General features: G+C 51.6%; 1 protein-coding gene and 1 long non-coding RNA gene across 2 annotated transcripts in view; both read left to right on the top strand.

The window, feature by feature from the left end:
• LOC120851512 overlaps positions 1-5224 on the top strand; it is a 7210-nt gene extending 1986 nt beyond the window's left edge. The window contains exons 2-3 of the long non-coding RNA XR_005718338.1: positions 3138-3239; positions 5148-5224. This is a non-coding gene — a long non-coding RNA (uncharacterized LOC120851512). The remainder of the gene's footprint in view (positions 1-3137; positions 3240-5147) is intronic.
• A 16751-nt stretch (positions 5225-21975) lies between these two features.
• Positions 21976-64133, top strand: ATOH8 (atonal bHLH transcription factor 8). Its single transcript, XM_040224312.1, has 3 exons — positions 21976-23498; positions 35384-35575; positions 62987-64133. Exons 1-3 carry the CDS (start codon positions 22749-22751, stop codon positions 62990-62992), a joined length of 948 nt encoding a protein of 315 aa, XP_040080246.1. The 5' UTR covers positions 21976-22748; the 3' UTR covers positions 62993-64133.
• Positions 64134-70436: the final 6303 nt, after the last annotated feature.

Raw genomic sequence — 70436 nt, 5'->3', positions numbered from 1 at the left:
TGGCCAGACCTGACCTCCCAGCATACCTGGCTCCCCTCCAGGATGACTGGGTCTAAGAGTCTGCCTTAGGCAAGTTCCCTGGGGGTCAGGAGTCCTCTCTCTTCTCAAAGACTGATTAACCTGCTTCTGGGGCCCAGACTGGAAGTGGGCTATAGATACTTTGGTGAGGTCTCTGGAGAAGGTCTGCATCTAAAACAAGGAAAGAAAATCAAGTGCAGGGTTTTATCAACTCTCCCACTTAGTCAAGAAGAGGCTCCGGAGTGTACCTGGAGGTTGTGAAGAGGGGTGTGACATCATACTGAGCCAGGATGTAAGGAAGGAACTTGTCCAGTTTCCCTCAGGGTACATCAAGGTACATAAAATATGGGACCATCTCACATGTCAGCTAGGTTGCTTTAGGCCATCAGTAACAATACATCCAATCAGAATGTTCAGTAAAAGCATTTGATATTTTCCAAAATGAGAAGTCCAGAGGAGGGCAATTCCAGGATTGGTTAACTCAATAGCTGTGTGATATCTGGGCTCTGATTCCATTTTTCAGACATTCTCATAGCTTTTCTGTTTGGTTATAAGATGGCAGCTGGACCTCTAAGCATTGTATCCTAAAATTGCTTTCAAAGGAAGTCTTTTCCTCATCAGTGTCATTTTAACTGAGAGGATAACCTTTCCCAGAAATTCTCCATCAGAATTCCCCTTCTCTTGGCTAGACTGTTGTTATTGTTCAGTTGTTCAGTTGTGTCTGACCCTTTGCGACCCCCTGGACTACAGCATGCCAGGCTTCCCTGTCCTTCACTGTCTCCTGGAGTTTGCTCAGATTCATGTCCATTGAGTCAGGGGTGCCATCCAGCCATCTCATCCTCTGCCTCCCTCTCCTCCTTTTGCCTTTGATCTTTCCCAGTATCAGGGTCTTTTCCAATGAGTCGGCTCTTTGCATCAGGTGGCCAAAGTATTGGAGTTTCAGGTTCATCCTCAGGCCTTCCAATGAATATTCAGAGTTGATTTCCTTTAGGATGAACTGATTTGTTCTTCTTGCACTCAAGGGACTCTCAAGAGTCTTCTCCAGCACCACAATTCAAATTTGGCTAGACTGAGTTACATCTGTTTCCCTCAATGAAATTCTGGCAAGGGAGAATGGCATTACCCATTCCCATGGGAGGGTTGGTTTAGGCCAATCCTGATTCATTATCTGGAACCCACCTTCTCTAAGCAACTGGATTCTGAATAGATGAATTTCTTTTATCAAAGAAATAGGCCCCCATGTTATACGGAGCCATGGCTGTTGGTTAGGTGTGGCGCAAACATTACTAATCACTTATAGATCTCCTTTTCTGACCGTTATTACCAGTCAAAGTTGGCACAGGAGATAAAGTATGTGTTCTCTTGGCCTTAGATAATGCGACATAAAGAAATGATTATACACGGGTGTCTTTAGTGACCCAGTCATCTTATTGCCTCACACAGTATCTTTTAAAAATTAAAAAAAAATTTTATTGGGGTATAATTGCTTTACAATGTTGTGTTAGTTTCTGTTGTACAACAGAGTGAGTCAGCTACATGTATACATATATCCCTTCCTCTGGAGCCTCCCTCCCACCCGCCCTCACATGACATCTTTAAATATGTCTACAAATTCTCTGGCAATCTTTCCTTCAAAGGTGGAAGCATATTCTCCTCCCCTTGAGTGGGGGATTGGACTTAGTGATTCATTTCTAATGAACAGAAAATGAGCAGGAGTGATGGTGTGTGAATTGTGAGACGAGGTATAAAAGTGGAGCTTTCTCCTTGCTCTCTCTTGGATCACTTTCTCTGGGGAGGCCACCCACCAGGCCATGAAGGCATTCCAGCAGCCCTACAAAGAAGTCCTCAAGGGGGAGGAACTCAACCTTCTACAGTCAGCTGAATGAAGAAGCCATTCTGGAAGTGGATTTTCCAGCCCCAGGCAAGTCTTCAGATAAATGCAGTCCCAGCCAACGTCTTGACTGCAACCTTATGAGAAAGCCCCAAGCCAGAAACCCCCAGTGAAGCCACTCTCAAATTGCTGACTTTCTCACAGAAACCATGAGATAATAAATGTTTCTTGTTTGAAACCACCAAGTGAAAGTGCTAGTCGCTCAGTCATGTCTGACTCTTTGCCATCCCATGGACTGTAGCCCGCCAGGCTCCTCTGTCCATGGAATACTCCAGGCAAGAATACTGGAGTGAGTAGTCATGCCCTTCTCCAGGGTATCTTTCCAACCCAAGGATCAGACCTGGTCTCCTGCATTGTGGGCAAACTCTTTGCCATCTGAGCCACAAGGGAAGCCACCAAGTTTGGAGTAATTTGTTGTGCAGCCAGAGCTGGGACTGGGGTAAAGCAAGTGAGGACCCCAGCCCTGAAAATGAATGCCTCCTTAACTCTGTGCCCTGGCTTCCTCACTTGCCTCACCTTAGTCCCAGTTCTGTGTGTGTGTTTAGTTGCTAAGTCGTACCTGACTCTTGGCAACCCCATGGACTGTAGCCTGCCAGGCTTCTTGGTCCATGGGATTTCCCAGGCAAGAATACTGGAGTGGGTTGCCAGAGAATCTTCCCAACCCAGGGTTTGAACCCTCATTTCCTGCATTGGCAAGCAGACTTTTTACAGCTGAGTCACTATATCTAGCAGGATGTGAAGTTTCATGCTCCTTTTACCTACCTAACATTTTCCAGCGTGTACTTGGAGGTCCTTGGGGTTCTAAAGAAGCTTGCTCCTTCTCCAGCTCTAAAGTGAAGCATGTGACTAAGTACATCAGCCCATTCCAGTACCCTTAGGTCATAGTGAAGGGATCGGTTGTAGTACATGACCCCATTCTGTCCAATCAGAGTAGATGTCAAGCCTTTTGCTAGGGATACTGAGACAGATACAATTCCATGCTTGTGATTGAACGAGGTAAATGCAACCAGGGGGACTTCTGATAGCCTTTGGGAGTCCTCTGAGGGGAGTCAGTTTGGGGATAAAGCTGTTAGCAGGATACAAAGAAACTGGGTCCTTGGTAATATTGTTCATTGCTAGATTAACACCTACCTAAAGCCAGCCTCTTCTCTAGACTTTTCAGCCCGGGGAGCTAAGAATTTCCCTTTAAAACTTTTAAACCCAGTTTGAGTCTGGTTTTCTGTTACAGGCAGAGGAAAGCCCAAATGTGATGTTAAACACACAGAGGAGACCCCACATGGGTTACTCACACAGATGCTGCCAAAGGTCCTGCTGTTTCACACTGTGCAGAGTAAGTATCCAGATGTTCCATCAAAGTGTTGTTTCAGCCAGATGTTGACTATATTGTAGATCCAAGGTTAAGCTGGTTTAATGCTTAAAAGCAAACACCCCTGTTTCCCTGCTCCCCCATCTGGTGCCTTCCCACTTCTAGTCCATTCCAGGTAGTCATGTCCTACCCAAATCCTCAGGCAGGTGTTGCGATTTGTATCATGTGATACCACCTACCCCACCTGTCTCCTCCCCCTATAGTTATGTGGGCCAGGAATTGGTATCTAGCCCACAGAGCCAGTCTATAAGCTGGGCAACAACTCACATGTGGCTGGCAGGAAGAGATGAGAGGGGGGAATCAGTCTTTCTTTGTCTCTCTGAACTGAGACATTCTGAAGAAGGAAGCGGTTCCAGGTAGAGACAGGGCCACAGGAGAATGTTGAGCAAGCAAAAGTTATGCAGAAGAGAGAGGGGGAGTGAGCCCCAGAAAAACAGGTGGAGGACAATTAGTCAGGATAGGTTAGGTTCTGCTGTGGAAAAAAACATCCCCCCAATCTCAGTGGCTTAGCCCAATAAGAGTTTATTCCTGACCCCACATGACTTACCTGTCACCTGTGAGCAGGAAAGACTCTGTGTACTGTGGCCACATGAGAACTCAGAGCAACAGAGACTCCCTTTTGACCCAGGCTTCCACAATTGCAGAGGTAGGGGAAGGAAATTCAGCCAGTTGCACATCAGCTGTTAAAACTTCTGTCCAGAGGTGACACATGCCCCTTCTGCTTACAATTCATTGGCTAAAGCAAACCTCATGGCTGTGCCTAATTTGAATATTTGTGACCAGCCTTATTGATTCCACAGAGAGGGAAGCTGGTCCCCAGAGCAGCCTCAGACCCCACAGGTCCAGATTTCATGAGGCCCTGCCATGCTGTGGTTTGTACTCACACAAGATCCCCACCACCCTTATTATCCCACTCCTGTCCTGCAATGCCCATCATCTCCACACACACATTTGCCTATTTCTTGCAACTTGGGATCTCCCTTGGTGACTTCCCTAGTGGTCCGGTGGCTAAGATTCCACGCTTGCAATGCAAGAGGCCCGGGGTCCATCCCTGGTCAGAGAACTAGATTCCACATGTGTATGTGTGTTCAGTCACTCAGCTGTGTCTCACCCTTTGGACTGTAGCCCATCAGGCTCCTCTGTCTGTGGGATTTTTCAGGCAAGAATACTGGAGTGGGTGGCCATTTCCTCCTTCAGGGTATCTTCCTGACCCAGTGACAGAATCTGTGTCTCCTGCATTGCAGGCAGATTCTTTACCTGATGAGCCATCAGGGAAGCCCCATATACTGCAGCTAAAGTTTCCTCTGGCCACAGTTAAAGATCCCATATGCTGCAATGAATATCAAAGATCCTGAGCGCTACAACTAAGACCCAGGGCAGCCAAACAAATAAATATTTAAAAAAAAAAAATCTCCCTCGAGGGACACTAGGGACTTGTTTCCTTTGAATGCTCCTTTCCTCTGGGGACTCCCTTTCTCAAAAGTCTAAAGCCAGAAACTCACTAATAGTCCAGTGGTTAGGAGTCCATGTGCTCTCACTGCTGAGGGCCCAGGTTCAATCTCCAGTCAGGGAACTAAAATCCCACAAGACATGTGGTGTGGCCAAAAACAAACTAGCAAAAGAAACCTGAACCCAGCACAAATCATCTCGGTGTCTCTGATCCGTAGCATAGTGAGGATCTACAGGCCCTCCTGCTTTGGGAATGTCAGGGAAGGATTCAGAGAACCTCCATTTGCACATGAAGACTAGGATCCTCTGGTAGGAATGCTCCACATCTATGAAGTTTTCTAGTGCTTACTATTTGCCAAGCACTGTGCTAAGAACTTTGCCTGAATTGTCTCATTTAAAATACTTTTTGACCTCACTTTGCAGGTGAGTAAACTATGGCATAAAACTATGGCAACTCCCTTGAGGTATGATTTTTGTATCTATGTTCCTCATACTATAGTATGCATCCAAGAAAGATGGTGAAGAGGGCTTTCAGGCTGATGGGCAGCCTGGGGGACTGAGGTTCATTTTTGAGGAGAGGATAGAGGGTATGTGTGGGTGGGTATGTGTATGTGGGGTGGGATAGAGTGTATGTGGGATGAAGCTGCCTCAGGTGGGTAGAAAGCTTACCTCCAAGAAGAAGAGACATACTTAATGGGGTAGGGGTTGGTGTCTTTCAGATGCCCTTGGGCCCAAACTCAAGTTCTTCTTGGAGAAGATTGAGAAACTGAAATAAGCTGTCTTTGACTGAGTGACCAAATTGTGGTCTCTAATCACCTTTTTGCTGCTTTCCCAGTGGCTCAGCAACACAGAATCTGCATGCAATGCAGGAGATCCAGGTTTGATCCCTGGGTCAGGAAGATCCCCTGGAAGAGGGCATGGCAACCCCTTCCAGTATTCTTGCCTTAGAGAATCCCCATGGACAGAGGAGCCTGGTGGCTACAGTCCGTAGGATCGCCAAGAGTCTGACAAGGCTGAAGAGACTGAGAACATATGCAAGCATCTTTTCTCACTGAAAGGAATCCAGTCTTCTTGGAGAATTGGCTGTTTCCAGGTACAGAGCAACAATTATATAAGATAAACGCAGAGCATCTTTTATCAGAAGTTAAGAAAGCTGCCAAACCTCACTGGGCTCATGTCAAAAGGGCTCAGATGCCAACCTGAAGGAGCATTAGATACAAAACCAACCAAATAAAAACCTTGCAATGAATTGAAACACATCAAATATTTTTTAAATCCATAAATTCAAAATGATAATAATAAAAGACATTTGGAGGATGCTTAGAGAAAAATCACTCATTATTCTAAGAACTGATAAATAAAGGGAAAAGAAGTTTTTTAAAAGCTACCTCTGGGGCCTCTCAATGATACAGTAAAGTTGAGGGTTAGTTGGAAGGTTTCTCACGTACTCCCCAAACTCTCCCTCTTGCTCTTTCCAGGTCTGAATTTCTACCATTAGAGACTCATTTCTTTCAGGTTAGAAGTGTCCTTAATTTGAGTCAAGGTACACTTGGGAAAGATTTGTTAGCTACATCCCACACAGATTGTGGTAGAGGGAAAGTGGAGAGTCCTGTGTTCCTGGGGTCTGGACAGGTAGGGGTCCAGCCAGAGAAGAAGGGCTGGAGGGGAAAGATCATGGCACCGTTATGGAGGTGAGGAGAACCCCCTGGGCCGGCCTTCCGGAGTACAGCTCCAACCCAAACAGATGAGCTGGATCCAGCAGGTTGAAAGCATGCCAGAGATGTACGTTTATTACACATTCTGGGTGATTCAAACGCAGGTTGTCCTGCTACCATCTTCAGGGGACACTGGACCAGGGCCCCTGAATCTCTCCTCCTGGCCTCTGTGACTTCCTGCTCCAGCAGTGTGGAGTATCACAGCTGAGCACATACATCTTCTACAAACCTCACCAGTCCCCATCACCCTGGGACCTCTTCACTACTGCTAGCTCCCTTTAAGATGCCAGGCCCTTTCCTATGTGGGAAGTGGGTACCACAGAGGAGGGACACAGTCACATGGGTCCCAGTGTGAGTCTGGGCTGCCTGCCCTTATCCTCTCTCTCACAACCTCCCCAGCTGTCCCGCCCAGCTCTTCATGTGACAGCCCACTCCCTTGGCACCCCTGATGCTCGACAACTCCTCTCCGGCTCTGCTGGGCCGGGACTCTACATCCCAGCCCAGGCCTTGACATGCCCCTGGGCCTGTGTCTGACCCTTTGCCACTCCATGGACTATCGCCTGCCAGGCTCCTCTGCCCATGGAATACTCCAGGCAAGGATACTGGAGTGGCTTGCCATTCCCTTCTCCAGGGGATCTTCCCGACCCAGGGATCGAATCTGGGTCTCCTGCACTGCAGGCAGATTCTTTACCTTCTGAGCAGCCAGGATCCCTCTATCCCTGCCAGTGCCCTCATGGGGCCCTTGTCCCTGGGCAGGAGGTTCTTTGTAACCCTGCTGACCAGTTCTGTGGTTGAACCAGGTTTGCGACCAGTCTACCGTCACTCTAGAGTCTGCAAAGCATCCTTTTTATCCCCTTTCCCACCCCACCACCCCACCTAGCCCCTTCCCATCCTGTGGGCCTCTCCTATCTCTCCCTCTCTGCTGAGATGAGCACCCATCTTCCAGGCCAGAATCCATACTCCCCTAGCAACACTCCTCAGCCCATCTTTTCCCCAGGGACTAACCACCCCATCCGGGGCTGACCTTCTGAGTCTGGTCCCCACACTCCCAGCCCTGGCTGAGCACCCCTGCCCTGACACCCGGCCTTTGCCTGACCCCATGGGGAGGCTTGGGCGCCAGCCTGAGACCCTCCGTACTGCTCTGTCCCCCGGCGCCCGAGCCTGGGTTGTGACATCTTTCCACTGAGCGGCTCTTATTTTGAGAAGGCAAAACACGCCCCCCTCCTCGTGCTGACGCCGCACGCGCTGGCGTGAAAACCCGGCTGGCCGTGTTTATTTTTCTTCCTCTAATTTCCTCTTTAGAACAAACACCAGTCCTGTAACACCGACCACCCTCTCCTTTCAGATCCACGGCCTCCCCACCACCTCCCCCGCCATCCGTGGTCCTCCGGCGCAGCTGTGAATGAGAACAGACTAAGTCCTTTAGCAGGAGGCAGTGGCCTGAATGAATTGATCCCAGCCTCCCAGCCAGCAGGGAAGGAGGGCTTGTGAGCATGTGTGTTTGCTTTTTAGAAACTCTTTGCACATCCCGAGGCTCCTATTTTCCCCTGGGCCTTGGAGCCAACGCCTCTCCACCTCACCCCCCTTCCCCTGACTCCTTTCACATTTGATTTGAATTCCTTTTTGGTCCCATGCATTTTGTTTTCTGTTTTCTACAAGGGAGCCTGAATCGGGGCCTCAGAAAAACAAGACCGGGCTGCCAACTGGAAATGTTTGCTCTGGGGGCGAGTTCGGAGGCTGGCGTCAGGCGGGGCAAGATCCGTGCCAGTGGAATGCGATTTAGGGGGGAAGCTGCAGGTCACTCAATCGCTGGCAGCCCGCCCGGGAGCAACTGAATGCTTTCTGAGCTCTGTGTGTGTGTGTGTGTTTGTGTGTGTGTGTAGACTTTTTCCCTCATGCAAACAGAGCCCTGGAGACGTGGAGACAGAAGCATTAGGAAGAAACTAGACAGGGGTTTGGAAAAATCGGGGGAACCAGAGAGATGAGGTGGGTGGGGGTAGGAAGATGGTGCCAGGATCTGTGCGGCGACTTTATCCAGCACCCATTGTATCCTCTGCCTAAAGCTCAGGGTGGGAGTGCTCTGGAGCAAGGAGAGATGCAGTCCCCTGCCCCAGCCCCCAGTGACTCAGAGGCTCTTGGAAAAACAAGGGTCTCAGCGCAGAACAGTCAGGCTAGCTTGGAAGTTCCCTGGCTGGAGTCAGGAGACCAGCGGTGCCAGTGAGGTCAAGTGAGTCTGTCTCCTGAGGAGTGGTCTGGATGCTCCCTGAGCCATCATGCAGACTGCATGAATGGCTGAGGTTTTTCAGGGAAGGCTTCCCAGAGGAGGTGTGGTAGGGTCCCAGCTGAGTATGAAGTACAAGTCTTTCTCTGCTTATGATGGGATTATATCCTAATACATCCATCAGTAGTTGAAAGTATTTTTAAGTCAAAAAATGTATGTAATACAGCCAACCTACTAAAGATCACAACTTAACCTACCCTACCTTAAACATGCTTGGGACACTCCATTAACCTACACAAACCCATTTTAACAAATATAAAATCCATTTTGTAACAGACTTTCTTGGGTTTCCCAGGTGGCACAGTGGTAAAGAATCTACGTGCCAGTGCAGGAGACGCAAAAGATGCAGGTTCAATCCTTGGGTCAGGAAGATACCCTGAAGGGAATGGCAACCCACTCTAGTATTCTTGCCTGGAAAGTCCCATGGACAGGGGAGCCTGGCGGGCAACAGCCCATGGGGTCAGAAAGAGTCGGACACTACAGAGTGCACACATGGCCTGGACTTTCTCATGTAATTTATGGCACACTGGACGGAAAGTGAAAAACCGAAGTTGTCTGGGGACAGAACGTTTGTGCGTTGGTGTGATCACGTGGTTGTCTGCGAGTGGCGGCTGCCCCTGCAGAGCATCTCAAGAGAGTATCACTTCGTGTGGGGGTGGTTTATTCGCTCAGTCATGTCTGACCCTTGGGACCCCATGGACTGTAGCTCAGAGCTTGGTCCATGGGATTTCCCAGGCAAGAATACTGGAGTGGGTTGCCATTTCTTCCTCCAGAGGATCTTCCCAACCCAGGGATTGAACCCAGGTCTCCTGCACTGCAGGTGGAATCCTTACCCACGGAACCACCAGGGATGCACCGCGTGTGCAGAAAAAGAATAACATTCCAGGTGCAGTTTCTACTGAATGTGTATCACTTTCCCACCACCATAAAAATAGAGAAATCTTCAGTCAAACCATTGAAAGTCAGGGATCATATGTGCTGCATTGAAAAGAAAAGAGGTGTTCAGGAGATTGTTAGCTACCCCAGGCTGAGACTGTGCTCAGCCCTTTCACTGATGACCCCTTATCATCCCAGCAACCCTTGAGGGTCAGTGGTCTTTCTATCCTACATTGCAAACAAGGAAACTGAGGACCAGAGCTTTTAGGGAATTTGGCCAAGCTCCCAGCTGGTACGTGGCCAGCCTGGTTCAGCTGAGAGTTGTCCCATAATAAAGCCTGACTTCTGACCACTGAGGGTCTTTTCCCACTTAGCCAAGTTCTCTGGGTAAGGGCGTGTCTTTTTTTCCCCCAGAAAAAGAACACTTAAGTTTAAGTTGGGGATCTAAGATGCCAAGGTAGACCTCCCAGAGGGCAATGTGACAAGTGCTGAGAGATCTGAACGAAATTTGCCTCATCTCATCATCCCCAGGAAGAGGTGGCTGGGGCCCTGAGCAGTCCTGCCAGGGGTTCTACCAAGCCAGGCCTCTCTGACAGCCGGGCTCACCTTATCAATGACCTGGGTTCCTTTCTGTACTCCTCAGCACACCACACTACGTGCCAAGTTCTTTCCCACCCCAAATGTTCACTGTGGGACTGCCCCCTTGAGGGGTCCTCAGTAGTTATCTGCCACTGTGAGAGGTTCATGTAAACCCAGCTGCACCAGACAAAATGGATGTATCCAGGGCACCCAGCACAACCTGAGAGGTACTTGGGGGACTCAGCGGGGCCAGTATTTCCCAGTGATGTCAAGTGAGTCTGTACCCTGAGGAATGGTCTGGATGGTCCCTGAGCTGTCATACAGCTGGAAGGAGGGAATCTAAAATGACAGAGCTGATATGTGGGTATTGGTTGCGGGGGGAGTGTCTGACCCACCACAGAAGGATTCTTGGTTAGAGAAAGCAAGGTCTATTTCAGGGTCTCTCTCAGGCTCGGGAGAGGAGAAGGAAACAAGCCAGGCTTGGCAGGGAGCAAAAGATGCGGGCGAGGGAAGGAAGTATGGACAGGATGGTAAGATCCAAGCTTGTCAGGTAGAGACCAAAAGGATAGATGTCCATTTGATTAGAATGACTCCATTGGTCATTTGAGGATTTTATTGTCCTGAGGCCAAATGGTTAGCCTCACTCATGGATTTTTAAAATTTTATTTATTTGTTTATTTTGGGTTGCGTTAGGTCTTTGTTGCTGCACAGGTTTTTTTCTGGTTGTGGTGAGCTGGCTTCTCACTGCAGGGGCTTCTCTTGCTGTGGAGCACGGGCTCTAGCGCGTGCAGGCTTCCGTCGTTGCAGCACACGGGCTCAGTAGTGGAGGCTCCCAGGCTTTAGAGCATAGGTGAAATAGTTGTGGCACACAGGCTTCGTTGCTCCAAGGCACGTGAGATCTTCCTGGATCAGGGATCAAACCCGTGTCTCTTGCATTGGCAGGCGGACCCCTTACCACTGAGCCACCAGGGAAGCCTCATGGACTCTTTCTGACTGTCTAACCATTAATGTTAGATAAATACTGGGTAGAGGTCACCTTGGTCTGCCAGGTTGTCTACATAGGTTGAACTCACTTGCAATCCTACAAGACAACTGATCTTACCAATTATTTCCAGGAATAAGCCATTGACTGAATTGACCCAACCCAGTCATTCTTTTGCTTTTTCAGAGACAGTCTTTGGACACATCTTTGGACCTCACAAATATTTAAGTTCCCCCCCCCCACCACACACCCCATTGACAGGGCTTCCCAGATGGCTCAGTGAGTAAAGAATCCACCTGCAATGCAGGAGATGAGGGTTCGATCCCTTGGTTGGGAAGATCCCCTCGAGGAGGGCAACCCACTCCAGTATTCTTGCCTGGATAATCCCATGGACAGAGGAGCCTGGCGGGCTACAGTCCATGGGGTTGCACAGTCGAATATGACTGAAGGGACTGAGCATGCATGCACTCACACAGGCACACCACTGACAACAGCCAGCCCCCCCAAAAGGCTGGGAAAGACCCGACAGACAATGGGCTTTGGGACTCAGTCTCTCCCATCAATAAAATGGGAAGGCTGGACTAGACCAGGAGTGGCCAACACATGGCATGAATCTGCCCTCTCCATGGCAGACAGTGCTAATCAATTACAGCGTTCATTCCCATGGGACCCGGATGCAGCCTCAGCATCCTTTTCAACACAGGGCTTCAGGCAGCCCCTACCAATCAATTAGATTTGGCAGGCATGATGAAAAGCGTTTGCCCTCGGTGCCCTAGATGATCTCCAAGCCTCCCTCCGGCTGTGCCAATCTCGGATTGCAACTGATTAAGTGTGTCTGAGGACTCAGCCCGGAGACCACCAGATCGACAGCTGTCCCCGGGGCTTCCCAGGTCTGTGGGGCGGCTGTGGTAGAGCGGTACCTTTTAAATTTTCCTCACTGCTAATAAACGTGCATTGCGTCAGCTCCGCTATGCCCCCCATGGGCTCCAGCTGCCGCCATCAGAGAGGACTTTTTCAGAGAGTTGTAAAAATAGTTTTTCAAGGAGCCTGTACAGAAGAAGCAGCCAAGCCTTTTTTTTTTTTTTAAATTTCCTTTCTTTTCTGAGGGAATGGGGGAGATGGGTAGGGAATACTTCACAATGAAGGAATGTGCTCCTTGGGGAATTGAAAGTTGTTCTCCTGAAAAAAAAAAAGTTATCACACACTGGTTTCTCATCTAGCCACAGAACACGCCTGTGAGTCTTGGTAACGGCTCCCGGGAGATCACTGGCTTAAGCCAGTTCTTGTTAGGCTGTTGACAACTAGGTCCTGATGAGGGAAGCACTAATTGGCCCCTGGCTCGCCCTCTGCCCACCCCCTGACTGATCAGGCTTTGGGTTCCAGTGGGCTTGATGGCTCCATGACAGAGCTTTTCTTGCCTGCAATAGGGGTTAGGCCTGCAAGAGAGGTTTCTTTCTAGCCAGTGAACTTTTCACTTCTCCCCGTTGTGCTCTGGATTTGGAAGAGGCTTAAGACAGATGCTGAGATGTTAGAGGTGGGAGTATCTCCAGGTAGGTAGGAGCCATCACCTTCCTACTCTTTCCATTTTACAGATGAAGAAACTGAGGTTTACAAGGGCAGGGGGACAGAGGAGGCAGAAACCCAAGGGAAGGGTACATAGCTGGTCCTGGGATGAGAATGCATTTTTCGACACCTAGATCAGCAAATCAGAACTTTAGGACAACTCTGATAACATCCAGCCTGGAATTTCTCAAACCCTGAGTAATGTGTGCTCCTGTCTTGAAATGTGACACCTTGTCACAGAGCCCTAGGACATCGCTATACTCTTAGGCTTTATACTTTTAATTTTTATATAACTATAAAAAGAAATAAATTAGTAAACAAAACTACAAAGGTGATGTGCTTCCCCAGTGGCTCAGTGGTAAAGAATCCGCCTGCGTAGGAAAAGTATGTCAAGGCTGTATATTGTCACCCTGCTTGTTTGGCTTATGTGCGGTAAAAAAAAAAAAAAAAGAATCCGCCTGCAATGCAGGAGTCACAGTTTACCAAGTTCAATCCCTGGGTCGGAAAGATCCCCTGGAGGAGGGTATGGAAACCCACTCCAGTATTCTTGCCTGGAGAATCCCATGCTCCTCTGTCCATGGGGCTGCACAGAGTTGGACACAACTGAAGCAACTTAGCACACACGCACACACGCACAAAGGTGATACAATTCAAATGAACAACATGGGGTAAATGATGGATAAGGTTGTTTTACTGAAACAGAGCACAGAGAGGGCAGAGGAGGAGCATAGGAGAAGCCACTGAAGACCCTGGACTTTCCCCATCAGAGCTCATTGGAATGAAGGAATCTGGGGGACAGTGTGATGTTGGGGGAGGGAAGAGGACCAGAGAGGGCAGGGCCAAGTCAGATGCCAGTCAGGAAAAGCACAGAGCCTGAGCACGGGTGCCCTCATGTCCTCTTGGGGGTGTGCTCTCCCAAGTCTCCTTGAGGCTTGGCTGTCCTCTCACTTCTTAGCAAATCCCCAATGTCAAGGCGGGGTCCTGCTACCATCCCCTCTCTGCTCTGCCATCTTAAACACCACAGGGAGGAACCCTCACTAGGCTCCATGAAAGAGTGGGTACCACTGCTCCCTGCTGCTTCCTGTCTACTTCAGGTGGGAATGCAAGCCAAATGGATCCCATAGATATGTAAGTGGATCACAGAGTGTGTGTCAAGGAGAAAAGGAGTATGGTTCCAGTTGTAAGTCGGTGGTGAAGGGAGGCCTTAGCAAAAGGTGACATAACAGGAGGCTGAGAGAAGGCTAGGGAGTAAGCTATGGATATTTGTCAGGGAGGAGGTCTGCCTGGCCAAAAATCCCTTTGTCCCTCCAGCCTGGTTCAAATGCCTCTTCTTCAGGCGTCCCTGGTGGTCCAGAGGTTTAAGTATCCACCTTGCAATGTAAGGGACACCAGTTCAGCTCTTGATCTGGGAGGATCCCACAGGCCATGGAGCATCTAATCCCCTGCGCTGCACCTACTGAAGCCTGAGCTGCTAGAGTCTGTGCTCCACGATGAGAAGCCACTGTGATGAGAAACCACACATGACAAGAGAGGGGCCCCCACTCGCTGCAACTAGAGGAAGCCCACGTGCAGCAACAAAGTCCCAACCCAACCAATAAATAAATAAATACAGTGGGAGTGTTAGTCGCTCAGTCGTGTCTGACTCTTTGCGACCCCATGGACTGTAGCCTGCCAGGCTCTCCTTTATCCATGGAATTCTCCAGGCAAGAAGACTGGAGTGGGTTGCCATTCCCTTCTCCAGGGGATCTTCCTAACCCAGGGATTAAACCCAGATCTCCTGCATTAAAGGCAGATTCTTTACTGTCTGAGCTGCCAGGGATCTTTCCAAATAAATATGCAAACAAACAAAAACCCAAATGCCTCTTCTTCCAGGAAGTCTCCCAGAATGGTTCTGCCACACTTGGAATTCCCAGAGTTTTCCCTGCAGTGTGTGTCACTTCAAACTGTGTCTAACGGCTCTTAGATTTGTATCATCTTTCTACTGGACCCGGAGCTCCTTGGGGTGGTCGCCTCATGCCTTCTCGCCAAACGTCAGCTCCTCGAAGCAGGGTTTTTTGCTTTGTTCACTGCTGTTTCCCTAGACTCAGTAGGTGTCTACAAATGCGCACTGAATTCCCACAGGTGGACCAAGTCACAGGTGGGACTTACTCGAGCTCCTGACGACAGCCCCTCATGTCTCCGTCCCAGTCCAATCATGGCGCCTGGCCAGGTGCAAGGTTTGTCAAGCGACTGAATGACTGTTGATTTGCACCCATTGTCCCCCATGTTGTTTATCAGGCCAGGAGACACGAAGCCAGAGAGAAAGAAAGTGAATTCGACAAACCACCAGTTCTCGGTGGTCACAGCAATTGTTTCTAAGACATGATCAACTCTAGATCCACTGGCTTCTTCTATCAAAGCAGCTGGTTGAATAGCTGAGTAAGACCTGGTCCAAACTGAGCAGTGAACCTCCCTGGTGGCCCACATGGTAAAGAAGCTGCCCCTAAGGCAGGAGACCCAGATTTGATCCCTGGGTCAGGAAGATCCCCTGGAGAGGAAAAGGCAACCCACTCCAGTACTCTTTCCTGGAGAAACCCATGGACAGAGGAGCCTGGCAGGCTACAGTTCACAGGATCGCAAAGAGTCAGGCACAACTGAAGTCACTAAGTACACAAGCATGCATGCACACACGTGTACCAGGATTGTTCTAGATGCTAGGATATAGCAGTGAACAAGGCAGGTAAAAATCCCTGCCCTCATGGAGCTGACATTCTAGTCTGGGATACAAAGAAACAAAAACCCCAGTAATATATATGCATATATAATATGTCAGATGACGGCAAGTGCTTGAAAAATTAAAGCAGGGAAGAGGCAGAAGATTCTGGAGGGGTGGGGTACAAATTTTATGGGGTGCCCAGGGACAGTCTCACTGAGAAGGTGACAGAGGCACCAGAGGAGGATGAGGGAGTGAGTCACAGGGTACCTGGGGGAGAATATTCCAGAACAAGGGAATAGCCAGTGCAAAGGCCCTGAGGCAGGAGGGAGCCTTCTGGCTAAGTTCAAGGTATAGAAGAAGCCCAGTGTGGTGGGAGCATAAGGATAGGGTGGGTTATGGGGAGAACTGAGGGATGAGGTCAGAGAGGAAATGGGAGAAATGGGGGACTAGATGCCAACCCTGGTTCCTACTGGAATGTTTCAGTTCTCTATTGCTTGCATAACAAATCACCCCAAAAGGCAGTGGCTTAACAAGACAATTCAGGATACATTTCCATGGTTCTGGAGGTTGACTGGGCTCAACTGGGTAGTTCTCACTCAGGTTCTCCATGTGGTTACAGAGAGATAGAGGCTGAGGCCAGAAGCATCTGAAGGCAAGTGTTTGGGTCCCTTCCTCCATCACAGATCTGGCAGGCACCACGGGGCTTCCCATGAGGCCTCTCCCTGCAACACAGTAACCTGGACCCCTCACATGGTGACTCAGGGCTCCCATTGGCAGGAAGCTGAAACAGCCAGTGCCCTTAAAAGCACAGTATCACTTCTACTCCAGCAGGCTTCCACTAGCCAAGGCAGTCCAGGTTCCTGGGATGGAGGAACATACCCCTGTCTGCATGCTTGCAGGTGGAGAGGATTGCAGCCCCTAACACATGTGAGAAAAAAAGGAAGTCACCCAAGGATGTGACAGGATGTGTCCTAGGTTTCAAAGAACTTCTGGTCAACTGTGTGAGAACCTGGCACCCACCTGCCTGTTGTACCAGGCTCCCCCTCATGCTTGTTGAACCCCTTCTCTCCAGACCCGACCCTCCCATTTCCTTCCTGACCACAGGAGTCAGGACAAGTGTGCCCTGTGGACTTTGCCTTGTGCAGGGGAGTCTGCTGCCTTAACCACAGAGCATGTGCTTGGGCCTGAGAAGGGATACCCAAGCTTATCCCGGAGACAGAACCCCCGAGAGAGAGTCCTAGAGAGGCGGAACTGAAGGCCTCCCTGCTTCCCTCTGGTTATGTCCTTATCCAGCCCCTGTCCCAGCCCCAAAGTCTCTCAATTTCTCACAGTTTAGATGCTCACTTGGATAGAGGGAGCTAGAAGGAAAGCTGGAGAGGGAGTTTGAGAGCTTTCTGCCTGGATGTCTCCTTTCTGTCCTCTGGATCCAGTGTCTTGCTGGTTAATGGCGGCAGTTCAGACACTATGACTGAAAGGCAGGGAGGGGAATTGAGGGCCACAAGGCTGGCTGTATCCTACTCTCTGCTCACTCCCTTGGGTGGTCCTATCCAGGGTGGATATGAGCACAACTCCAGAAGGCAGTGATCATATGCGTTCTGTAGCCTTCTGGCAGTCTAATTCCATTCTTCCTTGCTCGAATTGAAGACACACCCGCTTTGGAACAATCTGGACAGTCGGAAATGGGAACTCCAGATTCAGGAATGTAGCATTCCATGTAGCAAAGATCCAAGGATCCATCTCATTTGCCAAGGAGATGGCAATCATGGGGTGCCACCTGGCAGAGTTATCTTGTCCTCAACCATGGGTGGTGTGTATGCAGTAAGGAACTGCTGGGTAGGTTCCACCCAGCAATGCCAGGAGGTACCAGTGCCTGGATAAGATCTGGGATCCATATGCCTGAGATCATCTAATGTCCAGAGGAAGTACCCTTGACATATGACCCTGACCTGGAGGATCACTGAGCTGGTCCAAGGGAGGCCAGAAGCTTCCCTTGAGAAGAGGACAGCAAGAAGCTCACCCAGCCTGGTGGCACATGCAGGGAGGCCAGCATGGCCAGCCAGAGAGGCCAGCCCTGTACGTGGCCCAGTGACTCGCCTGGTCAGATGCTGGTCACTGAGGTCTCAGGAGGCCACAAAACACAGTGGTTCAAAGCTTGAGTTTTGGGGTCAGTTGGCCAGGGTTCAAATCCCACTTCTGTTAATTTTTCCATTGGCAAGTTTTTTCTTTTTTTTCTTTTTGGTCTAGGAACCTCAGTTTCCTTATCTGTACAATAGGTTTACTTCCCTGGGTTGTTATAAGGAAATTGAGCCTATATAGAAATACAGCCTATATTCACTCCCACTGTGGTGGTATTACTGCCTGGCTTTTGAGCATTTGCTCCCAGTGAACCAAGCCCTAAGCTATTGCCTTCACTTCCCTTTCTAGCTTCATTCCTATTCCCTAGATCAGCCATACAGAAGATGTGGAACCTCCCAGTGGCTGTTTTTAATGTAGGACTTCCCAGGTGGCTCAGAGGTAAACATTCCAGGTGTTAATGCAGGAGATGCAAGAGATGTGGGTTTGATCCCTTGGTCAGGAAGACCCCCTGGAGGAGGAAATGACAACCCACTCCGGTATTCTTGCCTGGAAAATTCCATGGACAGAGGAGCTTGGCAAGCTACAGCCTATGGGTTTGCAAAGAGTCAGACACAACTGAGAGATTGAGCATGCACGCACATAGGTTTCCTAGGGGCGTGTGTCTTGTCCCATTACAAGTAGGGTGTGAGACCACTTGGAGCCCTGAAAGCCTTTTTACTCTGGCATTTCTATGAATTCACAAAATCTATGTTACTCTCATTTCAGGGCTATCAGTCCTGGTGGCTCCGGAGAAGGCGATGGCACCCCACTCCAGTACTCTTGCCTGAAAAATCCCATGGACGGAGGGAGGAGCCTGGTGGGCTGCAGTCCGTGGGGTCACACAGAGTCGGACACGACTGAGAGACTTCACTTTCATTTTTCACTTTCATGCACTGGAGAAGGAAATGGCAACCCACTCCAGTGTTCTTGCCTGGAGAATCCCAGGAACGGGGGAGCCTGGTGGGCTGCTATCTATGGGGTCGCACAGATACGACTGAAGCGACATAGCAGCAGCAGTCCTGGTGGCTCAGACAGTAAAGCGTCTGCCTACAATGCAGGAGATCCGGGTTCAATCCCTGGGTTGGGAAGATCTCCTGGAGAAGGAAATGGCAACCCACTCCAGTATTCTTGCCTGGAAAATCCCATGGACAGAGGAACCATGGGGTCACAAAGAGTCGGATAAGACTGAGCGACTTCACTCTAGTCCTGCGCTCTAAATTCTTGTGGGGAGTCAGCTATGCTGTGTGTAGTCCAGACTGTATCATACCACCAGAGGGCGCCGGCAGGCTGGTCTTCCTGCACTTTTCCAGGAGACTAAGGGAAGTGAGCCCTGGGTGGCAGGTTTGCCCTTAAGCTGGGGGACCTTGGGCAGTTAGCCTAGACTTTGAAGGTCTGCCACTTGGAGGGCTGAGAATCACAATAACAGGGACCCTTCACCCACTTGGGCTCTCCAGTTCTGGTACACGGCATTCCATCCTATGACTAAGGAAGTAATGCCCAGATAACAAACTACAGCTCAGAGAGGTGAAGGGGGTACTCAAGGCCACACAGCTGGTAAGTGGCAAAGCAGATTCCTCCTAGGCTAGCCTGATGCCAGCCCCTAGGGCCACAGGAGAGGCAACATGGCAGGGGGAAGGAGCGTGTCCTGGAAGACCTGCTGGGTCTGAGTCCCGTTCCACCTCCGCCCAGCACAGCTGACCACTCCTATCCACTCCCTTCTCCTCCCCTGTCCCCATGGGATCTCAGTGACCTTCTCCCCTGTTTTGAGAGAGTTGGTGGCAGGCTCAGAATCAGTGTGAGTGGAGCCCTTGATACTCAACAAAGACAGGTGATTTTCCTGGAGCCCATGCTGGCCTCTTTAGGGACAGATTTCAGTCCTGCTACAAGACTTCCACGTGCTCCAACTAGCTGTGGACACCTCCAGCCTGCAAGTGCACTCTGAGACTGGAGGCAGATGCTGTGATGCAAGGAGCCTGGGCAGCTGTGCCAACCCAGAGGCCTGAGGCCACTGTCACTCCAGCTCAGTGTTGTACATGCAGTCTCACTCGAACCTCATGCCAGTTCTGGGAGACAATATTATGATCCCCATTTTACAGAGGAAGAAACAGGTTCAGAGAGGAACTCAGCAGTTCTGGGGAGAAGGACTTGGCTTTTCCCCCATCCCTGCCACTGACTGGCTAGATGTGTGAGGAGTGGGCTAGCTGGGGTCTCAGACTCTGTTTGGGAGCTGGCAAATGTAAAGGGCATGAAAGTGAAAGATAGTGTTAGTCACTCAGTCAGGTCCGACTCTTTGCGACCCCATGGACTGTAACCCTCCAGGTTCCTCTGTCCATGGGATTCTCCAGACAAGAATACTGGAGTGAGGGCTTCAGCAAAGGTTTCCTGGGAGACAGGGAGGAAGGAAAGAGCAGCTTGTGGATCTTAGTTCCCTGACCAGGGATGGAACTCAGGCCCCCTGCAGTGAAAGCACAGGGTCCTAACCACTGGACCATCAGAGAAGTCCCAGAGACAGTGGTGTTTCAGGACCTCACAAACCTAGGGGTTCAGACAGGACCTCAGTGGAGGATAAGCTGCAGCAATTCTTGGGAGTGAGCAGAGGCCAGCAAGAGTGACAGGGGCCTGTGATGACCAGCCAAGGCTTACAGAGAGAGGAGGCCGAAGCCAGTCATCCAAGAGTGAGAAGAATGTTCTCTGCAAAGGGTCTGGGGCTGGTGGGGAAAAAGCAGGAGAATAGGGGCTCCAGTCCTTACCCTTGGTCTTCAGGAGAGAGGTAAGGTATGGGAAGATGCTGGGTGTCCAGGGAAGTGGGTGCCTCAGGAAGCAATCACTGTATCATGCTGGGACCGATTCCCGGTGGAAAAAAAATGAGGTTTCGCATTTACTATTCCCAGGTGGCGCTAGTGGTAAAGAACCCACCTACCAATGCAGGAGACATAAGAGACAAGGGGTTCGATCCCTGGGGTTGGGAAGATGTCCTTGAGGAGGAAAGGGCAACTCACTCCAGTATTCCTGCCTGGAGAATCCCATGGACAGAGGAGCCTGGCGGTCTACAGTCCATGGGGTGGCAAAGAATCGGACATGACTAGGCACATATGTACTGTTTCAGCCAGCCATAGTCAGAAAATTGCCTGCTTCCGTGTGTGTGTTCCTGTGTGTATGCAGACAGATGAGGGTATGTTTGATGTCAAAGTCCTCTTAAGTCTGTGATCTCTTTTTATTTCCCCAACCACCTTGAGAGGCTGGCTGCACAGAAATGTCACCCTCAAGGACAGATTCAGAACTCCAGTGGGATGAACTGTCTTGTCCAGGGTCACAGGCCTCGAGAGTTGAAAAGCCAAGCACAATCTCTGCTCCTGCCCCTGAACTTTCTGCCTGGGCCCCTCTCCTGCCTTCCAGGACACTGCATGGCGCAGGCCACCGAGTCATCTGCCTCCTCACACCCTTAGGGCAGTCTCTCCTAGACAAGAGGAGAGAGAGAGAGAGAGAAGGCACTCCAGATGAACCCTGAAGAAAACCCCTCACTGGGTTTGGTGGGTAAAAGGGGTGGGAGTGAAGGACTGAAACCAGAAAGATAAGGATTCCAGTGGCTGCAGAGGTCAGAGCCCCAGGCCAAGGTCCGATCTTTTCCCAAACTACATAAAGCACCCATCACCACCTTAAGGAGAAACTGCTACAGAGAAAGGACCTTTGAGGAGTATGTGCAGGTCCTTGGGGCAGCCTCTGTGGTGGGGGAGTGTGGGGGTGGGGAGGGTTTAGTGAGGGCCAACTAGCTTGCCCTTCCCACTCCCCTCCCCAGAATCTCCAGTAGAATGGCACTGAGGACCAAGGGTCTGGGAAGTCACTCTCTGCCCCCTACCAATAACGGCAGGCACCTGCAAAGCTCTTACTTTGCACCAGGCTGCTATGAACGCTTTGTACATACAGGGTCAGTTAACCTTCGCAACAGTCCTGGAGATACAACTGTTACTTCCATTTTACAGATGAGGAAAGGGAAGCACAGGGAGGTTTCGGTGACTTGCCCAGTGTTACTCAGTTTGTAAGTGGCAGAGCCGGCCAGGAAATCTGCCTCTAGGAGCTATTCTGTCTCTGTTATTAATAGTAATAATAACCAAAGCTTCCATTGGACTGGTCCCTCCCATGTGCCTGGGGCTTAATTTCTCACAGCCACGCTGTGATTTAGGCGTTGATGTTCTCCGAATTTCTCATTTCATAGATGAGTAAATCCGGGCTTAACGGGCAGCCTGGGGTGAGGTGACTTCAGACTCTCACAGATGCTGCGTCGAAATCCGAAGCTTCCACCCTGATGGGCCTCTTTAAAGTCGCTGCGTGACCGTGGGAAAAGCCCATTCCTTTTTGGAGCCTCAGTTTCCCTGTCGCTTAGGCTTTCTGCTTCGTTTCCCCTTTGCTCCAGCGAGTGACCCAGCGAGTGGGACTGCGGTGCAGGGGGGCCTGAGGGTCTCGGGCAACCCTAGAGCCTTCCTCCTCCCCTCAGCCCCCTATGACCTCACCCTCTTCCAGGAGAAGTCGTACAGTTTCTTTCTCGCCTGGCAAGCTGGGGTAGAGTAGGGGGGAGGGCTGGACGTGGAGGTGCTGGGTGCGGAAGGTCATCGAGAGAAGAAGGCCTAGCTCCGATTTGGGGAAGGGCCAAAGGGCCCAGAAGCCATGTGCTCGGGAGCAGACTGTCCTGCGGGAAAAGAGAAGCGCCCAAGACTCGAGGAGGGGGCGGGGAGGGAGAATCGGAGGAGGCAGGTTCTGGGCAGAAGGGCTGGGGGTGGGGGGAGGCAGAGAGGACGCGGACAAAGGAGGCGGCCGGCAGCCCAGCTGTTTTGAAAAATGCTTCCTGTTTCTTTAAAGGCGCTCGCGGCTCGGGCGGCCGGGGCTGGGGAGGCGGCGGCGCTGACTGATCTGGGGAACCGGGCTTCTGTGTAAACTGAGGCTAAACAAACACAGATGGAGCGCAGCGGGCGTTCTCCAGAAACGCTGGCACGGCGGCAGCGACTTCAGATGACACTCTGAGCGCTCCGGGAACGGACAGCCCGGCGGCGCAGCTGCCCCGGGGCGAGGGGGAGAAAGGGAGGGAGGGAGGGAGAGAGCGAGCGAGCAGGGGGAGAGCTGGCGACTCCGAGGCGCTGAGCGCGGCGGCCGCCCGGGCAGAGCGAGCGCGGCGGGCGCGCTTCCCGGGCAGCCCCACGCCCCTGCCTCGCGCGCTACCCGCGCCATGAAGCACATCCCGGTTCTCCAGGACGGGCCCTGGAAGACCGTGTGCGTGAAGGAGCTGAACGGCCTCAAAAAGCTCAAGAGGAAAGGCAAGGAGCCGGCGCGGCGCGCGAACGGCTATAAAACTTTCCGATTGGACTTGGAAGCGCCCGAGCACGGCGCCACCGCCACCAACGGGCTGCGGGACAGAACCCAGCGGCTGCAGCCAGTCCCGACCCCGGTGCCAGCCCGGGTGGCGCCGGCCGTTCCCTCAGGTGGGGGCGCGGACACGGCCGGGGAGCGCGGGGGCGCCCGGGCGCCGGAGGTCTTGGACGCGCGGAAACGCGGCTTCGCCCTGGGCGCAGTGGGGCCGGGACTCCCCACGCCACCTCCGCCGCCTCCTGCGCCCCAGGGCCAGGTACCTGGGGGTCCCGAGACGCAGCCTTTCCGGGAGCCGGGCCTGCGTCCCCGCATCTTGCTGTGCGCACCGCCAGCACGCCCCACGCCGTCGGCGCCCCCGGCGCCCCCAGAGCCCCCGGTGCGCCCCGCGCCCCCCACGCGCCCTGGGGAAAGTTCTTATTCGTCAATTTCACACGTAATTTACAATAACCACCCGGATTCCTCCGCGTCGCCTAGGAAACGGCCGGGCGAAGCCACCGCCGCCTCCTCGGAGATCAAAGCCCTGCAGCAGACCCGGAGGCTCCTGGCGAACGCCAGGGAGCGGACGCGGGTGCACACCATCAGCGCAGCCTTCGAGGCGCTCAGGAAGCAGGTACCGGCTCCCAGCCCACACACCCTCACTGCTCTTGGTGATGGCTGCGGGAGTGGGTGGGCAAGTGGAGGGGCAAGTGGAGGAGCGGGCGGGGTGGGGGGACTTTAAGGAGGATGAGGGTGTGGATAAAAGGGCAAGTAATCCCCGCCCGGTCGGTCCCGACGCCGAGACGGGTATGGGACCGCCTGGGGCAGCGACCTTTGCCACACTTTGGTATGGGTCTTAGTTTGCAAAGTGGGCATGAAGGTTAGAGATATCTGGCCCTCTTCACTGCCACTTCCATCCCCTTTGGGGTGACCCTGTCTGCGAGTCTGACTTCAGCCCTCATAGTTCACTTTTATGGCAGCGAATATTTGTCTCCCGGAGTCCCTTGGGCGCAGTGAGGAGTGGAAAGGGGAAATGTGGGAATCTGTCTCCGGTGGGTAAGGGCGAAGACCCTTACCCTTCTGGCAGACCCGGAATGCTGCTGAGGGGTGGTCCTGGTTTTGCCAGAATATAAGTGTTCCGCCTTCCGGGGGAGCCTGTCGACCCCTTCTCAGCCCCCGCCTCCCAGCAGGGTTGTCCCTGCCCTCAGGTTGCTTACACACTCTGTACCCGCCACCACCCCCCCACCCCGCCCCCGGTGTCCTTAAGGACCCTGGCTGTAACCCTTCCCCAGGAATTGGCTGGAGAGAGTCTTTCCTGGAGATTCTCCTTACTGCTGACCTTCAGCGCACACGGAAGAGGCATGTCTGCTGAGCAGGAACTGGTTGATAGGAGATCTTCAGAAACTAGTTCTGGAGTGGGTTAGGGGGTAGTTTAGGGCAGGTGGCAGCTGTCCTCACCAGACACTGTCTTCTTGGGGGGATGGGGAGGAATATTTGTCCAAGAATTCCCTGTAGTGGGGAGTGGCAGTTTTACAATTCCACTTAGACAAGATTGAGACTGCTCAGGAGTTCTAGGCTGTTCATTTTCATAGAGCAAAGAGAGATCTAAGAAGTCAGTGGTAAGTGCCCTCTGCCTCCACTTCACACAGGGCATGGGGAAGGTTGAGGGGGGGGGGTGGATGTGACTATTCTGAATGGTCAGGATTTCTGCTTGCTCTGCAGCTGACTTCCTGTGTGACTTCAGGAAAGTTACTCACCCTCTCTGGGCTTTAGCCAGTAATAAAGGATTTCAGAAAGTATGATATTTTTTGATCACACTTCCTGTGCTTCCTCCTGTGTGTGGGTTGGGCAGTGCCTGTGTTCATCCCTGGGAGAGAAACTGAACTCTTGGGGGAAAGAGGCTCTATGACTTTTGAGCCAAAGTGTCTCACTTGGGAATGGGTGAGCTTATTAGTCAGTGAGGTGGAGTGGAGTGGAGGGGTCAGATAGCAGTCACAGACAGTTGGGACCCTGGGCAGTGGGCCAAGTGGAGAATCAGTCTCACCTTCAGGTAGCAGCCTGCTACCTGCCCCTCAGGATGGAAGGCTGAGATGACAAAGAGATGCCTGTCCACCTGCTCACCTTGAAGCTAGGAAAACCCCCTCAGAAATGGGGAGGTCACGTGCCCAGAGCATCACAGCTGGTGAGCAGCAGGCCAGGGCTGGCACCCAGGTCCTCTGACTGCCAGTTCCGGGTTCTTTTTAGTCCTCCAGCTGCCTCTTTCAATGCCGAGAAAATATTCATAGTCTCTGTGTGCTCAGCTGCATCTTATTTGTCCAGTGGCTTTAACTTCTTTTAGTAATAAATTCCATCTTACCTGATCTTAACATCCCTGTCAGTTGAATTAGCTTTCCACTTAATGGAATGTAAAACTGGGGCCCAGAGAAAGAAGGAAGGGGACTCTTTCCAAATCACCTAGTGGGTTAAGAAAGATGATAGAAGTTTCTAGAATGCCTGCCTGGCCAAATGCTTCTCACAGTGTTAGCTGTATCAGTGTCGTGGGTCCCCCACCTGGACTTGCAGTGTCATTTATAGTTGGAAGGTGGGCAGACACAAGCCTGACTGTCTGAGACAGGATTGTTAATCCTGGTTTCCTTTCACTTCTGCCCTTCTTGTGGGAAAGTTCTGTATAAAAGGGACAAATTCAGGGAGAGAGTGTGTGCACACACACAGGTACACACAGCTGTGTGTATACACACAATCAGTACCTGTGCTCTTAAGCACACACCAAGTGCTTAGACAGAAACATCCGCTCCTGTTTGTTGCCCTCCTGGCCTAAAGCATCTATCCTTTCCCCAGAAAGGCTATCTGGAAGCAAAAGAAATAGCTAGGGCACTTCTGGTCCCCAGAGCCCAGGGCCCAGGACACACTCACCGCGTCCACAGCCCCTGTCCGATGGGGAAAGTCCTGTGTCCTGGAGGCACTCCCTCCTCTGGACCTCAGGTTCCCTCCTGTAGAAGGTGTGCATGTGTATACACACACAAACACACACCCATGTGTGTGCCCCTGTCCAGACAGGCTGTGGCTCTGGATTTAGGCTTGGTGGTGGTGGTTTAGTTACCAAGTCGTGTCCGACTGTTGCGACCCCATGGGCAGTACCCCCTCCCCCATGGGCAGTACCCCTCCAGGCTCCTCTGTCCATGGGATTCTCCAGGCAAGAATACTGGAGTAGGTTGCCGTTTCCTTTTCCAGGGGATCTTCCCAACCCAGGGATCGACCCCAGGTCTCCTGCACTGCAGGCAGATTCTTTATCAGCTGAGCTACCAGGGAAGCCCTTGGATCTAGGCTCAGGCTTGACTATCTGAAATGGGCCCCTGTGAAAGAAATGAAAGGTAAGAGTCTGGTTCTGCCTGAAATGAGACCTTGGCCATTGCAGTGCTGAGGGCTGTGGTGGGACTGTGACTCTGGTCTGGAGTTCCGTTTCCCCGAGCAACTTCCTGGTACAGTGAAAAGAGTATGAGCAGGGAGCCTGGAGGCCAGCATTTGAGTCCTGTCTCTGCTGTATGCCTCTTGTGTGACCCTGGGCAGGTCATTTTCTCTCTGAGCGTCAGTTAATGAAACTGGAAAATGGTGATAAGGCTCACCTCATACACAGCTTCTTTGCAAACATCGAGTGAAGAAAGGAAGGGAGGACGTAGGAGGAATGAACCTTTCTTGAACATCCACAGTGTCCTCAATGCTGGGCAAAGGCCTGGACAGATGTAGAAATAAGAATTCTATAATCATTTTTCTTAACAATCATAGAAACTGCCATCAATATGTGGCAGCAGTCAAAGCACCTGGGTTCAGTCACTCAGTCATGTCCGACTCTGTAACCCCATGAACTGTAGCATGCCAGGCTTCCCTGTCCTTTACTGTCTCTGGGAGTTTGCTCAAACTCATGTCTGTTGAGTTGGTGATGCTATCCAACCATCTCATCATCTGCCACTCCCTTCTCCTGCCCTTAATCTTTCCTAGCATGGGGGTCTTTTCTGATGAGTTGGCTCTTTGACATCAGGTGGCCAAGATATTAGAGCTTCAGCTTCAGTGTCAGTCCTTCCAATGAATACTTAAGGTTGATTTCCTTTAGGATTGACTGGTTTGATCTCCTTGCAGTCCTTTGTACTGGGTCCTGGGCTAAGCATGTAATGTGTATTAGTTCATTTAACAAAATAGGTGTTGTCCCATCCCCACCCCTGTTCCACCCCCATTTCACAGATGGTGAGACTGAGGTTTAAAAAGCTTCTGTAAATTGGTGGCGGTCTCCCAGCCTTTGGCTGCCGCACCAGGCCTCATGGGTTTTGCACTGCTCATCTCCCTGACTTGCCATTCACTAGGCTCCAAGGGCATGTGCCGCTCTCATTGCAGAATCTGGATTCAAATCAGTCAGTGAGTCGCTCCAAGTCTCAGACTCCTAACACCTTGGTGATCGCCCTGGAGCTGTCCACCCCCAGCACAGGGAAGCTCGACAGTCTCCTGTTTTGTCCAACCCACCATATTCTCCACCAGGGAAGGAACGGGGTTAGGAGGCTGCCTGGCCATAGACGTGCAGGTCGGGGAGAGAGAGGCCCCCTGGCAGGAGGGTGGGGGGTGGGTATGCAGGGCAGATGGTCAGGCCACATGCCACCAGCCCAGCTGCGTGGGGCCCTCCCTGCCGCCTCATGTGAAGGCCATGTGTGTACAGCTGGGCCTGGCCCATGTGTGGGGCTGCTCCGGGCCAGGTGGGAGGGGGTTCAAGGGAAAGCCTGGTGTTGCTGGGTGGGGGAGGGGAGGGGCCTGAGCCTGTGGGCCTCGGCCTTTTCTGACAGAACCGTCTGGCTCACAGGCTGTGCTTGCCCACAGGGCATCTGGTGTGCTTGCAAGATTTCCTTTCTCCCAGAGAAGTGTAAAGCCCCTCAGCACTGGAGGAATGGCAGTCTGGCCAGGCAGAGGCCTGGATCAGCAGGGCAGAGCCCTCAGGACCTGCTGAGGTGCCTCTTCATAAGTGAAAGTGTTAGTGCCTCAGTCTTGTCCGACTCTCTTCGACCGCATGGACTGAACCCGCCAGGCTCCTCTGTCCATGGGATTCTCCAGGCAAGAGTCCTGGAGTGGGTTGCCATTCCCTTTTCCAGGGGAACCTTCCCAACCCAGGGATCAAACCCAGGTCTCCTGCATTACAGGTGGAGTCTTTACCATTTGAGCCGTCAGGGAAGGTGCCATGGACTCCTGGGGAATCCTCCATAAGTAAACTCAGGGTGACCTAGAATGGGGCATGCAAATGGCCCCCGCAGCCCCGCATCTCCCTCAACCTCAGACCCCATAGGATGCCAGGGGGCCGTGGCAGCCTGTGCCCCATCCTCAGGGAATAAGAGAGAGGCCTGCTTGCGTCCAGAGTGGGGAGGAGCGGCAGAAGCGTCTCTCCAGCCCCTCTCGTCCAGTCACCAGCGCAGCTGCCTTTTGAACCTCTTGGCAGGGGGTGAAGTACCTTACCTGGCCCTGTGGTCACGCATGTGTAGTCCCACGTTCCCACTTCACAGGTGAGGACACTTACAGAGGTGGAACTAGTGACCAGGCTTTGTCCCATCTGGCTCTGGGCCAGGGCTCATAAAGACTTAAGCCCAGGTTTTCAGGGTTCGGCCTCATTGCTGGGAGTCAGGTTGGGATTTTGTTTAGACGGAACTTGACAAGGACCTCGAACAGCTCTGTATGGAGAGACTTCACTCCAGGAAGTCAGCACTCCCTGATATGAGACGATCAGAGAATAATTTCAAATGAATCAGGTGCTCGGCTGTGTGTCGAGGACACAGTGATGCTGGAGCTCTGCGAGTCCAGAAGCCTTGGTGGGCATCTGAGGATGGGTCTGAGGAGTGGGTAGGAGTTGGCACAGAAGCAAGAGGGCTTCCAGGCCTCCCCTGCATTGGCTGGTTGGTTCCTGGCTGTGCTTCTCTGTTGCCCCTCCGAAGGAAATGGCAACCCACTCCGGTATGCTTGCCTGGGAAATCCCATGGTCAGAGGAGCCTGGTGGGCTGCATCCTGGTGGGGTTGCAAAGAGTCGGGCATGACTACGAGACCAACACTCATAGCTGCAGCCCCTCCCTACATGTGCCCTTGGTGATTCCATTCTGAGGCAGCAGGTGTTCTCATGTCCATTTACTGGTGAGGAAACTGAGTCCCTAAGCTTGTGGCTCTGCCTAAGGTCATGTAGATGGCCTGGAGTAGAGTTAGGTCCTCAGCATCTCAGGCCAGGGTCCTTCCTGCTTTCTCCCACTTGTTGGAGCCAGAAGAGGATCTGGTAAGTAAGTGGGATGGAATCTCTTAGAGGCATATGGGACCTTCAGAAAATCCCCACATGTGCTGCCCTGAAGCTTAACAATCTTTTTATTTTTAATTTTTGTCTGTGCTGGGTCTTCGTTGCTGTGCACGGGCTTTCTCTAGTTGTGGTGAGTGGGGGCTACCCTCTAGTGTGGTACTCTGGCTTCTCATTGCGATGGCTTCTCTTGTTGCAGAGCACAGGCTCTAAAATACAGGCTCAATAATTGCGGCCCATGGGCTTAGTTGCCCCGAGGCATGTGGGATCTTCCCAGACCAGGGATCGAACCCTTGTCCCCTGCATTGGCGGGTGGATTCTTAATCACTGGACCACCAGGGAAGTCCTGAAGCTTAACAGTTCTTGTGGGTTGAGCATCAGGCAGGTCCTTTTACTTTCTTGGAAGTTTTGCTGCCTCAGGAATTGGAGCCAACTGACCCTGCTACCTCCTTTGGCCTCTGTCCTCTGAGCAAGCTGAATGGATGACTACTGTGGGCTTTCCTGCAGGTGGTGTGGTGGTTGGGCTCTGGGCCTTATGTGGATGCTCAGAGAGGTGATGCACTAAGGCTGGGGTCGCATGAAGTCCAGAACTCTCCAGCCCTTGCTCAGAAGTGTGGGCTGCCCACCTCCACACCATATAGATATATCCACTTTAAAAAGCACAGACACCACTTTGCTGACAAAGGTCCATCTTGTCAAAGCTATGGTTTTTCCAGTAGTCATGTATGGATGTGAGAGTTGGACCATAAAGAAGACTGAGTGCCAAAGAATTGATGCTTTCCAACTGTGGTGCTGGAGAAGACTTTTGAGAGTCCCTTGGACAGCAAGGAAATCAAACCAGTCAATCCTAAAGGAAATAACCCTGAATATTCATTGGAAAGACTGATACAGAAGCTTCAATATTTTGGCCAGAGCTGACTCATTGGAATAGACCTTAATGCTGGGAAAGATTGAAGGCAAGAGGAGAAGGGGGTGAAAGAGGATGAGATGGTTGGATGACATCACTGACTCAGTGGACATAAAAGTTTGAGCAAACTCTGGAAAATAGTGAAGGACAAGGAAGCCTGTCATGCTGCCATCCATGGGGTTCCAAAGAGTCAGACATGACTTAGTGACTGAACAACAACACCAAGATACATCCGCTGGAGAAGGGCATGGGAACCCACTGCAGTATTCTTGCCTTGAGAATCCTATGGACAGAGGAGCCTGGCAGGCTACAGTCCATAGGGTCACAGAGAGTCGCACATGACTAAAGCAGCTTGGCACACACACACGCAGATACATCCACATCCCCAGGCAGTTGCTTCTGGCTAATTGGAAAGAGCTCAGCTAAGGTATGACTTCAAAACCCAGCTCGTCTTTCATCAGCTGAGAGATACTGGAAGTGCTTAAACTCCCTGGGCATTAAATACCTCTCAAAACAGCCATCCTTTGCCTGGCCTTAGTAGATTGCAAGAAACAGCAGGGGGTGACGTGGTTCCAACAGCCATGGAGGGTACACAGATGTTATTCCCACCTTCCAGATAAGAAAACTGAGGCTTGGAGAGGTGAAGGTGCCTGTGCAAAGTTACATCCTACTGTTTGGGATTCAGATCAGCTCTTTCTGCCTTACCTTGACCTCCTGGAATCAGATCTGCATTAGGCCAGGGTGCTCTGAGCTAGGTTTCTTGGGGGGCCTGGTTGCTGCATCCTGGGGCGTGGGCATGAGAAGGACCTGGAATTGACCAGGTGAGCTGAGGAACATCCGCCCTGGAGAGCAGGAGAAGTCAGAGTGAGCTGCCAAAAGAGATCCTTGGTGTGCCATATATGGCCGCCTCGGGCAGCAGGAGCTCAGAGAGCCTGGTGGCCGTGTGCCTTCCTTGAGTGACAGACACACAAGCTTGTAGCTCCAATCAGGTCTTAGATGACTGACCTGGGGCCCAATATGTCTCCTCTCTGTTTCCTTGTATGCAAATGGGGTAATGGTCTTTATTTGGGGGAATGTTTTAATGGGCTAAAACTACCTATGAATAGTGACCACAGGGCCAGGTAAACAACCAGAGCTCAATACGTGGTTTTCTTGTTAGACCTGGACTTTGAGAGAAGCAGTGGGGCAGAGTGACAAATCTGGGACAAAGCTGGCTCAGAACTTGGCACAGGAGCTCCTAGGTTGGCCTTGACCTCATCTGTTGCTCTGTCGTCCCACAATGACCCCGGATCCCCACGAGCAGATCCCTTCTGAGAGCCCTGCTCCCGACTGGCAGATGTGCGTACATGCTAAGTTGCTTCAGTTGTGCCCAACTCCTCGCAACCCTATGGACTGTAGCCCGCCAGGCAACTCCTAGAGTGGCCCCTGGGTGACTGCACACTAGGGCCTGGGTCGCATAGCTGTGCCTGCTGTCCAGAGCCTCCACAGGCAGGCCCTCCCTTCCCTGGTGCAGAGGAGATCGGGGGCTGGGCTGCTCCTGAGACCCCTGCCGCTATCCTAGGACCCCCCAGGAAACTTTTTGTCCCGCGGACCTTGTTTATTTGTTCAGGCTGATAAGCAGGATTCTCTGGGCTCTGGTTGAGAACAGGCAAAGTGCATTGTTCTGCAGGCTTTTTATCAGATGGATTTGGTGGCATGGTCAGAGCTTGGGGGTGGGGGGCAATGTACGGGAGTTGGAGGAGTTGGCAGTCTTTCTGTCTCCTCCCTGCCCCTCCCTGGGTTTCCTAGCCTGGTGAGGGGTGAGTCCTTGGCTGCTGGAGGATGTTGAAAGGTGACTGCAAACCTTGCCTGGGCCCTGGGCTGTGGTCTCAGGACCCCGGGGTGGGGGCAGGTAAGGGATGAGCAGGTGCTACTTCCTGGCTCCAGATCTCCTGCTTCTCACCCTCTCTGGAGCCCTTCTTAGGAGACTTTCTGCCACACCCATGGACATAATGCCCCTGACGGGCTGTGTAGCGCATGCGCCGTCTCCTTTAGTCCTTCCCACATTGTGCGGCCAAGCCTGTTAGTGATATAACGAGGACACCCAGGCCCAAAATGATCATGTCTCTTGCCCAGGGTTTGTGGCTAGACCAGGAGTTAGCCCAGGTGACCAAAGGATGTACAAGCTTCACCTCCACACCAAACACCTAAATCTTCATCCTCAGGGAGAGAACAGTTTTCGAGAATTCCCTGGTGGTCCAGTGATTAGGACTCTGAGCTTGTACTGCCAAGAGCATGGGTTTGATCTCTGGTTGGGGAACTAAGTTCCCTTAAGTCACATGGTGTGCCCTGCTCACACACACACACAAAAAAAAAAAAACAGAGAGAAGAGAGCATTCATTTGTTCATTCAGTTCCTCATTGGACAAATCCTTTGGAGGCCAGTGATGGGCAGGATCTGTGTTAGGCTCTGCATACAGAGACTTTCCCCTGACAGCTCACGAGGAGACTGACCATTAAATGACTCACAGTCATTAGGGGTTAAGAACAGATGGGGGCGATTAGAGCACCATCAAGGGCAGGTACCCATAGCCTCTGATGTAGGGCTGGGGGCCAGGTCAGGGAAAGCTCTTGGAAACAGTGAGCTTTAACATGGGCTCCATTTGTGGATGCATTTAAAGTTCTCATCTGAAGCAACTCTCTCTCTCTTTTAAAAAATTAATTAATTAGGTTGTGTCGAGTTTTAGTTTCGTCCTGCAGGATCTTTTGTTGTGGTGCGTGGACTCTCTAGCTGCAGCATGAGGGCTCAGCCGCTCCAAGGCAAGAGGGATCTTCATTCCCCAACCAGGGATCGAACCCACGTCCCCTGCGTCACAAGGTGAATTCTTAACCACTGGATCACCAGGGAAGCCCCTGAAGCAGCTCTCTTGTTTATGCTGTCTTGATCACAGCACTGTTGACACTGAGGGCCAGGTCATTCTTTGCTGTGGCCGCACTGTAGGATCCTGAGCACTGTAGGACATTTAGGAGCATGCCTGGTCTCTACCCACTAGTGATGATCAAGAATGTCTACAGGGCTTCCCTGGTGGCTCAGTAGTAAAGAATCCACCTGCTCATGCGGGATACACAGGTTTGATCCCTGGTCCAAGATGATTCCACATGCCGTTGGAGCCACTAAACCCAAGTGACACAACTACTGAGCCTGTGCTCTAGAGCCCAGGAGCTGTAATTACTGAGCCCACATGCTGCAGCTAATGAACCCCGTGTGCCCTAGAGCCCATGCTCCTCAACAAGAGAAGCCACTGCAATGAGAAGCCTGTGCACAGCAACTAGAGAGTAGGCCCTGCTCACTGCATCTAGAGAAAAAGCCCAGGCAGCAGTGAAGACCCAGCACAGCCAAAAATAGGTAAATGAAACTATAAAACATCTGCAGACATTGCCAACTGCTGCTGAGCAATGATATTATCCCTGACTGAGAACCACTGGTCCAGAACAGTGCCTCATGTGTGTGTGGAGTGATGCTGCCATGGGGGCCCCACTCACTGTGCGATGAGGGTTAGTCAGTACCAGGTATCAGTGTTGGGGATGGATGTTGCATATAGCTCCTGGAGAGCCATAGGGAGGAGGACGCCACAGCCTTGGTTGCTGGGTATGCACTATTAGCCGTTTAGGTGAACGACGCATCAGAGCAGCTCTATCAGTTAGCACGTGTCTAACCGACAGGTAGACTTTGTAGTGACGTCTCCACATTACAGGGGCTTCCCACGTGGCACTAGTGGTAAAGAACCTGCCTGCCAGTGCAGGAGATAAAAGAGACTCAGTTTCGATCCCTGGGTTGGGGAGATCCCCTGGAGGAGGGCATGGCAACCCACTCCAGTATTCTTGTCTGGAGAATCGTATGGATGGAGGAGCCTGGTGGGCTGTAGTACATGGGGTCGAAAAGAGTTTGATACGACTGAAACAACTTAGCATGCATGCTCCATGTTTCGACACAGATCTGTGCTGCAGTCCATGTAGCTTTTTGCTCAAGCAGTGGAAACATTGGTGGATGATGTTAGAGGCTCCATCTCTTCACCTGATACAAACCGCTGTGCCATTTGTGACTGTCCACTCACCACCTGATGTGAAGAGCCGACTCACTGGAAAGGACCTTCATGCTGGGAAAAATTGAGGGCAGGAGGAGAAGGGGGAGACAGAGGATGAGATGGTTGGGTGGCATCACCAACTCAAAGGACATGAGTTCGAGCAAACTCCCAGAGATAGTGAAGGACAGGGAAGCCTAGCACACTGCAGTCCATGAGGTTGCAGAGTCAGACACAACTGAACTGAGTGACTGAACAAGTCAGTGATGAATGTCTGCTTGGAGCTGTACTTATTAGGCACCTGTTGTATGCCCAGCAGCTTCCCAGGTCCAGAGGTCAGAAAGAAAAAGAAAAGCATAATCCAATCACGTGTGGGCCTCCCAACTGAGCATTGTCACTCTCCTCTGATCTGTTCTGAGGGTCTGGGTGCTTAGCTCTGCTTTGATGTTAAAGCATCACTCTTTTTAAAAATTAATTTTAGTTAATTTTTGGCTGTCCTAGGTCTTTGTTGCTGTGCACTGGCTTTCTCTAGTTGCAGCGAGCAGGGGCTACTCTCTAGTGCAGTACACGGGCTTCTCATTGCAGTGGCTTCTCTCGTTGCAGAGCACAGACTCTCGGCACTCAGGCTTCAGTTGCGGCTCACTGGCCCTAGAGCTGAGGTTCAGTAGTTGTGGTCCATGGCATGTGAGATCTTCCCTGACCAAAGATCGAACCCATGTTCCCTGCATTGGCAGGTGGATTCGTACCGACTGTACCCCCACCGAGGTCTATAACCTCAGTCTTGAGTGTAAGTCCTCTAATGGTAGAATCCAGTTACTGTTTGTCGTCAGACCCCAAGTGTCCAGCAAGACAGGTGTCACTGAATGAGAGAACAGACTCTTAGAGCAAAAAACATCTGTTCTGTCCAAGATTCCTTCTCAGGGAGACAGGGGATGGAACTCTGTCCCAGGGGGAAGCACACTGTGCTTCTTAATTACTGACATTCGGGCAAGAGCCAAGCCTGGCTTTCCTCCTGTACAGCCTGGGAACGTGGATGCCTCCCAGGGGTTGTGTGTGGGTGTAAACAGCAGGTGATTAAAACAGGGAATAAAATCCAGGTGGAGAGATCAGACAAACCACCTCTGCCGCCCGACCGCTCCCTCCCCAGCAGCGGCATGAACGGCCCCACACCTTCCTGGCCAAGGTGCCCCCTGGGCCGGTTCTCAGCAGAGACCGGGCAGCCCCTGCTGACGCCTTCTCACCCACCAGGTGCCGTGTTACTCGTATGGGCAGAAGCTGTCCAAGCTGGCCATCCTGAGGATCGCCTGCAACTACATCCTGTCCCTGGCGCGGCTGGCCGACCTCGACTACAGCGCCGACCACAGCAACCTCAGCTTCTCCGAGTGCGTGCAGCGCTGCACCCGCACCCTGCAGGCCGAGGGCCGCGCCAAGAAGCGCAAGGTACGCGCCAGCCATGCGGGCAGCAGCCTGTGGGGAGGAGGGGGAGGCAGCAACCACAATCCAGGGCGCCTCTTACTCGCATCCAGCGGCTTCCAAAGGGACCAGCGAGACCAGCCTCTCGGAGGCTTGCTGGGATTCATGTCAGTTTCAGTTTCCTCGGGCCCCTGAGATTGTGTGTGACTCTATTCCTGGGGCTTCCCAGGTGGTGCTGGTGGTAAAGAACCCGCCTACCAACGCAGGAGACGTGAGAGACATGGGTTCAATCCCTGGGTCGGGAAGATCCCCTGGAGGAGGGCATGGCAACCCACTCCAGTATTCTTGCCTGGAGGATCCCAAGGACAGAAGAGGCTGGTGGGCTACAGTCCATGGGGTGGCAAAGAGTCAGGCACAACTGAGCAACTGAGCACACAGCACACTAGTAATGGGGCTCCTGGGTACCAGGGCCAGTCCCCTTGGGCCTCTGTTTGCTCATCACTTAAATGAAGACAGCTTATCTCTGAAGCTCTTTCTGGTCTTACATGTTCTGGTGCTGAGTTCCCCACTCAGCCCCTGATTAACATCATATTAGGGGGAGATCTCATGGGCTGGTAACTGCCCAAGAGAGCCCTTCGGTATGTTTTGGCACTATGACTTGGCCTGTGGGTTTTCTGAGGCCGTGCATTAAGGCAAATCATGTTCACTCATTCATTCATTCTGAAGGGATTCATAGAGCCCCAGCTCTTTGCTGAACCTGCTGGGCGGGAGTATGAAAATGATAAACATGTGGTCCTAGCACCTCTGTAGCTCACAGGATGCTCAGAGACCCTCTTGCATCTGGATAAGGCAGGAGAGTATAGACAGGAGGCCCCAGAAGCCTTTGCTGGGGTATGGGAAGGCCAGGCAGAGGAGGGACAGGCTGCCTTTCCTGCCCAAGGGAGTTAGAAAGATCACCTTTGTGTAAGTGATGTTTGAGCTGGGACCAGCAGGACAACCAGGAGGTTGCTGAGCAGATGAAGCAGGAACAGCATTGGAAACAGAGGGAACAGTGTATACAAAGCCTAATGTGTTTGGAGAAGTATGGGCAGGAGGAAAGGTGATGGGCAGGAGGAAAGGTGTTGGGCATAGCTTTGCTTCCCAGGTGGCTTGGCTTCCAGCATTTCCAGTTGCGGGTCATTGCCAGGCAGTGCAGAGCAGGGCTTGTGATGCAGCCCTCTGGATCTCTGTGCACACGAAGCTACAGGGAGAGAGACAGGCTGGGACCCAGTCCGTACCCATAAAAAGGGTGGAGGTGATTAGAGATGCCTGACTCCTGTGGGTATGCAGGGATGGGGAGAGCGGCGGGGTGGGGGGCAGGTGAGTCTATCATCCTCCATCTGTTCCCTCCTTCCACTTCCTCCTTCCTTCCTGGCCCCCCACCCCCCTTTCAAGGAGGCCCTTCTCTGGGTTCTCCAGGCCTTCCAAAGGCCCCTTCAAGAGGCTTCCAGGCAGAGAGACCCTTGTCGACTCTCCTGCCCACAGCAGGGAGGAGCCTAACACATCCCCACTACCAGCCACTGCTGTGTTGATGGCATGTTGCAATCCTGGCCGTGATTTAACGTGGACCAATTAGGTGAAATCTTCATCTAGTGGGTGAGAAAGGAAGTGCCACTGGCTGCTTGCAGGGCGGCTTTCCTCTGGAAAGTGACATAGATAAATTAAGGGTGTGATTGATGGCTCCATGCAGCGCTTTGTGACAAAGGAGGGTTGTAAACTCTGGGTGAACTTCCCCTGGCATTTGGGCGCTCGGAGGTGTGGATGGGCAGGGTGGGCAGGCGCCATTTCCCCCATTTAAGCCCCTCGTCCCCACCCCCACCCCAAGTCCTCCCCTCACCCACCAAAGGCCAGAGTGCTGCCCCCCCTTCCCTGTTCTGTGGAGCAGAGTGTCCTGGGCTGGGGAAGAGGAGAGACGCTTGGAAAGTGAGAGAAGAAAGGGGAGTGGGGTGACGATGGCCAGCAGAGATGAGTTTTTGGCTTCGCCTGAAATCAGCCCAAACCTAAGACACCTTGAAGCCCATCTGGTCCAGCCTGCACACTGCCCAGACTGGGAAACAGGTGTTAGATGGTGTAGAGCATCAAACACGCTTCTCTAGTGGCTTAGACAGTAAAAGAATCTGCCTGCAGTGCAGGAGACCCGGATTCAGCCCCCGGTTTGGGGAGATCCCCCAGAGAAGGAAACGACAACCCACTCCAGTATTCTTGCCTGGAGAATCCTATGGACAGAGAAGCCTGGCAGGTTACCATCCATGGGGTCGCAAAGAGTCAAACATGACTGAGTGACTAACACTTTCACATTTAAGAGCATAAAACAGCTCTGAGTTCAAGGCTTGGTTCATTTTGGACTCATTTTTTAACCACTTGCCTCAGTTTTCTCCTCAATCAATGGGGATGTGGAAGCATCAGTGATTTCCAAGGCTGTTTGCAGTCTGATTTCCAAGTAGAGATCCTGCCTCACCTCTGAAGGGCAAGGGGCCCCTGGCATCCTGTAGCCCCTCCTGCCAGGGGGGTGTCTTGAGGCTGCCGTCTCCCGAGGACCATGCCTGGACAACCACCATTACCAAGAGGACTTAGAGGGAGGGGTGGGACAGGGTCCTAGAGCTGTTGGGACATCTTCAGGCCCCGCCACTGTGCTGGTAGATTGGCTGATCACAGCATCACCCCCTTCCTACTGTGTGTGCCTTCCTGCATCTCTGTCTCCAGGCAGGTAGGTAAGTTTCAAGGTGTCCTCAGGATGGTCTTCAGTGACCACCGAGTGACCCTGAGTGGCTTGAATGGGCTACTGTTTTGTTAATGAGAACCCCTGGAAAGACATCCCTTTATTTGTTCATTCGTTCATTGACTCATTCAGTGTTTATCAAGCACTGGCAGTGAGTTGTATGTTGGGAAATCCCAACCTGAGCACGTGGGTGCCATGGTGGGTGTTAGCAATGAGGTCTGAGCCTCCCAAGTCTCTGTAGATGGGCTTCCCCCATGGCCCAGCAGTAAAGAATCCTCTTGCAATGCAGAAAATGCAGGAGATGCTGATTCTATCCCTGGGTTGGGAAGATTCCCTGGAGGAGGGCATGGTGACTCACTCCAGTATTCTTGCCTGGAGAATCCCCATGGACAGAGGAGTTACAGTCCATAGGGTCACAAAGAGTCAGACACGACTGAAGTGACTTAGAGCACACACACACACAATCTCTGTGGACAGAGCATGTGGATGCAGCGGGGTGTCAGAGGGTGGGGGTTTCAGATGAAGCCCCTGTTACCCATCCCCTGCAGCCACTCAGGGCGACCTGAGGGTTTGGGGATGGATGCAAGTGAGTCAGGCTTACATTCTAATGAAGGATAAAGAAAGGAAGAAACTAACAAACATTCTGATGTAAGTGACCAGCTTAAAGGAGGTCCTCCATAAATGATCACCAGCAGTCCCACCGATGGCACCCTGAGCGGTCCTACACAGTTTGTGTGCCCCAGGGGCTGGGTGACCCTTTTCCAGGATGCCTCCTTGAGAGACTGTGCTCTGTGTCTGCTGATAAGCTGCCTTGTCCCTCCAGGCCTGTGTTAAGAATAGGATTTAAAGTGAACTTGACTTACCCCCTGGGCCCCAAGCACATCCTTTTGCCCACCCCAGCCTTGCCCTGCTGAGGTGGGCACCCACATTCCTTGACTGGTGAGTCCTCCAACTCTGGGCCTCACAGGATGTGACTCTGAGGATCCAGGGTCCCTCTGGAAGCCCCAGTCATGCAGAGAGGTGCATCGGAGGCTGCCCAGCTGAGAGACAGGTGGGAGGAGTGGAAGGGCTCCACAGAGCTCAGCTCCGACTCCGGCCGCAGCCGGAGATAACGTGCCTTAAGCACCTGGCTCTGGGCCATGTTTCCGCAGCTCCTGTTTTTAAAGCAGCGACTCCTGGGAGCTTCTGAGGAGGAGGGGAAGAAAGAGCAGCAGAGCTGTTCCACACCTGGGCTGGATCGGCATTGCTGGACCTCAGAATAGGAGAGGACCAGTTTCCTATGATCTAGGGCACTGCCTTCCACTGATTTGAAGCTATTGAATAAAATAATAGCAACAATAACAACAATAATAATAGCAACAACAAAAGCAATAGCAGCAGCAGCAGCTACTAACGTTGATGGTATAGTTTAAGCCCTGATGATAAATAGCCAGTAAGTTCTTGTCCCCCACCAAGTTGCTCACAGGCCTCGGGGCTGTTCCCCAGTGACTCAGTGGTAAAGAATCCGCTTACTAATGCAGGAGACTCAGGTTTGATCCCTGAAATGGGACAATCACCCAGAGAAGGAAATGGCAACCCACTACAGTATTCTAGCCTGGAGAATCCCCGTGGACACACACACACAGAAAAATCAGTCATGGTGTGCTGAGCTTGGGGCTGTACCAGTTGCCTGGGCAATGATTGGTGACCCCAGGCTGTGACTGTAGCTGTCAGTGCCAGCCAGACCGGAAAGGTGGGCTCTGCAAGTCTAGAGGCTGCTCCTCACCTGTGGGTGGTCTTCAGCCAGAGGAGGGGCCAAGGCTGGTGTGGCTCCATCAGATCTGCGTCATCGCCCTTCTCCTGCTGCTTTCTGGGCAGGGAGTGCTTTTGGTGGTGATGGCAGGTTGGAGGGTAGTCGCACTCCTCTTTGGAAGGACATCTCAGGTGCAGACTTCTGTGTTTTGGTGCTGGGGGCAAGCTGAGATGGCACATTGGTTTTGGGGTTAGGGGTCAGTGGGAGCCGAGAGTGTTCTCTGTCTGGTGTCTGAGCCCAGGTCTCAGACCTGGAGGGACCTGCTGTTTCTGTGGCCTATTCCTGAGCCCTGAAGTGTGGGAGACAGCAACTCCCCAATTCCCATGCCTCCTGTGTCCCCAGCGTGCCCACTGAGCGGCGTTGTCTGAGCTCTGTCCCCCGTCGCGTATGCGGTCACCCTCACTGGGGCTTTGGCTTCTACTTCTGCAAGGTGAGTTGACCCCGGAAGTGATTGCTATGGCCCTTTCTGGTCACACTTGCCGAGCTGAGGTCGCTTCAGCCCCTTAACTCTCTAAATGACTAAATGTGTTTTGCTCCCTTCCCCTCTGCCCATCACAGGCATTTCACACAGATTTGAAAATCACTCACAGAGACGGTTGGGACCCCAGTGCACCACAAGAATACTGACAATACCTGACGTTCTTAGAGCCTGGTTCACATGCTAGGCGTGGTGCTGGGTGTTTAGTACTTCTGACGGATCACCCCATTGACTCCTCCCTCCCCCCATCCCTTCAAGGTGGAGACTGGTGGTGTCCCCTGTGTGTGAATGCTGTCACTTCAGTCATGTCCGACTCTCTGCAGCCCTGTGGACTGTCGCCCACCAGGCTCCTCTGTCTGTGGGATTCCCCAGGCAAGAATATTGGAATGGGTTGCCATGCCCTCCTCCAGGGCATCTTCCCAGCCCAGGGATCGAACCCACATCTCTTATGTCTCCTGCATTGGCAGTCTGGTTCTTTACCATTAGCGCCATCTGGGAAGCCTGGTGTTGTCCCAGGAACAATGAATCCGAGGCTCAGAGGCCTAAGGAACTGGCCAGTAAGAGGTGCCTGGGGGGGCCCTCTGCTGCTTCCCTGTCCTGCCCCCTGCATGGAAATGGGGTGGTGAAAGGAGGTTCTATCTCTGCATCCTCTGGGCCATGTTACTGAGTTAAATACCATGTGCTTTGAAAGCCCATGGAGCCCCTCTCTGCTGGGAAAGAAGGGGGGTGGTGGGAAACCACCATCAAATTCCCTTCTCGTCGTAAAAATGGATGCAATTTATTTTTTCTGGCATTCCAATTACAGACGTTTGTCACCAGCTGTTTGTTCTAACGTGGAGCATTCTCTCAGCTGCTGTTTCCCCTCTCACATTTGACACCGTGAGTCCACAGGGCTGGCAGGCACTGGGCTGGAGGGCTCGTTTGGCCAGGGAGCCTCGCAGGTTAGGCTGGAGCTGGCTGCCCTGGAACGCAGGACGTGGCCGTCTGATGTTCCCCGGGTGGTCCCAAGGTGGGGGAGAGGCTGGGACGCTGCTTTCCCCTCTCCTTTCACACTCCCTTCACTTCCTCCCCCTCCTCTCCCCTCACTCACAGACCCCCACCCTCCTCCCCTCTATACTGAGTGTGAATGAAAACTCAGGGTCTCTGACGGTGAGAAAGAAGCAAAGTCTCCCACTCAGAAAATCACAGAGACTGTGGAAAGTCCCCTCTGATGCTTAAGCCACTACCTCTCAGAGAAGCCCCTGGAGCACCGCTTTGATCCAGGGTACACCCTGGAAACCCCTTGAAAGACTTGCTGGTCCCCCATCCAGGATGCTATAGGTGGGGGGTCGGTTGAGAGAACCCTACAGTTCTTTTAAGTTTCAGTGCTGCTGTCATTAACTTTAAGGCACATACAACAGGGAGATCCTTGGCAAAACCACCAAGTGGGCGAAGAGTAGGCTTTGGCTCTGGAGACCTGGGTTCGAGTCCTGGCGCTGGTACTTTCTGCCTGTGTGACCTTGGGTATGTTACCTAACTTCTCTGAGCCCCGGTTCTCGCATGTGTAAAGGGAGAGCTTCCATACCTTCCTTGCCGCCTTGCTGGAAGGCTTCAACAACATCCCATAGGAGAAAGGGCTGGCCTTTCTCAGTGCCAGGAAGGAAATCTCATGAATTTACAGCTACAAGGTAACAGCTTCATATAGCACCCCAGGAAGGATCATCTCAGGAACAGGCAGTGCTGAGAATGGATGAATGACCAGCCCAAGGTAGATGAGAGCAAGTCGTTTTGAATGGGGGATTTCTGTTTGTCCAGCGCTCAGGGCAGAGCTCTGGCCCTGCGTCCTTAAAGGGGGTGAGCATCTCACCAGCCCAGAAACTCATGGGCTTTCAAAGTTCATGGGTTCATACCAAAGAACAAGCAGTAACCTGTGGTTTTACATGATCATAATGCTATTAAACAGACTCACCCTGGTGGCTCAGCGGTAAAAGTATCCACCTGCCAAGCAGGAGATGTAGGTTCGATCCCTGAATTGGGAAGATCCCCTGGAGAAGGAAATGGCAACCCACTCCAGTATTCTTGTCTGGGAATTCCCATGGGCAGAGGAGCCTGGTGGGCTACAGAACATGGGGGTCACAAAAGAGTTGGACATGACTGAGTGTCTGAACACCACCACACGAACACCAGAGACCACACTGATTGGGTGGGCAGCTCCCACTGGGTGCCAAGCACCTCCCATAATTTGTCTCTACCCCTTTTGCTAACCCTGCACTTTGGCACCACTTCCCCCATTGCACGGAGGGGAAATTGAGGCCCCGCGAAATGCAGTAACTTGCCCAAGGTCTTTCGCTAGAAGCAGTGGAGCCGCTTTGTTTCTTTGGTTCCAATCTCCTAGGGCTTCAGCTCCTGTGGACAGCAGGGCCCTAAAGTTCACGTATCGCCCAGCAGGGTGGCCCATGCCCCGGGAGACCCCCAGCAAATGGGGGTACAGGACCTTGTGGTGTGGGTGAGGGGAGCAACAGCTCTTATGTAAGCAGTCCGGCTGTGACTGCAGCGCGTGGAAACTCCATTTAGCCGCGGGGAGCCAATAGCCCTCCGCCTCTGGGGGTGAAGGGGGTGTGGGCTGGTCTGGGGGTAGGGGTGTTAGCAGCCCCGATCCACCCCCACCCTCCCCGCACCCCCCAGCGCCGCCGCCGCCAGCGAGGCCTGACACCAGGTTAAGTCCCCCGGCGGCCTCTGGCTGCAGCTGGGAGCGCGCCTGGTTCCCATTCGGGCGCTGTGGTTTTGATTAGCTGTTCCGCGAGGCAGGCCTGGTGGCGAAGCCCTGGGAGCTCCGCTGGAACACAGGGTCCCCCGCCCGGCCGCCGTGGCCCCCCCTCCTGGCAGCCCCAGACTCCAGATGTTCCGAGCGCTCGCTGGGAAGGCCTGCTGGCGCCACGGAGGGCAGAGGGCAGGGAAAGCACGCGAGCTGGAAGCCCAAGCACTCAGTCACCGCAGGGCTTGGCAGCCCGCCCAGCCCTCTGCTGGCACATTCCCCAGCTCTCCCCTGGCCATCTGTTCCCAAAAAACCCTTTCAGAGCCTCATCATCACTCACGATACAACAGCGCGAGCAGCTGGTTTGGAGGCAGCAGGGAAAACCATGCAAAAGGTCCTTTGTGAGAGAGGAAACTCGCTTATGAATAACAGGGCTGGACGCCGTAAAAGTTGGCGGCTGGAATCCCTGTTTCTCAGGCGCCGCTGTTTTCTCCCGACTCTTTATCTCTGCTTTTTATTTCGTTTCCCCTTGTTTGCTTTTAATGTTGTCTCTTCCTCTTCTTGCACCAGTTGTGACTTTTCTTGCTCCTCCGAGGTGCCTGAAGGCCACCTCATTAAGTCTCCTGGACGATGCCCGACTTTTTTTTTTTTCCCTGTTCTCTAAGCTGTTAAATTTGGGGGTGGTTAGAAGTGAGTGTTTTTGTAAAACCTTGGTTGGAGGAGACAGGGCAGGAAGAAGGTGCCCGGGAGGGCATGGTGCAGACAGGGCAGCAGAAAATCGTAAACTGGAGGAAGGGTGGAGGGCAGAGAGGGTGCAGAGACCCCCACCAGCTCATCAGAAGGAAACGCTTAGGGAGAAGAGCTGTATTAATGAAACACCCAGTGCCGGGCTCCTTGGCTGATTGCAGTATGACATGAAGCCTTTTTTAAGAGCTGCTGCTGCTGCCAGAAACTTCTGGGAGATGTCTGCCTGGAATTTGGGTGCCTCCTAGGAGGGTCATCGGGGGCCCTTGGGGTGCTGGGGGAGTACTGGCCGCTGGGAGGCCCGCACTGGGGAGGAGAGGAGAGGGCAAGGCCTGTCTGCCTCCCTCAGACCCCTCTGGACCCTTGAGGAGGAGCTGAGAGTGAGGCCCAGGGTACCAGGTGGAGGTGGGGACAGTGACCCCTCCCCAGGTGTCAGATGCTGGTGACGGCATGGGGGTGTCACAGGTCAGGGGCAGGGAACTGGGGGCTTCCTCTTTCCTCTCTCAAGTCCTACCAACCTTTATTCCTTGTCTGCCCCCCCCACACTATTCCGTGAGACCCAGAAACTCCACCACCCTTCACCCCAGCAGTGGAAAAATCCTGTCTTCCATACTGCTATGGGTTGTCGGCCCTTCCTAGATCAGGTGAGGCTTTGGCTCAGGAGGGCATTTCATCTGCACTTTGGCTAAGACAGTAAAAGAACCTGCCTGCCAATGCAGGAGACACAGGTTCGTTCCCTGGGTTGGGAAGATCTGGAGAAGGGAATGGTTACTTACTCCAGTATTCTTGGTAGAGAATCCCGTGGACAGTGGAGCCTGGCAGGCTACAGTCTATGGGGTCGCAAAGAGTCGGACCCGATTGAGTGACTACATTTTCACTTTTCTCTCATCTGCACTTTACTCAGGTCGGTACTTCACGCCTTTCTCCTCTGCCCATTTTCACTTGGAGAGATGGCAGCTCCACAGGACAAAATATTGAGACTTATCACAATGTCAGGGCAGTTGATCTCCTGATCCAAAGGGCTGAGTGTGGGCTGATTTCCCCCATCTCTGCTGAGGCCTGGGCGGGCAGATGTGTGGTCTGGACGCTGAGGCTGGTCTCAGCTTTGCCCTGGGGGCTGTGCGACTGGTGGCTTAGCGCCATTGTCTTATCCGGGAGATGCCAGTCTGCCTCCCGATCTTTCCAGGGGTCAGTGGCACAAAGGACATGAAATTCTTTTGTGAACTCTGCCCTTCCTCCTGTCTCTCCTGGTCTTTGTGGGGCCGAAGTTGAGGAGGGCCTAGGGAAGGACGGGTGGCCATTGGCCCCAGGCCTCTGGTGATGACGTGGTCTGTCCAGTGACCAGAGCTTGCTTTCTAGCCCAGAGACTTCGAGAGGACCAGGGAGAGACAGGGGACAGGGGGGCGAGACTGCCCTACCACTGGAGTGACCAGGCCAGTCCTGCTCACTGCCCAGCCTTGAGCCCCTGCCCTTGGTGCAATGGGCAGCCGGGCACAGGGAGCGCCAGCAGGCCCTAGTTCCCACCTGTCCTCAAGCTGGTCATCCTTTTTCTTCCTGCCCCCACAGACCAGAGGCAGACCTTTTCTAGGGGAAAGTATAGATCGCTGCCTTCCTTGACCTCCTGGTGTAAATGTTTCTAGGGGGTGAAGTAGGGAGCCTCTCACGCCTTCAAGGTGTTCGTTCTCTGCCCAGAATTCACGGCCACCTGGGGCCCCACTGCCCGGCTCCTCCCTGGCTCGATTCACCCCCACCTGAGCCCCTCCCTGCAGCTCTGCTGAGAGCCAGGTGTGACAGCCTCCCTGTCCTGCTTGGGACCCCTCAGGGGCTTCCCACAGGCACCTGCCCCTCCCCCCAAGTGACCTGGCTCCAGCCGGTCACTCTGGCTATCCCAATTTACACTCTAGCCACATGGAACTCCTTACCCAGAGGGGCTATTTTTGGCCTCTGTGCTCATACTGTCCCTTCTGCCTGGAATGCCCTTCTCTGCTGTCTGTCTGGTCACCTCCTGCTCATGCTGGAAGGCTCAGCTCCTCCTGGAAGCCCTCACTGACCCCCACCGCAGCCTCCTCAGGGGCCCAGAGCACGGCCACTTCCATGCCCTTACACAGGGGTGAGTAAAGTCTAATTCAGGCAAGCATCCTGTGATACACTATGATAGAACATATTATATTATGTGATCCTCTATTATGTAATATTTTAGAGCTCATTTTTTGTCATTATATTGTATTTTTACATAATTTGTTACCTGATAAATTATGTGATATTAAAGCTTTATACTGTGGATTGACATATATACCCTATACCATGTGTAAGGTAGATAGCTAGTGGAAAGCTGCTCTGTAACAGGGAGCTCAGCTCGGTACTCCATGATGACCTAGAGGGGTGGGATAGGGTGGTGTGGAAGGGAAGTTCAAGAGGGAGAGGATATATGTATACATATAGCTGGCTCACTTCGTTGTACAGCAGAAACTGACACAACATTGTAAAGCAGTTATACCCCAATTTAAAAAAAACCCTCTGTACTACATTACATTACACAGTGTATGTTTAATGTACCTCTATCTAGACTGTGAGCCCTTTCATCTTTGTGTCCCAGCTCCTGGCACATACGTGTATGTGTGTTAGTCGCTCAGTCATGTCTGATTTTTTGCAACTCCATGGACTGTAGCCTGCTAAGCTCCTCTGTCCATGGAATTCTCCATGCAAGAATATGGAGTGAGTTGCCATTCCCTTCTCCAGGGAATCTTCGAAACCCAGGTATCAAACCCAGATCTCCGATATTGAAGGCAGGTTCTTTACCATCTGAGCCCCAGGGAAGCCCCATCCGCTAAATAATGCACAGCATTCCTTCCATGAAAATCCACATGTCTGGGGCTGAATGTTCCTGGGCTGAAGGCTAAGACTCTAGGAAAGATGAACTAGGGGTTTCAAGACACAGACACGGAAGTGCCCCTCGGCTCCTCCCAGGCTCCTTTTTGGGGAATTCTGGCTCTTGTTGGCTTGAATCAGTGAGAAAAGCTTTGCATTTTAGATCACAGAAACTCCTCAAGCAGCAGTTTACACTAACAGGGCTCCTGTTTCTCACAGTTAGGAAAGGTGAAGGGAAGTAACTATTCCCTGGCTCCAAGGCTCCAGTGATGCTAAGACTTCAGGCTTCATTTTTGGTCTTTGCCTCATGGCTACAGAATGGCTGCCACAGCACTTGAGTACTTCATCCACATACTACATCCAAGGCAGGGCAGGGCCTTGCCAGGAAGAGCTTTTGTCTCCTCACCAGTTCAGTCAATCCTTCCCAGACATCCCTTACCCAGGCTGAAAGAGGCGGTGCTCTCCCTGAAACAGAAGAGGACATCAGGTCCTCTCAGCTAGGAGGGCAGCCAGGTCAACAGCCACGTGGCTAATCTCTCAAAAGTTGATCTGGAGTTGTGACAGAGTGATTTTCTTCCCAGTGAGGCTAAACAGTGTCATAACCGTAACCACAATACCAGAACCTCATCTCTGTGAGTTTGCCATTCCTCACTACAGCTCCCCAAATTAAGGGTCGGTAGCCCAGGCGGTGCTAGTGGTAAAGAACCCGCCTGCCAGTGCAGGAGATGCATGTTCAATCCCTGGGCCGGGAAGATCCCCTGGAGAAGGAAATGGCAAGCCATTCCAGTATTCTTGTCTGGAGAATACTGTGGACAGAGGAGCCTGGCTGGCTACACTGCCTGGAGTCGCAAAGAGCTGGGCATGACTGAAGCGGCTGAGCATGGACACAGCCTATTTTCGCTGCGCAGCACTGAGGCCCAGAGAACCGAGCTGGCCGTGCCAGGCCACTGGTGGCCTCATCAGTCTGCAAGTGCTTTGCAGTGTGCAGAGCCTCTCACACTCCTTGTCCTCTTTAGTCCTGCAGTGACCTCCTGAAATCCACATTTCTAACGGAGCTAGATGAGGAGGCTGGGACTTAGGGGGGGTGAAGTCGCCAAGGGCCATCCAGCCGGGTGGCCGGGCAAGACTTAGGAAGGCTCATCCACTTCTGTGAAACAGGCACTCCTGAGTCTAGACCATCACTGGCCCCTGTTCTCCCAAGGTGAGAGGTCTGGCAGTGCAGGGCCTCAAGCTGGGGGACTGGGGTCTGAGTCTAAGCCCAGCCACTTGTGAGCTCTGTCGCCTTGGGCCTTCTCCAAGCTTCGTTTTCTTCTAAGACATAGCTAGAGATGTCCACGGGTGAGGAGGGTTCAAGGCAATGATGGCCACGAGAGGGCTTCATCAGCTGGATGAGCTTGTTAGTCACTGGAGTTCCTAGAAGTCACTGCTGTCCATTACAAAGGTGAGCAGAGGGAGCCCACATGTCCCCTCCCCATCCAGTGACTTACCCTGGGTTGCTAGGCAGTGGACACCAGGTCCGTCCCTCTGCTGTGTGTGCATACATGCACAGGTTTGCTGGGCATAAGTAGTCACTATCTGCCAGAATCAGATGGAGGGCCTCACACGTGGTGGGCTGAGTTCCCGGCACTGGGGAGATGCCTGGAACTTATGGGTTTCAAATCTCCCTCTTTTTCCGAGGGATCAGGAGCCCTTAGAGGGGTTTCTATTGTAGTAGGCAGGGTAGAGCCAGGCAGCTAGGCACACAGGGGCAGCCCAGTGACCCCACCCACAGCCCGGAGAGCAGTGACAAAGTGTTACTGAGAACTACTCTGCCTCCGCCCTCAGGACAGTGAGGTGTTCCTGACACCCTCCCCACCAGCACCGCCACCACACACACAGAGGGTGTGGGTGGCAGCCAGTGCGCTTATTTGCAAAGGTTTAGCCCTGTGCACCCAGGGGCAGAACCCTCCTCCTCTGCATACTTTGGGTTGGCCAAAAAGTTCAGCAGCTTTTCTGTAAGATCGTGGAGAAAAACCTGAACAAACGTTTTGGCCAACCCACTACATGCAGTTGTTCTTTTATTTTTCTTCAAACTTTAACCTTTTTATTTTGTATTGGGGTATAGCCCATTAACAACATTGTGATAGGTGCTGGTGAACAGAGAAGGGACTTAGCTATACACATACATGTATCCATTTGTGGTTCGTCATTTGTTGTATCTCTATATGGGGACAAAAAGATGAAGCAAGCTTGAAGGACCCTTTACATCTATTTAAAAATAAATAGTTTTTAAAAATTTATTTGTTTTAATTGGAAGATAATTGCTTTACAATATTGTGATGGTTTTAGCCATACATCAACTTGAATTGACTATAGATATGCATGTGTCCCCTTATCCTGAACACCCCTCCCACCTCCCTCCCCACCCCATCCCTCTAGGTTGTCCCAGAGCACTGGCTTTGGGTGCCCTGCTTCATACATCGAACTCACACTGGTCATCTATTTTGCATATGGTACTTATATGTTTCAATGCTGTCCTTTCAAATCATCCCACCTTCTCCTTCAAGGATAAATGAATTCCTACTATGTGCTAGGAATTGTCCTAGGTACTGGGTCACTTTGGGGAACAAAACTGACAAAGGCCCCACCCTTTGGAACTCGGGGTAAGTGACACAGAGGCCAGACGGGAAAGCTCACAGGGGAGCCCTGCTTCTGAGCCCACTGTGCTGAGTCTGCAGACAGCTCTTATGAGCATGACTTCCTGGTGTCCCAGGTCAGAGCAGCCGGGCAGAAAGGGCTGGGAGGCCAGCTCCTGGAGCAGGTGCAGTGAGAGCCCCCAGAACCACAGCCAGTGGCCCGATGGCGTGGGAAGAAACAGAAGAACAAAAAGAGCAACACCAGAGGCTCAGAAGAGCCAGGAGGCATGGAGCCATTCGGTGTCAGGGTAAAGGGCCCAGAAGCCTCCGGGACCTGGAGGGTCTTCTGTAGGCTGATGTTCCCCGCGCTTGACCTTGAGTTGTCAAGAGGAAGCCAAAGTACATCCAGTAGCATCTGACGGAGAATGCAGGGAAGTGCATCAATTATCAAGAACTGGGACCTGTCCAAGCCGTTCAGGCACAGAAAATACACGCTTCCTTTCTCTAGGGAAACTCACTTCAGCTCAGGGGCTGCTTCTCTTGGGCGGGTGGAGGGAGTGGTCCTTGTCTGTTTTGCTCACCGCGGGACACTCACGTGCTCCGAATGAAGCCTGGCATGGTCTGAACACTCAAAAAGTGTTCCCCAAATGAATGGAAGCGTGGAAGTCCAAGCAAGTGAGCTGTTTCCAGCAGTCCTCCACGATATCCCATGGGCATCTCCTTGGTGTCCCCAGTGGAGCCCTGGTCACCTGATGGGGAGACACAGTTCCTGTCGTGGTCAACTGACATGCAAATGGGGGAGACACATGCATACACACATGTGCGCACTGACACGTGGCTGCCTAGCGCTAAGGGCTTGGCTTCCCAGCCATTGTGTTCTTTTTTAAAAGTAATTAATCTTTGGCTGTGCTGGGTGAGTCTTCATTGCTGCACACCGGCTTTCTCTAGCTGCAACAAGAGGGGCTTCTCTTGTTTCGGAGCACAGGCTCTAGGCACACGGGCTTCAGTAATTGTGCGGCCTGGGCTTAGTTGCCCCAAGGCACGTGGGATCTTCCTGGACCAGGGATTGAACCTGTGTCCCCTGCATTGGGAGGCAGATTCTTAACCGCTGGATCACCAAGTCCAGCCATTGTGTTCTTTAATCCTCTCTTCAACCTCAGACTGTAGACTACTATTATTACCCTTTTACAGGTGGAGAAACAGAGGCACAGAGAGGTTAAGTAACTGCTCAGATTCACACAGCTGGTAGAACGGGGAAGTCAGGCTTCACACAGGGTCCGTCTGATGCCATAGCCACAACATTTAACCACCATGCTGCCTTGCCTCTTAATGGGGATGAGTGTGCGTTCGGGAGTGTCTCTGTGTGCATTTAAGTGTGTGTGTGTACATGTGTGGGTGAAACATTAATTTTTCTTCCTGGAACCTCTGTGGTGTCACTGATAGTCAAGGTGGTGGTGAGTAAAGAGCCCTGATCAGAGATGCCCCATCCCTCCCTGGATCCCATGGTAGCTTCAGAGTCTAGATGTAAGGGGCTTAGGGACAATGGGAAGGGCCAGAGGAGGGGTTTGGACACTGTTTTTACAGAAATCATTTGGTTATTTGGGTTGTCCAGGGCCTCATGGCTTCTCCCAGCCACCCCATTATTGCCTCCACGCATCCTGAAATATCAACAGCTAGACTCTTACCGAAGGTCTCCTAAAGACATGCTGTGGGCTTTGCAAAGGCTTGCAGGCTGTGGGCTTTGCAAAGGTTTGCCGGCTGGCACTTTGGCATGGATTTGCTTGTCTGGCTGGTGCCCCATCACTCCTGCTGTCAACTTGCTATTAGGATTGGGGAGGGGAGATCAGAGATGTGCAGAAGGGTGGTGGGGAGCGATCTTAAGCCCCGGGGATCCCTGACACTGTGGTTGGGGATGTGTGTGTGTGTGTGTGTGTGTGTGTAGTGTTGGTGGCGGATCGTGTGAGAGTCATGAGTCAGGGTCCATGGGAAGCTTCCAGGGAGCAGAACCTTCCTCACCTGGCTGGGCCACCTGTCTGCCCAGCTGTCTGCTCCCCTCCAGCCTGTCTGTGGGGCAAGGTCAGGGGCTCCTTGTGCTTCTGGGGTCTCGAAGAGCAGTGTGCAGCCAAGTGGAGTTAGCTGGACACTCTCCCAGGATGGGAAGCAGATGGGAGGCTGCAGCAGCTGGGGCTCAGGCCTCACCCAAGCCAGCTTGACCCTCGCCCTGTACTGTGGGGTGGGGTGGGATGGGGGCCAAGAAAGACAGCCAGGCTGAGGGACTTGGAGAGAGAGACAGAGGGGCGGTCAAGAGAGAGTTGGCACAGAGACACACAGGCCAAGTATGGAGACGGAAGCAGAGCCTGGCCGCCAGAGAGAGTGGTCTAAAGCCCAAGAAGGCATCGGCATGGTGGGGCCTGGGGTCTCCCTGCCGGTCCCCTGCAGGACCATGGGCTCCCTCCTAGCACTGGCCTGACTCTGAGAGTGCCAGGCCTCCCGTGGTCAGCCACCTTCACTTAGGCCCCAGTAGATGAAGGCTGAGATTTCCTTAGAACCAAGGAGGTAGCAGCTGGGTGGATGGCTTGGGGACTTTCTAGTCCTCTTTGCTGGTGAAGAAGCTGAACCTTGTAGGGGCTTAGGGCTCTGCTTTGCTCTGCTGCATCCTAGCGTGTGACCTAGGGTCTCCATTTTCCCATCTGCAAAATGGGAACAACAACAGCCACCTCCCGAGGGCTGTACAACAGCAAAGGAGTGTGATGGGTTCCAGACGAGGCCTCTGTCAATGGATTTGCTGACTTCTGTCCCCAGGTCTGGGGGGACAGGGAGCCAAGGACAAGCTGGCCTCCTCTCTCAGGAGCTCATGGTGGCACTGTGTGGGGTGAGTGGCAGGCGATGGCAGTTGCACCAACCATAACTGGAGCACAGAGGATAGAGGAGAAGTTGACGTGAAGCTCTTGGAAGCTTCAAAGGGAAACACATGTCCCCAGCCTGCAGTGAGGTGGATCTGGTGCCTCACTATCTGAACTGGGGACACAGCGACCAGCAGAGCCCCACCCACCTGTAGTCTCTGTTTCTGTGGGCAGGAATAACTGGAAGCTAGGCTGTAACCAGGACAGAGGGGACCTGGGGGACTGCATGGGGATGTCTCAGAGCTGCTCCTGGTACCTGCGTCCCAGCGCCACCTCTAGCATCTTAGCCCAGGAGGGATTCCCTGTGCTTAGCATGGTAACCCTTGTTGTTTCTTACCACTAGGAAAGTTCTTCCGTACGTGCTTGACTGACCCTGAGGTCTGAACACATCCATTGGCCTCAATCTGAAGGGGCTTATTTATTTATTTAAATATGTATCTATTTATTTGGCTCTCCCGTGTCTTAGTTGAGGCACCAGGATCTTTTATCTTCTTCGTGGCATACAGGACCTTTAGTTGTGACATGTGAACTTTCAGTTGCGACATATAGAATCCAATTCCCTAACCAGGGATTGAACTCAGGGCCTCTGCATGGGAGCACTGTGTCTTAGCCACTGGACCACCAGGAAAAGTCCCAGCAGCAAGGAGTTTGGACTGCTAGACCAAGACATGCTCCTGACCTGGCCTCCTTGTATCACAGACAGTCACAGCATCCTACAGCCCAGGGCCCCTGACAATTGAATTCACTCCTCTGGTGAGCAGCTTGGTGGGACAGGGGAAAGGTGACTAGACAGCATTCACCAGCAACAGTGGTTTCAGTGGGCTTTCCTGATAGCTCAGTTGGTAAAAATCCACCTGCAACGCAGGAGACCTAGATTCGATCCCTGGGTGGGGAAGATTCCCCTGGAGAAGGACATGGCAACCCACTCCAGTATTCTTGCCTGGAAAATCCCACAGACAGAGAAGCCTGGCAGGCTACAGTCCACGGGGTCTCCAAGAGTCGAACACGACTTAGCCACTAAACCACAGGTGGTTTCAGCTTTGCCCTGGAGTTAGATTATAAGCTGCCCCAGGGCAGGGCCTCTAACTCCAGTGCCTGTCACAGAGCTGACACTCAGGAGGAACTCAATAAATCTTTGTTGAGTAAATGAATTTTTCCTCCCAGTTCATGGTCCCTAGGTGGAGTCCTCCGGCTCACAAGGGGCTCTGGCCATCACTTTGCAGCTCTAAGACCTTGAGAGTCCTCCTAGCCAGGACACAGTGTGATCCTTGATTCACACCATGTTCCCGCCCTCAGCAAACAGCAGCCAGCTCCAACTGCTCATAAATTTCCTGCCTGTCACTCGTGGCGCCCGGGCCAGGCGAGGCAGGAGGCGCTGGGGGTGGGCTGAACCATACCTGCTTCCAGTTCCCTGGGAAATGTGGAGGCCAGAAGCCCAGGCCTCTGCATGTGCCCAGAATAACCTCAGCAGAGCTAGGCCCCTTGGAGATGTGGAAGCAGGTCTGCCAAATCCAAAGATGAATGGGCTGGAATGTTCGAGAAAACACAAACACCCGCTTGCGGTATGGTTTGTGCAAGCTGATTTCACTCCCAAGAAATCTGATACAGGTCTGCCTAAGCACAGGAAAAGTGTGTGGATGTATGGACCTAGAGAGTATCATACTGAGTGAAGTAAGTTAAACAGGGAAAGACAAATATCATATGATATCACTTATAGGTGGAATCCAAAAGTGATACAAGCGAAGTTATTTACAAAACAGAAACAGACTCACAGACATAGAAAGCGAGCTTATGGCTACTAACAGGGAAAACAATGGGAAGGGATAAATTAGGAGTTTGGAATTAACATATACACACTACTGTATGCAATAGATAAATAGGACATATAGCACAGGGAACTATATTCAATATCTTGTAATAATCTACAATGGAAAAGAATCTGAAAAAGAATATATATGTATATATAAGTGAGTCACTTTGCTATATACCTGAAATTAATACAACATTGTAAATCAACTGTGGTGGTGGTGATTTAGTCACTAAGTCATGACCAACTCTTTGCGACCTCACAGACTGTAGCCTGCCAGGCGCCTCTGTGCATAGGGTTTCCCAGGCAAGAATGCTGGAGTGGGTTGCCATTTCCTCCTCCAGGGGATTTCCCGATCCATGAATTGAACTTGTGTCTCCTGCTTGGCAGGCGGATTCTTTACCACTGAGCCCCCTTAAGACTTCCCTGCTTGTCCCATGGTTCGGAATCGACCTTGCGATGCAGGAGATATAGGTTCTATCCCTGGTCTGGGACGATTCCACCTGCCTCAGTGTGACTAAGCCTGGGTGTCACAACCCTAAAGCTTGTGCTTCACAACAAGAGAAGCGACCATAAAGGGAAGCCCATGCAACACAGCCAGAGAGCAGCCTGTGCAGCAATGAAGATCCAGGGTAGCCAAAAATAAAAGAAATAAATTTAAATGGAAATAGTAAGGAAATAAAAAAACAAAAAAAAATTAAAAACTAGAAAAAGAAAAGGAAAGGAAAAGCGCGTGGAAGAGCAATCACCTGTAGCTATCGTGGTTTCTCAGGGTGGAGAGGGGGAGGTGACTTAAATGGTTTTCTTCTGTTTAGTTGTCTGTGTTTTAAGTTTTCTACAATTAACCTGTACTACCTATGCATGTACGGAAGTTTTAATGGTTTTATTGAGATTGTAGTTTACCCATTTAAAGCTTACAATCCAATAGATTCTAGGATTTTCATCAAAATGTGGCCATCCACACAACCGATTTAGAGCATTTTTTTTCTTTCCCCCTTTTTTCTTTTAATATTTGGCTGCACTGGCTCTTAGTTGCAGGCTGCTGTATATTTATTGCCATGTGGTCTGCAGCATGTGGGATCTTTTTTCTTTTTAGTGTGGCCTCAGCATCTTTTCCCATGGACGGAGGAGCCCACGGGGTCGCAAAGAGTCGGACACGACTGAGCGACTTCACTTTCACTTTCAGCATCTTTGGTTGTGGCGTGTGGGATCCAGTTCCCTGACCAGGAGTAGAGCTCCCAGGGCCCCCTGCGTTGGCAGTGTGGAGTCTTAACCACTGGACCACCATGGAACCCCCAATTTAGACCATTTTTATCAGCTCCAAAAGAGACCCCGTATGCTTTAGCAGTCCCTGTCTCCTTCCCAGTTCTGGGCAACCACAAATCTATAGATTTCCCTGTTATAGACATTTCGTGTGAATGGAATCATATAATACTTGAACATATACTACCTTTCACCTAGCATATTGTTTTCAAGGTTTATCCAAGTTCTGTCATGTGTCAGTACTTCATGCCTTTTTATGACTGAGTAATATTCTTTTGTATGAATATACCACATTTCACTTGTTTATTCATTATGAATGTGATTTCAGTAATTTAAAAATTGTGCTTATTGAAGCAACTTAGTGCACACACCATCTTGGGATTCCCGGGTGGTGCTAGTAAGTAAAGAACCCACCTGCCAATGCAGGAGACATAAGAGACGTGGGTTTGATCCTGAGTCAGGAAGATCCCCTGGAGAATGGAAGGGCACCCCACTCCAGAATTCTTGCCTGGAGAATCCCATGGACAGAGGAGCCTGGCAGGCTATAGTCCATAGGGTTGCAGAGTTGGATATGACTGAAGCGTCTGAGCATTCACGCATAGATTTATTGCTTCCTGTTCTGGACGTTTCTGGCCAAGATGGCAGTTGGTTCCTTGTGACTATTTCTGGTTACTTGTTTTGAGACTTTTCAGCCTATGGTACCATTTGATGTTTTCAAACACCAGTGAGTCACCACAAGGACCCAGCTCTTTGCAGGAATGGGAACTGGTGCTTCAACTGTGGGTCAGACCCTGTTGGGCACATGTGGCTCCCTTGTCCCATTGATTCTTTGCAACTGACCTAAAGGTGGGTACTATTACCATGCTCATTTTAAAGATGAGTAAACTGAGACTCTGAGAGATCAACCAGCCTGTGCAGGGCCCCAGGGCCCCAGAGCCTCACTGACTTTAAGGCCAAGATGAAACCTAGCATTCAGCATTTAGAACCAAACACAAAATGCCCTTTTAGCCTACATATTGGTTTACATAAAAGTGAAAGATAGGGAATTTCCTGGCAGTCCAGTGGTTAGGACTTGGCACTTTCACTGCCAAGGGCTGGGTTCAATCCCTGGTCAGAGAACTAAGATCCCACAAGCCATGTAGTTGAGCTTTCCCTGCAACCCCCGCCCCCCCGCCAAAGATGAAAGTAAAATAATGCCTGATAGTGTACATCTCTGATGCCCTCCCTGTTTGTCTCTTTATTTTAGTATTTTTTTAAAATTAATAAATTTGAACAGTTTTTGCTTTCCCTGGGTCTTTGTGGCTGTGTTTGGGCTTTTTCTAGTTGTGGCAAGTGGAGGCTACTCTCTAGTTGCTGTGCTCAGGCTTCTCACTGCAGTGCCTTCCACTGTTGCAGAGCATAGCTCTAGAGCACAGGCTTGATAGTTGTGGTTCATGGGCTTAGTTGCTTCACAGCATGTGCAATCTTCCCACAGCAGGGATAGAACCCATGTCTCCTACACTGGGACATTGGAGGTGGATTCTTTACCACTGAGTCACCAGGGAAGCCTCCTTCTTCTTCTTCTTCTTTTTTTTTTTCGTGTTTTGGCTGCACCATGCAGCCTGTGGGATCTTAGTCCCCCAACCAGGGGTTGAACCCACTCCTCCTGCATTAGAAGCATGGAGTGTTTACTACTGGACTGTCAGGGAAGTCTCTGTCTTTTGTACTTTACTGTTAAAATAACATTTGGAATCTGACTGCTCCTTTAAGGACAAACCATAAAAAAAAAAAACAAAAAACACTTCAGGATTTCTTTACCATTTGATGCCTTTTTCTGCTTATAAAAGGCTGTATCCAAATTGCTTATCTATAGAAAAAATGTATAATTTGGAAAACAGTGAAACATGGTTAAGTAAGTAAAGTGACTGAAAATGCACTTGAAAGGTAAAACAACTTACAGGCAGAAATAATAATTTTTTAAAATGCCCCTACAGTGATAAAATTACTCTGAGGAAACCAATCCACTTAAAGCCAGAGACAAACTTAGTAAGCTGAGGAGGTATAATTAGAAATTTAAAAACTGGAAGTGAACAAAAGCAGAAAGATGCAATACGGTTCCTGAATTCACAACAGTTACAGGCACAGTTAGCCAAAATGTCCAATGACACATTTGAAATAGGAAACCTATCTGTGGCACATAATCACTACATTAAATAATATGGCAGTGACTGGAAATATTTATTCACGTGGTCAACAAATAGCAAATATTTATTGAGATGCTACTGTGTGTCCAGACTGTTTTAGGCCCTGAGGCCTACAACAGCCAACAAAACGGACCACGTCCCTGGCCTTGTGGAGCTGATGTTCTGACCACAAATGAGTGAACAATCAGAAGATGATTTCTGGAACTTCCCTGGCAGTCCAGTGGTTAGGACTCTGCGCTTTCACCTCTGAGGTTGCAGGTTCTATCCTTGCTTGGGGAACTAAGATCCTACAAGCTGTGAGGTGTGGCCAAAAAAAAAAAAAAAGATGATTCCTGAATGTGATAAACGCAGCCACTTTGTCACACTGACCAAATCACCTCGATCGGACTCCACACATCAGACCTGCTGAAAGGGACCTGGGAGGGATCGATAGTAAGACTTTTTGATGCTTTTGAACTGTATTGTTGGAGAAGACTCTTGAGAGTCCCTTGGACAGCCAGGAGGTCAAACCAGTCAATCCTAAAGGACATAAACTGAATATTCATAGAAAGGACTGATGCTGAAGCTCCAATACTTTGGCCACCTGATGTGAAGAGCCAGCTCGTTGGAAAAGACCTTGATGCTGGGCAAGACTGAGGGCAAGAGGAGGAGTGACAAAGGATGAGATAGTTGGATGGCATCATCGACTCAATGGACATGAGTTTGAACAAACTCCAGGAGACAGTGAAGGACAGGGAGGCCTGGCGTACTGCAGACCATAGAGTTGCAAAGAGTCAAATGTGACTGAGCAACTGAACAACAACGTTAATGAGAGGCAGAACCTGTATTTAAAGGGCATCTTCTTTGTTGAGGGACCATGTAGGAGGCTCCTCAGGACCACGAAACCCTTACCCCGCCACACCCAGAGTCTTGGCTGCAGTGGAAACAACCACCCACAAAAAGTCCAGAGCTGGATGGGATGCAAGCTGTGTTTCTTACCTGGAGCAGGATGTGGCCAGGGGTTGCGTGAGAAGGAGTTTGTGGTGTGGTCGTCACAGTGGAGAGTAAGCGCAACCCTCTCCTCTGCATTTGCAATGATGCTTGCGTGTGTGCATGTGTACACACACCTATACGCACACCTTGCCTCTTCTGAAAGGATGGCTTAGGTAGATTTGTCTCCTATCTTTCAGCCACAGCTGATGGGTCCATGGTAAGAAATCTGACTGAGGCTGGACCAATTGCCTGCCTTCACTGGGCGTTTGGGGTGGGGATGTTGAGAGACTGGGTCGATGGGGAGACAAGCAGTAAAGAAGCAGGGCCTGGATGTGGCCAGGTGATGTGGTTGGCAGGCACCTGGAGGGAAGGGCCATAGATTGCCCCTTGAGGTTTGCAAGCTTTCCTGAGACTTTCCTCCAGGCTCCTCGAGATGCCCTTTCATTGTTGTTTAGCTGCCAAGTCATGTCAGACTCTTTGGGACCCAATGGACTTTAGCCCATCAGACTTCTCTGTCCATGGGATTTCCCAGGCAAGAATACTGGAGTGGGTTGCCATTTCCTTCTCCAGGGGATCTTCCCAGCCCAAGGATCAAACCCATGTCTCCTGCATTGGTGGGCAGATTCTTTACCACTGAACCACAGGGAAGCCCCTTGGGTAGCCTTGAATAATGGAAAGATTGGAATGAATTTCTTCTCCTCGCAATCCAGTCACAATCACACAATCAAAAGAAAATGCTGGGTAAATAAAACCAAACACATTTCTTGACTGCAGGATTTTTCAGAGCTTTTAATATGTCCATATATACTGTGACTTTCTCCAGGGGATATTCCTGACCCAGTGATTGAACCTGGGTCTCCTGCATTGTCTCAGCTGAGACACCAGGGAAGCCCATACAGTGACTTTCCAAGGTGGGGCCAAGGTCTGTGATGTTTCTAAAACTCATGGGATATGCCTCACCTGGCTCATACTCTGCAGAACAACCCTTTGGGGAGTGCTTATCCACGTGCATGGACTTGTACTTGCCATACAGGTGAAGGAATTAAATCATAGAGAGGGAGCGTCAGCTTCCCAAGGTCACACAGCTGGTTAATTGCAGAAAAGGTCCTGGCACCTAAGACTTCCGGTTGTTCCTCCCGCCACGCCCCAGCTGACATAAGGCTTCCTTGGATGGATGATGTTATGTGTGGGATTCCTGGTCCCAGGTGGGTGGTGGAAGGCAGGTCCAGTATAGACGCGAGGGAAAGGGTGGGGTTGAGAACTGAAGGTCAGGCCTTGGGCTGGTGGTAGCCATGGCTTCCGAGGAGTCTGAGAGCCCCAGCGATGGCTTGGGGCAGAGCCCAGCAGGGCAGCCACGCCTTGACAGAGCAGCCAGTGGCCTGGCTCCAGCTGCCCCAGCCTCGCGCGCCTTCTCTGACCGCAGGCGGACTGAGCAAGGGAGGAACTCGGGGCCAGTCCTCGGCCGGCCCGCCCAGGCAGCCAGCGCCGGGATGACGCGGCTGTAAATCACCCCGTGGACCACAGACCCAGTGCCATCCCCACGGGTTTCCTTTCCGCTTCTTAATCCTCCTCTTCAGACTTGGTAACAAAAAGCAGATTCCTGCTGGGGCCAGCACACACCATGGGCTCGGAGAATGTGAGCCCGAACTCACCACATCAAGATGCTCCCTCCTCTCACTTTTCCTTTTACCCCTGTCTTAGCCTCTGTTAGCCGGAGGACACTCCCTCCTCCTGGCGGGGCTCCCTCGCCCTCCCTGGACCCCACTTCCAGCCTTGCCCCAGCCTCTACCTTGGCTGTCTGCCCATCGGCCGCCCAGGCCTGAGGCTTACCGGGGCCTGTGGTTAGCAGCCCCTCCAGCCTCATGGTTTGGCTCCAGCCCGGCTCCCCAAGCCTCCCTTTCAGCAGGAGTTGCCTTCGTGTGTTAGAATAAACAGCACCGATCAGGGTTCAAATGCTGGTGCTGCCAACTCGTAGGTAGCACTTACCTCTGAGATGGGGGATGTGAGAAGGTTCCCTGGCACGTCGGAGGTGCCTGACAGCTGTCCTGTTCCAAAAATAAGTGCTTAGCTGTTTGTTCAGGGTTGTTGCAAGAAGCAAGAGAGAGGTATTTGGCACTGCTTTGCTAGGGGTTTGCGTGCCCAGTTAAGGGATGGTTGTTCTCCTGAGTGTTCTTAGGTGGACTTGGAGCCCCCGAGATCCTCCCCACCAGCTCTGATCTCCCTCCAAAGCTAAAGCCCTGGCAGCCCCTATGACCTCTCCCCATCTCCTATCCCTTCCTATAGCAAATCCCACCCTTTGGTCAGTTTTTTCATGAGCAACACCAAGTTCAGTGGCCAGAGTGAAGTTTCTGAAGGTCAGGACTGTAAGGGACTGAAAGATGGTCTAACCTAAGGGTTTTCCAATTTGCCCCAAAGCACCTGAGTTCTCAGAGACTTCACCAGGCTCCACATTGGAAAGAATACTGTAGACTCTGGGTCCCCTTCTCTCTGGGTCCCGAATCCTCTCCTGATTCAAATAGACCGGAACCATGCTCATCTGTTTTCTGCATTAGAATTTCAAGGTCAGAATTCATTGCTATTTTATTTCCACTAGATGAAGACACTATCATTTTATAGATAAAAACACTGAGGCCTAGATGGTGGGGGGGTGGGCCGCACCTAGAGTCGGCCTCTTGGCTGCTGGTGTAGTATCTTGTCTGAAGGATGTGGGGAGAAGGAGGTGAGGATGCCATTCCTGTGGGCAGGGGCAGGGCTGACTCTAACATTCCTTGGAGGTGTGACCTGGGGATTGTAGGTCACACCTGGGTATCAGGGCCAGGGGTCCCTGGGCTTCTTCTACCTGCTACACCCCCTCCCATCCCCCAAACCAACTAGATCAGCATGTGTACTAAGTCGATTCAATCTTGTCCTACGCTCTGTGACCCCGTGGACTGTAGCCCACCAAGCTCCTCTGTCCCTGGGATTCTCCAGGGGAGAATACTGGAGAGGGTTGCCTGCCCTCCTCCAGGGGATCTTCCTGACCCAGGGATCAAACCCAGGTCCCCTGTGTCTCCTGCCTTGGCAGGCGGGTTCTTTACCACTAGCGCCACCTGGGAAGCTCAACTCAATCAGCAGTGGCTCTGAAGTGCAGTGGAGGTGGGGTGGGGAGTAAGGGGACACTGTGGGCTCTCGTGGCAGCCAGTCCTGGGTCCAAATGTTGGCTCCATCCCTTACTGAACCCTTCAAGATGCAGTCCCTGCCTGAGCCATATGGGTCCTTCCTGGGGCAGCTGTGAGGGTAAGTAAGAGCAGATGCTACCAGTGAGGCACCTGGTGCAGGCTGGCCTTCTGGAGTTAGGACCAGTGTGTGTGTTGGGGGGTGCTTCTGACCATTGGTTGTTTCTTTTTTTAAAAAAAAATTTGTTTACTTGGCTGTGCCAGGTCTCGGTTGCAGCACATGGGACCTTTAGTTGTGGCATGTGGGATCCAGCTCCCTGATCAGGGATGGAACCTGGGCCCCTTGCACTGGGAGCAAGGAGTCTCAGCCACTGGGCCACCAGGACGTCCCTGTTGGTTGTTCTTTTTGTTTGTTGAGGTATAGTTGATTTAAAATACTATATTATTTTCAGTTGTATAATATAGTGAATCAAAAATTTTATAGATTGTATTCCATTTAAAGTTATTATAGGAGAAGGCAATGGCACCCCACTCCAGTACTCTTGCCTGGAAAATCCCATGGACGGAGGAGCCTGGTGGGCTGCAGTCCATGGGATCACTAAGAGTCGGACACAACTGAGCAACTTCACTTTCATGCATTGGAGAAGGAAATGGCAACCCACTCCAGTGTTCTTGTCTGGAGAATCCCAGGGACGGGGTAGCCTGGTGGGCTGCCGTCTATGGGGTCGCACAGAGTCGGACACGACTGAAGCGACTTAGCAGCAGCAAAGTTATAAAATATTGGCTATATTTCCTGCACCATACTATATATCCTTTTAGCTTAGCTATTTTATTTCATATTTTTTTTTTTCTTTGTTTGTTTTTTTTTTTTTTTTTTTTGTATTAGAGTGTGTTTGATTCGGGGGCTTCCCTGGTGGCTCAGCTGGTGAAGAATCTGCCTGCAGTGCAGGAGACTGCCTCTTGTTTTAGTTTCAGGTGTGCAGCAAAGTGATTAGTTATACATACACGTATACCTGTTCTTTTTCAGATTCGTTTTCCATATAGGTTATTACAGAGTATTGAGTCGAGTTCCCTGTGCTCTACAGTAGGTCCTTGTTGATTATCTGTTTTATATGTGGTAGCATATATGTTAATCCTCTCCTCCTAATTTTCCCTGTTTCTTTCAGGAGTGACTAGCCATGGGCTACTTGCCCGAGGGTGCTGCTGTGGACCCTCTTTCCAAGTCAAGCTTGAGGAGAAGGTGAGCTTGCCAAGTCCAGCCTCGTCTTCCTCTCTAAGATGCCACCGGATGCTCAGATCACCGCCTCTCAGGACAAGAGCTAGCCTGCCTCCCTCTCACCCTCTCCCACACCCCCACCCCAGCCACTCTACGGTGACTTTGCACTTTGCTCTCTGCCTGCTGGGGTGGGGAGAGCAAAGCCTTCGCCTTGCCCGGGCCTGAGGCCCACCATCCTTCTGGCTGCAGAAATTCATTGCCAAAGATTCAGCAGGGACACTGAACAAACTGGGGGTGAGAGGACCCCACGGTGAAGAGCCACACTGTAGCTCTGTGACCTTTGCTCCTCATGTTGCCCGGGTCCCATCTCAGGCCAAAGACGAATCAACATTTCCACTAGGAGCTCATGGAGGAGGTGGATGTTTGGTGACTTCAGACTTGACCTGGAACTGTCTTTCTCCACTGGGCCCTGAGCTGGCTGGACCCAAGATGAACCTTCTGGGGGCTGTGAGAGGGAGGCTGGGGGTGCCTGTGGGGCGTGGGATCTGAGATCCCGGCCCTCTCTCCCGCCCACTGGCTGCCCAGGCCTCTGACCTTGATTTTCCATGTTCCCTGAGTCCAGGCTCCTTCTTGGGCCCTCAGCATCATGAGAAGTGAGTGTGTAGGGGGAGCAGCACCCGTATCCCACCCCCGGGACTTGCCTCGAGGTGACCTGCCCCCAGCTGGCCTGGCCAGCACTCCTTACCAGGGGCCCACCCTCCTGACAGGACACACAAGATGGTGCCCTGCCTGGAGGCCAGTGGTCTGTGACGGCTGTGCAGGGGGCAGAGGGGAGGAAGGGACCAGGGGAATGGGCCAGTAATGTGGGAAGGAAGGCATGTTCAAAGCCAAGGCCTGTTCTTTCCTTGTGCTCACAAGGCCAAAGCTGTTCACATCTGTGCTCAACCATCTGCTTCAAATTGAAGTAAAAGCCCCAATGTGTAAAGAAAACACTTGCTTGTGTTGATGGACTCTGTGGGTGACCAGGACTTTGGCCGGTCAGTCAGAGGGAGGAGAGAGGTTGAGAGTCCTTTAGAAATGAACAGTGTGTGAATGAGTGTGTGTGTGCGTATGTGTAACGGGGTGGGGTGGGGCCTTCATCATGGCCTTGGCCTAGACCAGTGACCAGGTGGCCAGGTCAGGAACACGTGAGGAGCTTTCTCTGCTTGTACCTCATTTACTCCATACCGTGAGTTTATAAGGTGGAGACTGAATTTTTTATCCTGTTGTACAGACGAGGAACCTGAATACAGAAGGAGACAGGGCAGGTCAGTAACAAAGCCAGGTCTCACACGGTGGCCTCACTCCAAAGCCTGGGCTCTTAACACCTTTCCAGCCCCGTAAGCCAGTTCCTGCCCAAGGTCTTGGCGTGGCTTTGTCCCATCCGTGGGCTGCAGTGGGCCTTGAGTGGGACAGTAACAGCCCAGCAGGGGTGGTTGGGTTGTGGTTTAGTCGCTCAGACGTGTCCAGTTCTTGTGACCCCATGGGCTCTAGCTCACCAGGCTCCTCTCTCCAGGCAAGAATACTGGAGTGGGTTGCCATTTCCTTCTCCCGGGGAACTTCCCAACTCAGGGATCGAACTCTGGTCTCCTGTGCTGCAGGTGGTCTCCTGCGCTGCAGGCAGATTGGATTCTTTACCAACTGAGTCACCAGGGAAGCCCTCGTGGGGATGAGGGAGGAGTAATAAGAAAAGAACTCTGAAAGGAATGGCAGGGTCGAGGGCTGTAGGAGGGGCAGAGGTCCTGAAGGATGAATAGAAGTTTTCTGAGCAGAGGAATGGAAGAAGAACTTTCTATGCAGAGAAGTCTTCAGCCCTCAAAAGAGGTTAGAATCACCTAAGGAAGTTGTTAAATATTGACATAAAGTGTTAATGCCAAAGTTCCATCTTCAGAAATTCTGCTATACTGGTCTGGGCACTTGGGATTTTTAAAAGCTCTCCAAGTGATTCCAATGTGCAGCCAAGGTTGAGAGTTACTGGATTAAGTGGGGTTAGATCACTGACAAAAAAAGTGATTTAGAATCGCTGATGTGGAATACAGGCTGTGCTAAAAGTGTGGACGTGTGTGTGTGTGTGTACAAATAGACAAGCAAATAATCGTGATACCATTAGATGACTGTATGAATGTATACACACATACGAGTGACAAGAAGTTCCACATTTTTCTTTTCTAGCTTCTCTCCCAATACAGCAGCTTTGATTCTTTTGCACACACACACACACACACACACACTCCTTCTTGAATGCACATGTATGCCCAGATATCCACCGTGTACATCCCCAGGGAAGAAAAATCCATTTCCCATGGATTCACATTTCATTGGCAGCCTTCTCAACAGTTTGTGTAAATGACCATGCAAGAAGACCCTCACCAAAATAAAAGTGATAAAGAGCCGCCTTCCTGGAACCTTGAGAGCACTTGTCCTGTTTCAGCCTAGAGTGTGGTCAGAGGGCCCCTGCAGATATGTTTACACACATGCCCTCCGTGCTCTGTTGTTTGCTCTGGGTCCTGGCTCCACACACAGGGGGTGGCTCAGTCACGGAGGGCGTGTACCCATGTAGGAGGCCATATGTGTACACACCATGTCCACGTGTGTACCTCTGGTTCATGATTGGTTCCTGCAGCACGCATGCTTCTTGCTCTCCAAAGGGCAAAACCACAAAGAAGAGCTCTGGAAGTTGGAGATTCCCCCCAAGCTCAAGGCTGAGCGTCATCAGGCTCTTCAAAAACAACATGCACACAGGCTACGTGCTCCTTCTTGGTTCCGACCTCAGGCGGTCCCAGAAGAGAGGTGTAAATTCTGGGGAAGGGATTCCACAAGTCCCCGGGCCACTTTCTAGGGTCATAGCATGGCCAGGGCCCCTGTGGATTCCATCTCCCCACACCATCCTTCCTCCCATCCCCATGGCCCATCACGTGGTCCTGGACCTCCCCAAATCCCTGCCACTTCATGTCCCATTTCTTTTCCTGATTAACCTGCCTACTCATCTCCTCTTCCTCACAAGTCAGTGAGATGCAAGAGCTAGTAGGTCCCAGGGGCAGGGAACTGGGTAGCAGAGCTATGAGCAGGGACTGCCTAGGGAGCAAAGGTGCAGACGGCTCCTTTGTGCCCAAGATACGGGGCACAGAGTTGGGTACTGCTAACTGGGCTGAGCTGGGGCTATACTGGGGCTTCCCCAGTGGCTCAGTGCGACAGACCTGGATTTGATCCCTGGGCCAGGAAGATCCCCTGGAGAATGGACTGGCAACCCACTCTGGTATTTTTGCCCAGAGAATCCCATGGACAGAGGAGCCTGGTAGGATACACTCCATGGGGTCACAAAGAGTGACTTTGTGTCCAGTCAGTCAGACACAACTGAGTGGCTAACACACAACAACACAAGGGCTGTACTGAGTGGGGGAGGGTCAGTCGGGGGGCCCACTAGGGAGCTAGAGCAAGGGTTACACTTGCCTCCCACCTTGCACTTGGCTTCCTGAGCTACAAAGTGGTTATTGCCAGCAGCCCAAGTGACAAATAACCTAGCCCTCTGGAAGCAAGACTCTGACACCCCCAAGTGTGTCTTTCAGCAGATTCATGTAGCCACTCTCCTTACTCTTTGCCACCTGCAGGGATGCTTGCTGTTTTCAGGCTCCAGAAGGACAGGGAGGCTGGAGGGGGTCCCACCTGAGTGAGATGGGGAGGGGCGGGAGCGACTGGCTTCGCCCTTTGCCCCCAGGATCCTACCTTCTCACAGTGTCTTCTGGCCTCCTGGACCCCAGACAAGCTGTGTCTGCCTCCCTGAAGCCAGGGACCCCAGGGAACCTGGTTTAATAAATAACGACTTTGTTTGCAACTATTTGGGCACGTGTCTAATCTCCAGATGGCACTGCGAATTCCTAGAGGGCAGAGATTAGGTCAATCACATCTCCAAATCCTTGAAAAAGCTTTGTACAATGTATATATCAGTTTCTTTGTTGAATGAATGGATAAAATATGAAAAATATGGAAATTCACGCATTTATTTTCTTCCTCCCACAAATAACTACCAAGCAGCTAATTTGTTAAGACTCGAGAGAACAGGGCGCAGGCCTTTACCAAGGACTCAAAGAAGCTCAGGAAGCTTCCCTGGTGGCTCAGATGGCGAGGAATCTGCTACAGTGCAGGAGACCCCAGTTCAATCCTTACGTTGGCCCTGGAGAAGGAAATAGCAACACATTCCACTCTTCTTGCCTGGGAAATTCCATGGACAGAGGAGCCTGGTGGGCTACAGTCCATGGAGTAGCGAAGAGCAGGACTCGACTGAACGACTAACACTTTCACTTTTAAAGAGGCTCAAAGGGAGAAGCTCCAGAGCAGAGGGGAGCCTAGGCTTGAAGCTTTTTACTCTTTCTGTGGCTGAGCCTTTGCACACTCCTGCAAAGAGGAGAGCTTCCTGGCACATGTGCCTGGTCTGCAAGAGGCGCTAAATAAACGTTTATCAAGGTGTGTGGATGAATGAATGAATGCAGCCCCATCCCCACACCCCTCCTCAGATATCACTGATCAACTGTGGCTCTTTGTCTGGTGGGCGTGTCTGAAGCTGTCCAAGTTCAAGACAGTGCTCCAGGCAGTCACTATTAATCCATTGAAGAGATGTGCTTTCTTGGTCATCCCAGTCTTAGGGCCATTCTGGAGTAAACTATGGGTGGGAACCCCTCAGGCCAGCCTCCTGGGGTACCACTGGGATGATATGATGGAGGATATGTTAGTAGGTGGCCTTGCTTATGTCCACAGGGCTATGTGGCCACTCCATGACTGGCCTCCTCTCTCTGATCAGTTCTTTGCTGACCCTTACTCCACTACTGCTAACTGGAGGTGTGTTGCTAAAGTTCCTCCCCTGGGCCTGTCACCTCTAGGCAAAGTCCAGTCTCCTTAGCGGCCCATAGGACTTGTCACAGATGGTCTCATCCCCTCCTGCAGTGACTCCAGTGTCTCCCTAGACTCAGTGACACCTAGTTTGGTCATCTGGGGATGTGGCTGAATCCCGTTCCCGGGTGTTAACAGCCCCTCTTTCACAGCCATGCCTCAGGGCCCTTTCTTCTGGCTGCCCCCAAAACACGATTCTTTCTGGACGCTGCTGTTTACTGCTGTGGAAACTGTTCCTTTTTGTTTGTTTGTTTGTTTTGGCCGTACCTTGCAGCAGGCAGGACCTTAGTTCCCCAACCACGGATTGAACTCATGCTTCCTGAAGTGGAAATGCAGTTTTAACCACTGAACAGCTGGGAAAGTCCCAGAGACAGTTCCTTTTTAATCTAACTTTCTTCTGTATCTAATCCATCAAGACCCCTGATTCTCCAGAGGGAAGTCTAATTCTCTCAACTCCAGAACCTGGGCAGACAGAGAGGCCCTGCTTAACCCAACAGCAATGGCCTGGGTTCATGTCCCCCCATCCTAAGGCTCATCTTTCCTGTTCATATGTAAATCAGAACACTGCTTTGCTCCATCTGTATTGGGAAGCCCATTATTGCTCCAGATCTCTGAGGATTCTCAAAGGGCTTACATCCCCATGGTTATCTCTTGAGAGTTGACAGTTATCTTTGTTAGTTGCCCCGTTGTGTCCGACTCTTTGTGACCCCCACGGATTGTAGCCTGCCAGGCTCTTCTGTCTGTGGAATTCTCCAGGCAAGAGTACTGGAGTGGGTAGCCATGTCCTTCTCCAGGGGATCTTCCCAGGGATCGAACCCAGGTCTCCTGCATTGCAGGCAGATTTTTCACCAACTGAGCCACTAGGGAAACCCATGGTTCTGTCTCTCCAATCTAATTCTCTCTCTCTCAATCGCTTCCTATGGCTGATCCCTTCTCTCTACTCTGCTTCAGTTTAAGGAACACAGGCACTTTCCCTTGATCTCCCCAAAACATCACTCACACAAGGCAGTTGTGTATAGAGGAATTATTAATATTTTTCTCTCTCCTGATGATTTTTTAAAAAAATGTTTACACTCCCAGAAAACCAAACAAGACCTTGCCTATTTCTCCCCAATTTCTTTAGCTGATTGCATATATTTTTGACAGGTTCATCATGTTTCCAGCAGTTATAAATATTTTCCCCTCTGGCTTCTCTCTCTGACACCACATTTCTGCTCTGTGACTCACTGAAGTTGTCCCACAGCTGGGGCTTGAATCCAGTCTTTTTTCTTCAATTTAACATCTCCCTACCTGACCCCAGGTCAGCACCAAATCCCAGCCTGAAAACAGGAGACTATAAAATACGATGCCCAGTGGAAAGGTCATAAGCAAATACGACAGCTGGCTGAGCCTCTCACCCACACTCAGCTGAGCAGGCATCCAGGTCTTGCCTCTGGGAGAAGAGATGCAGGGCCTAGACCAGCCACAGTCCTCTCCCTAGGCTCTTCTATAGCCGAGGCTTGTCCAGAGGCAGCTGACTGGCAACACTGTGGGGAGGAAGGGACAGGACAGAGCCTGCCCCTGCCTCAAGAGGCAAGTGGAGCCCTGAATTTAGCTGGGTGCCAAGGCTATACCCCAAACCACCTTCAAAGACATCTGGTCCACAGACAACATGCATTCCTCCTCTGGGATTTCATTTTCACAACCAGAAGTTTCTAGAATTTTCCTCTTGCATGCACACATATGCATGCAACTCACCCCCCCCCCCGCTTTTTTTTTAAAGTTTAAATAAAGAACTCAAAATCCTTCCAAGCCCCAGGAAATAAATCACCGTTTTTGGAGAAAATAGAAGAAAGTTTGGTACACATTGGGATAGCTATGTTGACCTTTATTTTCTAAATAAAAATCAGGGTAAGGGGTTTAACAAAAATTTTAGTGCCTCTTCCAGGTGTGAGAGGCAGCCAAGGAAGTCAAATGCTGTAATGTGGGTCAGCCCCAAGATGAACAGGACTAGGATTTTTAAGAACAAAGTGTTCAATGATCCTCTGCACTGGGAACTGTAGCTAATATTTCCCCATCATAAAGGCTCTGAAAAGTCCTGTGAGGTCCCATTAAAAAAAAAATTTTTTTTTTTTTTTGGCTCTGCTGAGTCTTTGGTGCTGTGCAGGCTTTTGCAGTGAGTAGGGGCTACTCTTCAGTTGTACGTGGGCGTCTCATTGTGATGGCTTCTCTTGTTGGGAGCACGGGTTCTAGGGCATGCAGGCTTCAGTAGTTTCGGCATGTGGGCTCAGTAGTTGTAGCTCCCGGGCTCAGTAGTTGTGGCCCATCGGCTTAGTTGCTCTGTGGCATGTGGGATCTTCCTGAACCAGGGATCAAACACATGTCTCTGTTGGCAGGTGGATTCTCTACCACTGAGCCACCAGGGAGTCCTAAGTTTATTTTTATCGAATGAAATATTCTTTAAATTCTATAGCACATTACAATTTTCACAAATTTTA

This window comes from Oryx dammah, unplaced genomic scaffold (assembly GCF_014754425.2).
Source record: "Oryx dammah isolate SB20612 unplaced genomic scaffold, SCBI_Odam_1.1 HiC_scaffold_25, whole genome shotgun sequence".
NCBI classification, from domain to species: domain Eukaryota; kingdom Metazoa; phylum Chordata; class Mammalia; order Artiodactyla; family Bovidae; genus Oryx; species Oryx dammah.
The sequence above is the reverse complement of the archived record's forward strand: the minus strand, read 5'-3'. Positions and strand labels throughout refer to the sequence as shown.

What these genes read in the sequence shown, in the direction of transcription:
- ATOH8 (XM_040224312.1), top strand. Translation starts at nt 22,749, where the DNA reads ATGAAGCACATCCCGGTTCTCCAGGACGGGCCCTGGAAGACCGTGTGC. An exon ending in TCGAGGCGCTCAGGAAGCAG is followed by an intron (nt 23,499 to 35,383) that starts GTACCGGCTCCC and finishes CTCACCCACCAG; the next exon opens with GTGCCGTGTTACTCGTATGG.